At 47.3% G+C, this 72,089-nt stretch overlaps 2 protein-coding genes across 2 annotated transcripts in view; one reads left to right on the plus strand and one right to left on the minus strand.

Moving 5' to 3' along the window:
- The first annotated feature begins 8,859 nt into the window (after positions 1 to 8,859).
- LOC132386208 (uncharacterized) lies at positions 8,860 to 28,735 on the plus strand. Its single transcript, XM_059958488.1, has 6 exons — positions 8,860 to 8,991; positions 9,605 to 9,676; positions 11,258 to 11,377; positions 18,304 to 18,420; positions 20,367 to 20,493; positions 28,597 to 28,735. The coding sequence occupies exons 1-6, from the start codon at positions 8,925 to 8,927 to the stop codon at positions 28,733 to 28,735; spliced, it is 642 nt and encodes a 213-aa protein (XP_059814471.1). The 5' UTR covers positions 8,860 to 8,924.
- A 19,009-nt stretch (positions 28,736 to 47,744) lies between these two features.
- LOC132386209 (uncharacterized) overlaps positions 47,745 to 72,089 on the minus strand; it is a 32,504-nt gene continuing 8,159 nt past the window's right edge. The window contains exons 2-6 of the mRNA XM_059958489.1: positions 67,179 to 67,250; positions 65,903 to 66,022; positions 61,246 to 61,362; positions 58,072 to 58,207; positions 47,745 to 47,937 (exon numbers count right to left, since the gene is read on the minus strand). Coding sequence (XP_059814472.1) covers positions 47,745 to 47,937; positions 58,072 to 58,207; positions 61,246 to 61,362; positions 65,903 to 66,022; positions 67,179 to 67,250 — 638 coding nt within the window. The remainder of the gene's footprint in view (positions 47,938 to 58,071; positions 58,208 to 61,245; positions 61,363 to 65,902; positions 66,023 to 67,178; positions 67,251 to 72,089) is intronic.

Here is a 72,089-nt window from a genome sequence, read left to right on the forward strand (position 1 = left end):
GCTGTTGTGCAATGTCCGAAAGCCCAGTGGAGAACAAATGAGATTGCACCCGTTGTGGACCTTTCGTGGAGAGGGACAAAGTACAGGTCAACGTTCTGGGTCCTCTATAGATCTTTTGAGATGCTAACATATAATTAGAGGATTTCCCGGTGACAGATAGGACTTATGGAGAGGTAGTTAAAACCAAGGTAGAGGACACAGAAACCTGGGTGACAGTAAGGCAGGGGAAAACGGTTAACGAGCCAGTGCAGAGTAACCCTGTTGTCATCCTCAGTAGTAGAATGTGTAACACTTTAAATACAGTCGCGCATACAGAGAGAGGTCCCAGTGGTCGGCTTTTTGGCAGTGAGACTGCCTCTTGATTCAAAAGGGATAGGGGAAGAAGATACACTCTTTTGGTGACAGGGGATTCTTTAGTTAAGGGAACAGACTGGAGGCTCGCAGTGCCACAATAAGATTCCCGGATGGCATGACGCCTCCCGCGTGCCAGGGTCCGGAATATCTCAAACCGAATCCTCAGCATTCGTCAGTGCGAGGGTCAAAATCCAGAAGTCTGTTTACTGAAGAGGTATGATTAAGTTCATTCTGCAGTTTGTGAGGGAGAAGCATAAGTCACATGTATCAGTATCTCAAAGGAATAATGGGATTTGCAGAGGCAGAAAATTGGACCCCTTGTGCAAGGCTCTCAAAAGTTTAATTTACAAGTTGAGTCTGGGGCAAGAAGGCAAATGCATTGGGGGCATTTATTTCAAGTGCAAATGAATAAAATAATCAAGGATATAATGCTGAGGCTTTATAAGGAAACCAGAAGGCCGCGCGTGGCGTATTGGCAACAGATCTGGGCCCCATATCGCATAAAGGATGTGTTGTCATTGGACAGAGTCCAGAAGAGGTTCACAAGGATAATTCTGGAAACCAACTGGTTAACATATGAGGAGCATTCGGCATCTTTGGGCCAGTACGCTTTGGAAATGAGAAGAATGCGCGGTGATAGAACCACAGAACCATAGAACATTACAGCACAGAAACAGGCCCTCCGGCACTTGTCTGTGGCGAACCATTTTTTCTGCCTAGTCACACTGACCTGCACCTGGGCAATATCCCTCCATACCACTCTAATGCATGTACCGGTCGAAGTTTTTCTTAAATGTTATAAGTGAGCCTTAATTTATAACTTCATCTGACAGCTCATTCCACATATCCCACCATTCTCTGTGTGAAGAAACCACCCGCCCATGTTTCCTTTAAACTGTTCCCCCTTCATCCTTAACCTATAACCACTGTTTTTTTTTCTCCCCTAGCCTCAGTGGAAAAAGCCTGCTGCATCTCACCATCTATACCCATCATAATTTTCTATACTTCTTCAAATCTCCCCTTATTCTCTTACGCTCCAGGCGATAAATTTTTAAACCATTCAACCTTTCTCTGTAACTCTGTTTCTCCAGTCCCAGCGACATCCTTGTAAACCATCTTTCAACCTTATTAATATCCTTCCTGTAATTAGGTGACCAAAACTGCACACAATACTCACCAATGCTTCACCAATGTCTTATATAACAATACTATAACATTACAACTCTTATACTCAATACTTTGGTTTATACAGGCCAATGTACCAAAAGCTCTCTTTTCGACCCTATCGACCTATGACGTCAGTTTTAGGGAATTATGTATCTGTACTCCCAGATATCTCTGTTTTCCTGCACTCCTCAGTGTCCTACCATTTACCTTGTATGTTCTACCTTGGTATTTCCTTCCAAAGTGCAATGCCTTATGCTTGTATGTATTAAACTCCATCTTCCATTTTTCAGCCCTTATTTCCAGCTGATCCACATCCCTCTCTAAGCTTAGAAAACCTTCCTCACTTTCCAGTACATTAAGAATCTTTGTGTCTTCAGCAAATTTGCTGATCCAATTTACCACATTATCATCCATTTCATTGATATAGATAACAAATAACAATGGAGCCAGCACTGACCCCTGTGGCACACCAGTAGTCACAGGCCTCCACTCAGGGAATCAATCCTCCACTATCTCTCTCTGTCTTCTCCCATTGAGACAATCTCTCATGCAATTCACTACCTCTGCATGTATACCTAGCGACTGAATCTTCCTAACTAACCTCCCATGCGTGACCTTGTCAAAGACCCTACTGAAGTCCAAGTAGACAACATCCATTGTCTTCCCTTCATCCACGTTCCTGGTAACCTCCTCGAAAAACTCTATTAGGTTGTTTAAAAAATCTTGTGATCTTGTTGAACCTACCGAATTTTGAAAGTGCTGTCTACGATAGGTGTGGAGGGGATGTTTCCTGTGATGGGGATATACAGAACGTGAGGGCACATGCTCAAAATTACGGGGCGGCCATTCAGAATGGAAGCAAAGAGGAGTGCCTGTTGCCAGAATGAAACGAATATGCGGAACGCTCTGACACAAACCACGCTGGAGGCCAAGCCCGTGAGTATAGATAGGCGGAATATGACAGTTTTCTGATTGGTTAGGGCATCAAAAATAGGCGAGAAGGTTGATTGAGTGGGATCCGAGATTAGTCATGAATGGAATGGCAAATCTGATTTGATGGGCTGATATACTTCGCAATATCTTTTGGTCGTATCAACTCCGATGTTGGCAAATCCATTATTTTCTAAAGCGACCCACATTGCTCATAATACAACAAATGTGATCTCTCCAGTGCCTTGTAAAGCCTAGAAAATAAACCTTTACTCTTATATTCTGGAATGAATGCGAACATTGCATTTGTCTTCCTCACCACCGACTGCACCTGCAAATTAACCTCGAGTGAATCCTGCACCAGGACTCCCAAATCCCTGTGAGCCTTACTTTGTTGTTGCTTTTTTAATGAAAATAGTCCACACTTTTATGTATTCTGGCAAATTGCATGACCGTACACTTCCAGGCTCTGTATTCCATCTGCCAGTACTTTGCCCGTTTGTTTCTGATCTGTATAACACTTGGTAACCTCTCTGCTACTTCAACACTACACCTGGATCGGAAATGTTAAGACCGATCTCCACGGACTGTGGTTTCACGATGAGGCAGTCAAACATTGTTTTGCAGAGGGAGAAGCAACGGCCCAGGGTTTGGAGCTTGTTGATGAGAACTGAGGAAATTACTGTGCTGAACGCTGAGCTCTTGCCAATACACCGCAGCTTGACGTAAGCATTGCTATTGTCCAGATGGTCCCAGGCCCAGTGCAGAGCAAGTGAAATCGTGTTACTTGAAGGTATCAGTGCCATGGATAGGGTGTATGAGGAAGGAGAACAGGGAGTTAGGTTCTAAGTTAAAGGGCAGGATGTCCAGGGTGGTGATCTCAGGATTGCTGCTCGTGCCGCGCGCTAGTGAGCCCAGAACCAGGAAAACTGTACAGTTGACAGTCATCGGTTCGAACCAGTTGCTGAGGGATGGGAGCCAGATTGCCAGAACAGATTATGGAGTATGTGTGGAGGCAGATGGTTTTCAGACCTCACACGATATTCGGAATCATATGATTGAGCTCAGTGCAACTCCTGTCCTGAACTGCATACATTTCATTGCAGAAGAATTGTAAGAAAGGCGGGTAATAGTGCTGACAATGAAGTAATTGGTTTAGAAATAGAGGCAATGCACACTGAGGAGAGGTTGATGACTGGGGGAAATTGCAGTCAGTCGGCTGAGCTGCAACTTCAACGGTGGACAAAATGGAAAAGGGTAAAATTAGATAATGAAATGATGAACAACAGGACAAAATGTGCGGATTTTGAATATGCTCGGTAACCATAACACAAAGCTGAACTTGCAGCACAGTTGCAGATTGGCAGGACTGATGACGCAGGCATCACTGAATCATGACTGAACAACTGTAGCTGGGAACTTAATGCCCAAGGATACACGTTCTGTCGAAGGCACAGCCGGGAATGCAGAGAGGGCGTCTGAGCTCTGTCGGTAAAAACGAAATCAAGTCGTAAGCAAGAAATGACATCCAAGCAACAGACACAAAATGCTGGAAGAACTCAGCAGGCCGGGCAAAATCTACGGGAAAGAATACTGACGATGTTTCGGGCCAAGTCCTTTCAGCAGTGATCTAGGGTCGCTCAATGTTGAATCATTGAGTTTACGGATATTGAGATGCTCTTGAAAAAATACCTGATCGGAATTGTATACAGACACACAAAGAGGGGTAAGGATCTGGCCTACAAAATACAACAGGACACGGAAAATGCATGCCAAAAGGACAATGTTGCAATCATAATGGGGGACGACAGTATGCGGCTAGATTAGGGAAATCCGGTTGGTGCCGGATTCCCGGAGGGGTTTTTCTAGAGTGCCTACGATCGGGCTTTTAGAGCAGCTCGTAGTTGAAGCCAACTGGGTATCGGGTATTCTGGACTGGGTGTTGGCCAGTCAACCATATCTGATTGGAGAGCTTGAGGTAAAAGACCACTCGGGGGAGAGTGATTATAACATCAAAAGTTTCATCCTTAAGTTTGAGTAGGAGAGGCTCGATTCAAATGTGTCAGTGCTACAGTGGGGGGAAATACAGATGTACGAGGGAACGGTTGGCCAGAATCGGATGGTGAAGAGCACTAGCAGGGTTGACAGCAGAGCAGCAATGGCTGGAATTTCTGGAATCAATTGAGAAGGAACAGGATATGTAAATTCGAATGAGGAAGATCTATTCTCAAGGAAGGCTGACACAATCGTGGCTAACAGACGAAGTCAAACATCACATAAAAAGTAAAGAGAAGGCATATATTAGAAAAAAGTTTCGTGGAAAGTCGGACGATAGAGAAGTGTTTAAAAACAAACCTAACGTAATTTAAAATGAAACTAAAGAGGTAAAGATGGGATATGAAATTAAATTAGACAATAATTTTAAAGAGAATCCCTGAAGTTTCTTCAGATGGATGAAACGGAACGATGCTCGACAGTTATAATGGAGAGAAAGAAACAGCAGATGGAATGAATGACTATTTTACTCTAGTCTTCACTGTGGCAGACACGACCAGTAGGATGGAAGTTACAGGTTTTCAGGGTGTCGGAAGTGTGAGAAGTTACCATCACTGGACAGAAGGTTCTTGCGATACTGAAAGGTCTGAAGGTAGATGAGCCAGCTGGACTTGATGGTCTACACGCCTGGGCTCTGAAAGAGGTGGCAGAAGAGATCGTGGAGGCATTAATAATTACATTTCAAGACACATTAGATTCTGGAATGGTTCCGGAAGAATGAAAATTGTGAATGATACTCCTTTCTTCAAGAACAAGTAAATGCAGTACAAAGGAAACTCTAGCCCAGTTAGACTGAGCTCAGCGATTGGGAAGCTATTAGAGACCATTATTAAGGAAACGCTGGGCCAGTTAGTCTGAGCTCAGTTGTTGGGAATGTATTAGCGACCATTGTTAAGGAAACTCTGGGCCAGTTAGTCTGATCTCTGTGGTTGGGAAGGTATTAGAGACCATTATTAAGGAAACTCTGAGCCAGTTAGTCTGAGCTCAGCGGTTGGGAAGGTATTAGAGACCATTATTAAGGAAACTCTGGGCCAGTTAGTCTGAGCTCACTGGTTGGGAAGGTATTAGAGACCATTGTTAAGGAAACTCTAAGCCAGTTAGACTGAGCTCAGCGGTTGGGAAAGTATTAGAGACCATTGTTAAGGGAACTCTAGCCCAGTTAGACTCAGCTCTGTGGTTGGGAAGGTAATAGAGACCATTATTAAGGAAACTCTGGGCCAGTTAGTCTGATCTCTGCGGTTGGGAATGTATTAGAGACCATTGTTAAGGGAACCCTAGCCCAGTTAGACTCAGCTCTGTGGTTGGGAAGGCATTAGAGTCCATTTTTAAGGTTGAGGTCGCAGGCTAGTTCGAGGTATATGGTATAATCGGCCGGAGTTTCTTTGAGGGAAAAAGCTGCCTGATAAGTCTGCTGTAACCTTTGATGAAATAACATGCGGATCCGCGAAGGAGAATCGTTTAATGTCGTGTTCTTTGGATTGTCAGAAGACCTTTGCAAGGTGCTACACATGAGGCTGATTAACAAGCTACGAGCTCATGGTATTGCAGTGAAAATTCAAGCATGCATAAGGCAGTGGCTATTTAGCAGGGGGGGGGGGGGAAGAGTGGGAATAAAGGCAAACGTCTTTTTATTCTGATTGACTGCCGGTGACTCATCCTGTTCCTGGGGTCTATGTCGGGACCGATACTTTGTACATTCTGTGTCAATATTTTGGATAATAGAATTGATGACTTTGTTGCAAAGATTGCAAACTACAGGAAGATAAATGGAGGGGCAGGCAGTTATAAGGAGGTAGAGAGTCTACAATTGGAACTGGACAAATTAGGAGAATGGTCAAAGAAGTGGCAGATGAATACAAGTGTTGGGAAGTAAAAGGCCACGCATGTTGGCAGAAGAAATGAAAACGGAGACAATTTTGTAACTGTAGAGAAAACGGAAAACACAAACTGAGGCTGACACTGACAGGGACTTGTGAGAATTCCCTGAAGGTTAATTTGCATGTTGCGTCTTTGATCAGGAAGTCCAATGCCACGTGAGCATTTATTTCCAGGGAAATTTAACGCAAGGATTTCTCGTTCTGAACTCATAAAGCACGGCTGAGGCGTCGCGGGCAGTATTGAGACCTGTCTTGGGCCGCTTATTTTCCCAGGGCTGTGCGTAAACTGGAGAAGGTTTAAAGGGGGTTCACGAAAATTATCCCGGGATTTAAAGGATTGTCATATGAAGAGCATATGGTGGCTCTGGGTCGGTATTCAATGGAATTCAGAAGGACGAGGGGTGACCTCATTGAAACCTCTCGAACGGTGAAAGGTTTTGCTGGAGGGGATGTGTAGTGGATTTGCCCTGTGCTGGGATAGTCAAAGACCAGAAGATACAGCCTCAGAATAGAGGGACAGCCATCATTCACGTCGTGTACCTCTGAGTTACAGTGAGTAACTCACTGCCAGGGCCATGAAATGATCCCCGTATGACAAGCCATTCAATCCCGGAATCATTCTTGTGAACCGGCTTTGAACCGTCTCCGATGTAAACACATCCTTTCCTCGATAAGGGTCTAGAAACCGCCCACAACTCTCCGAATGACTTCTCATCAGTGTCTCATAAAGTCTCAATGTTTCAAATTTATTTATATATTCTGGACGACCCGGAACGCTATCATTACATTTGCCTTCTACGCCGCCAATTCAACCTAAAAGTTACCCTGAAAGGAATCCTGCCCGAGGTCTCCCAAATCAAAGATATTTCAGTTTTCTCTCCATTTAGATCCAGTCTGATGGTTGAAACAGGTCGGCAGATGCCTGTTAGGACATCATAGAGGACTGACACCTTGAGAGGGTTCACACACCTGAAGGACGTTCTGAAGTTGTGCCTGAAACAGAGATGACAGAAGACGAGGTGTCCAGTCATCCCAGCCCTCTCTTTCACCACTGATCATCTCCATGATCTCCTGATTCCTCTGCCGTCTCCGTCACACCCTCACTCCACTAAACCCCACCTAACTCAGTCACCCCTTTGCTCCACTGCACCCTCCTGCCTCATCCCAGCCCTCTCTTTCACCACTGATCATCTCCATGAGCTCCTGACTCCTCTGCCGTCTCCGTGACACCCTCCCTCCCCTAAACTCCTCCTAAGTCAGTCACCCCTTTGCTCCACTGCACCCTTTTGCATCATTTCCGGCCTCTACGTTAGAACTCTCTGTTTGCTTGGACAGCTCCATCACCAACTACCCTCCACATCATGACACCAACCTGGTCCCGCCCACTCCTCGCCTCTCCTTCCTTCCTCTTCCCTCTGCAACCCAACAGCTATCAGACACACACAGACACAAACGCGCAGTCTCTGAGGCAGACACACGAGTCAAGACTTCTGGAACGGCCAGAGGTAGGGAGATGGTGGGGAAGGGGGGAATGGTGAGAGGGAGAGAAGGAGCGGGTGAGCGCTGAGGGTGGGACTGAGGGATAAGGAAGGAGGGTGGTGAGGGAAGGAGGGACGAGTGGGGGAGAGGGAAGAAGAAATGTGTGGGGGTGGGAAGGAGAAGCGAAAGAGTGTGTGGAGGGAAAGGAACGAGAAAAGAAGGAGGAAGACGGAGTGAACGGGTGAGGAGGGCGGATATTGGGGGAATAGGAGAAGGTGAACGACGGCTGCGTGTGCCGAGTTAAGAAGCACAAAACCCTTCCCCACCCTCGAAAAATTCGGAAGGGGGAAGTGTAGTGGGATATGTGGAAGGAGAGAGACTGGGACTAGGAGAGCAAACGGGAATCGGGGAGAGAAAGGAAGGGAAGATGGAATAGAAGGAATGGAGAGAGTGATAAAAGCAGGAAGGTCGGAGCGGGAGAATGAGAGCGAGATGGTGTGAGAGTGAGATGGATTGAGAGAGAGAGAGAGAGAGAGAGAGAGAGAGAGAGAGAGAGAGAGAGAGAGAGAGAGAGAGAGAGAGTGAGTGAGTGAGAGGGAGAGAGTGAGATGGATTGAGAGAGAGAGAGAGAGTGAGAGAGAGAGAGAGAGTGAGATGGATTGAGAGAGAGAGAGAGAGAGAGAGAGATGGATTGAGAGAGAGAGAGAGAGAGAGAGAGAGAGAGAGAGAGAGAGAGAGAGAGAGAGAATGCAGTGCGATACGTGAAGATAGAAGACAAGGAAGTCGAGAGTGTGCTTGTGTGCTGGAGTGTTTCCTCTGGCCAGTCACTCTCCAGATCTCTCTCCTCCCTCTATTTCTCATCACCCCCCCCCCCCCGCCACTCTCATCTCACTCAACCTCCCTCTCTCTCACACACAATCTCTCTCCTCCCCGCACTTCCTCTCTCATCTCTGTCCTTCTCCTTATCGGCTGTTAATCAGGTGTTAGTGGACCACGGTGGCCCACTCCGGGTTTCCTGTCTCGAAGGTCCCGTCCCTTTCAGGAGCTCAGAGACTCGACAGGATGGACGAGAGCGGGACCTACGAGAAAATGCGGTTCACAGGAACGGACACACAAGCTCCTTCGGGAGGTGAGTGGTGCGCAGAGAGGGAGAGAGGTTACGGCCGTCTCTGACCCTGGGAGTATGATATACGATAGCATGGACGGAGCTACTCTCCATAGCTGACCCCGGGGATGTGGAGTGGTCGGTCGGTGCTGAGAGCGCTTTACTCGGTGTCTGACCACAGGAGCTCATGACGAGTCGCTGTGAAGGGAGTTTTAAGGCTGATTTATACCCTGCGTAGTAGCCTAACTAAGGTGTAGCCTTTGTAAGTGGCCTGCGCAGTTGTGAGCACTTATATCTGTGCGTTGGTATTTCTGCGTCGATCAGCAATCCACCGCCAAAACGCTAGATGGCGGTGTGGTTTCTATATCTGTGAAGGGACAGTGTGGCGAGAGCTGCACTGTGTTTCTGTCCAAGCAATGTGTGATAGAACTGTTTGGAGAGATTTTCTCTCTGTGCCTCAACCGTGAGTGTGTTGTGTGATGGTGTGGAGGGAGATTCACTCTGTGCCTGACCCCGGGAATGTGTGTTGTGACGGTGAGGAGGGAGATTCACTCTGCGTCTGACCCCTGGAATGCGTGGTGCGACTTTGAGGAGGAAGCCTCTCCCAGATTCTCACCCTCAGCTGTTCTATCCCCAGCTGAACCGGATGTATCGTACGTGCAAATGAATGTCACGGCCACCTTGGCGCCCCGGGTCCGAAGAGAGGAAGGTCAGTTTCATCTTTGTTGGATTGACTGTGCTTAGGTGACGTGTCCATTACTTTCGCGAGATCTCAGGGCAAAGTACAGTTGACCCCGATAATTGACTGCTGCCGAATACGTCAGAGGGAACTCGTGATACAGTCCATGATGAGGGAGCTCTGTGGGAGGGACGGTGTGGACGGTGCGCTCTGGGACGTACAGTGAGCATTATGCACAATGGAAGCGGGGGGCGGTGTTTGGTGTGGATGGTGCCTTCGTGACTGGATGTCTGGACAGAGCCCTGTGGGATCGGGTGAGGAGGCTGTGTTGTGGGAGGGGGCGCTAAGCAGGAGATTCTCTGGGAGGCGTGGAGTGGTGGGTGTGGCGTGGAATTCGGTGAAGACGGTTTGCTGTGCGAGTGGTCGCTGAGGGGAAAAGGGCATTGAGGAGGGAGCACGGTGGGGTGCACAGAGCGGAGGGAACGCCGTGGGATGGCTCGGGAGGAGGGACCTCTGTGGGAGGGTCGTTAAAAAGGAAACAACATTGGAGGGGTGGTGATGAGGGAGCCATGGAAAAAGCGGAAAGGAGGCAGCGCTGTGGAAAAGTTGAATGATTCTCTCAACTTTCGAACCACCTTTCTCTCTCCTCTGATCTCTGTCTCCGTCTCTCTCTTTTCTATTCCGCGCTTTCCCTCATTTCTTCCACTCCCTTTTTCCTCAGCTTTGCCTTCCACCACCGTCCCTCTCACACATCTTTCATTCCCCTCTCAACCTTTCCATATTTTACCACCCTTGCCCCTCCCTCTGCCTATTCTCTAATTTCGCACATCTATCGAAAATCCTTATATCTCTCCCCATCCGTCTCTCTCACCATGCCCTTTCCCCTCTCCTCTTCCAACCAATTCCCCTTCTCCCAAATTTCAACCTTCCTCCCCTCCCCTCACTTGCCCAACTCTCCAAACTCGCCCGTCTATCACACTCCCCCTTTCACCCTTCCTCACCCTCGCACTCTCATTCTTACCCTTTCCCTCATTCAACGCTCATTCACTCACCTCCGGCTACCTCCGCTCCCCTCTCAAACTGTGCTCTCCCCTTCTCCCCATTTTCCGATTATCTCCCGCTCCGCCACCTCTTCTCTCTATCTGTCCCTTCCCCTTTTCCCCTCTCTCGCAATCTGTCTTTCTCTTCCTCTGTTCCTTACCCTCTCGGTATCCCACTTTTCTTCTAACCTGACTCTCCTATCTCCCTCCGCTCTCTTTGCTCTCACTCGTCCCTCTCCCTCCTCTCACTCTTACCCTCTACCACCACTCTCTCTTCCTCTGCCACTCTCACCGTCTCTCCTAACCATTCTCATTCCAATTCTCCCTCTCCTATATTCCCGCTCATTGCCTCTATCGCTCACCACTGTCTCCTCCTCTCTATCCATCTATCATCCTCTCTCCTCCTGTGTTCCCCGTTCCCTCACATGATTCTCACTGCCTCTCATCCTTTCCCCACTTTACTTAACCCACACTTTCCCTACTCTCCTTTCGCCTTTTTCTGCTCCATCACTCTGCCCTCAGTCCACTTTCTATTACCTTCTCTCTCATCCTGCCTCGCTCTGCATCCCAGTTGGTCTGAGCTCCACCTACGCAGAGGTGAAATTTCCGAACGACGAGCACGTCATCGATGAGGATCAGGCTCCTCCCATTGCCGCAGGACTCCGCAAGCTGCCAACCAATGCACAACCAGGTCAGAGTTCATAATTATGACACCACCGTGGACACATCACGTGTTATATGCAGAACTGTGTGTGTTTTTCTAAATAATGCAATTTTTCCTCCTTCAGCCACATTCCTAGCTTCTCGCCCACATACCGACGAGCATTTGGGTACAAAAATTAGTCTTTTGGGTGCCCAATTAAATTTCTGTCCTCTCTCACCTTCACCGTGTAAGCTCTCGTCCGTGACTGTAGCTGATGTGACCCACATGGTTTTGTACACCTCTGTAAGGTCACCCGTACACTCCAACGAACAAAGCCGCTCTGTAAGGTCACCCGTACACTCCAACGAACAAAGCCCATCTGTAAGGTCACCCGTACACTCCAACGAACAAAGCCCCTCTGTAAGGTCACCCGTACACTCCAAGGAAAAACGCCCCTCTGTGAGGTCACCCGTACACTCCAACGAACAAAGCCCCTCTGTAAGGTCACCCGTACACTCCAAGGAAAAACGCCCCTCTGTGAGGTCACCCGTACACTCCAAGGAACAAAGCCCCTCTGTGAGGTCACCCGTACACTCCAAGGAGCAACGTCCCTCTGTGAGGTCACCCGTACACTCCAAGGAACAAAGACCCTCTGTGAGGTCACCCGTACACTCCAAGGAACAAAGCCGCTCTGTAAGGTCACCCTTACACTCCAAGGAACAAAGCCCCTCTGTGAGGTCACCCGTACACTCCAACAAGCAAAGCCCATCTGTAAGGTAACCCGTACACTCCAAGGAACAAAGTCCCTCTGTAAGGTCACCCGTACACTCCAACGAATAAAGCCCCTCTGTAAGGTCACCCGTACACTCCAACGAACAAAGCCCCTCTGTAAGGTCACCCGTACACTCCAACGAACAAAGCCCCTCTGTAAGGTCACCCGTACACTCCAACGAACAAAGCCCCTCTGTGAGGTCACCCGTACACTCCAACGAACAAAGCCCCTCTGTAAGGTCACCCGTACACTCCAAGGAACAAAGCCCCTCTGTGAGGTCACCCGTACACTCCAAGGAATAAAACCCCTCTGTGAGGTCACCCGTACACTCCAACGAACAAAGCCCCTCTGTAAGGTCGCCCGTACACTCCAACGAACAAAGCCCCTCTGTAAGGTCACCCGTACACACCAACGAACAAAGCCCCTCTGTAAGGTCACCCGTACACTCCAACGAACAAAGCCCTTCTGTGAGGTCACCCGTACACTCCAAGGAACAAAGCCCCTCTGTAAGGTCACCCGTACACTCCATCGAACAAAGCCCCTCTGTAATGTCACCCGTACACTCCAAGGAACAAAGCCGCTCTGTAAGGTCACCCTTACACTCCAAGGAACAAAGCCCCTCTGTAAGGTCACCCGTACACTCCAACGAACAAAGCCCCTTTGTGAGGTCACCCGTACACCCCAGGGAACAAAGCCCCTCTGTAAGGTCACCCGTACACTCCAACGAACAAAGACCCTCTGTAATGTCACCCGTACACTCCAAGGAACAAAGCCCCTCTGTGAGGTCACCCGTACCCTCCAAGGAACAAAGCCCCTCTGTGAGGTCACCCGTACACTCCAACGTACAAAGCCCCCCTGTAAGGTCACCCGTACACTCCAAGGAACAAAGCCCCCCTGTAAGGTCACCCGTACACTCCAAGGAACAAAGCCCCCCTGTAAGGTCACCCGTACACTCCAAGGAACAAAGCCCCTCTGTGAGGTCACCCGTACACTCCAAGGAACAAAGCCCCTCTGTGAGGTCACCCGTACACTCCAACGAACAAAGCCCCTCTGTAAGGTCACCCGTACACTCCAACGAACAAAGCCCCTCTGTAATGTCACCCGTACACTCCAAGGAACAAAGCCCCTCTGTGAGGTCACCCGTACACTCCAAGGAACAAAGCCCCTCTGTGAGGTCACCCGTACACTCCAACGTACAAAGCCCCCCTGTAAGGTCACCCGTACACTCCAAGGAACAAAGCCCCTCTGTGAGGTCACCCGTACACTCCAACGAACAAAGCCCCTCTGTAAGGTCACCCGTACACTCCAACGAACAAAGCCCCTCTGTAAGGTCACCCGTACACTGCAACGAACAAAGCCCCTCTGTAAGGTCACCCGTACACTCCAACGAACAAAGCCCCTCTGTAAGGTCACCCGTACACTCCAACGAACAAAGCCCCTCTGTGAGGTCACCCGTACACTCCAAGGAACAAAGCCCCTCTGTAAGGTCACCCGTACAATCCATCGAACAAAGCCCCTCTGTAATGTCACCCGTACACTCCAAGGAACAAAGCCGCTCTGTAAGGTCGCCCTTACACTCCAAGGAACAAAGCCCATCTGTAAGGTCACCCGTACACTCCGACGAACAAAGCCCCTCTGTGAGGTCACCCGTACACCCCAGGGAACAAAGCCCCTCTGTAAGGTCACCCGTACACTCCAACGAACAAAGCCCCTCTGTAATGTCACCCGTACACTCCAAGGAACAAACCCCCTCTGTGAGGTCACCCGTACACTCCAAGGAACAAAGCCCCTCTGTGAGGTCACCCGTACACTCCAAGGAACAAAGCCCCTCTGTAAGGTCACCCGTACACTCCAAGGAACAAAGCCCCTCTGTGAGGTCACCCGTACACTCCAACGAACAAAGCCCCTCTGTGAGGTCACCCGTACACTCCAAGGAACAAAGCCCCTCTGTAAGGTCACCCGTACACTCCAACGAACAAAGCCCCTCTGTAATGTCACCCGTACACTCCACGGAACAAAGCCACTCTGTAAGGTCGCCCGTACACTCCAACGAACAAAGCCCCTCTGTAAGGTCACCCGTACACTCCAACGAACAAAGCCCCTCTGTAAGGTCACCCGTTCACTCCAACGAACAAAGCCCTTCTGTGAGGTCACCCGTACACTCCAAGGAACAAAGCCCCTCTGTAAGGTCACCCGTACACTCCATCGAACAAAGCCCCTCTGTAATGTCACCCGTACACTCCAAGGAACAAAGCCGCTCTGTAAGGTCACCCTTACACTCCAAGGAACAAAGCCCCTCTGTAAGGTCACCCGTACACTCCAACGAACAAAGCCCCTTTGTGAGGTCACCCGTACACCCCAGGGAACAAAGCCCCTCTGTAAGGTCACCCGTACACTCCAACGAACAAAGCCCCTCTGTAATGTCACCCGTACACTCCAAGGAACAAAGCCCCTCTGTGAGGTCACCCGTACCCTCCAAGGAACAAAGCCCCACTGTAAGGTCACCCGTACACTCCAACGAACAAAGCCCCTCTAAAAGGTCACCCGTACACTCCAACGAACAAAGCCCCTCTGTGAGGTCACCCGTACACTCCAAGGAACAAAGCCCCTCTGTAAGGTCACCCGTACAATCCATCGAACAAAGCCCCTCTGTAATGTCACCCGTACACTCCAAGGAACAAAGCCGCTCTGTAAGGTCGCCCTTACACTCCAAGGAACAAAGCCCCTCTGTAAGGTCACCCGTACACTCCGACGAACAAAGCCCCTCTGTGAGGTCACCCGTACACCCCAGGGAACAAAGCCCCTCTGTAAGGTCACCCGTACACTCCAACGAACAAAGCCCCTCTGTAATGTCACCCGTACACTCCAAGGAACAAACCCCCTCTGTGAGGTCACCCGTACACTCCAAGGAACAAAGCCCCTCTGTGAGGTCACCCGTACACTCCAAGGAACAATGCCCCTCTGTAAGGTCACCCGTACACTCCAAGGAACAAAGCCCCTCTGTGAGGTCACCCGTACACTCCAACGAACAAAGCCCCTCTGTGAGGTCACCCGTACACTCCAAGGAACAAAGCCCCTCTGTAAGGTCACCCGTACACTCCAACGAACAAAGCCCCTCTGTAATGTCACCCGTACACTCCACGGAACAAAGCCGCTCTGTAAGGTCACCCATACACTCCAAGGAACAAAGCCCCTCTGTAAGGTCACCCGTACACTCCATCGAACAAAGCCCCTCTGTGAGGTCACCCGTACACTCCAAGGAACAAAGCCCCTCTGTGAGGTCACCCGCACACTCCAAGGAACAAAGCCGCTCTGTAAGGTCACCCTTACACTCCAAGGAACAAAGCCCCTCTGTGAGGTCACCCGTACACTCCAACAAGCAAAGCCCATCTGTAAGGTCACCCGTACACTCCATCGAACAAAGCGCCTCTGTGAGGTCACCCGTACACCCCAGGGAACAAAGCCCCTCTGTAAGGTCACCCGTACACTCCAAGGAACAAAGCCGGTCTGTAAGGTCACCCTTACACTCCATCGAACAAAGCCCCTCTGTAAGGTCACCCGTACACTCCAACGAACAAAGCCCCTCTGTAAGGTCACCCGTACACTCCAACGAACAAAGCCCCTCTGTGAGGTCACCCGTACACTCCAAGGAACAAAGCCCCACTGTGAGGTCACCCGTACACTCCAAGGAACAAAGCCCCTCTGTGAGGTCACCCGTACACTCCAAGGAACAAAGCCCCTCTGTGAGGTCACCCGTACACTCCAAGGAACAAAGCCCCTCTGTAAGGTCACCCGTACACTCCAACGAACAAAGCCCCTCTGTAATGTCACCCGTACACTCCAAGGAACAAAGCCGCTCTGTAAGGTCACCCATACACTCCAAGGAACAAAGCCCCTCTGTAAGGTCACCCGTACACTCCATCGAACAAAGCCCCTCTGTGAGGTCACCCGTACACTCCAAGGAACAAAGCCCCTCTGTGAGGTCACCCGTACACTCCAAGGAACAAAGCCGCTCTGTAAGGTCACCCTTACACTCCAAGGAACAAAGCCCCTCTGTAAGGTCACCCATACACTCCAAGGAACAAAGCCCCTCTGTAAGGTCACCCGTACACTCCATCGAACAAAGCCCCTCTGTGAGGTCACCCGTACACTCCAAGGAACAAAGCCCCTCTGTGAGGTCACCCGTACACTCCAAGGAACAAAGCCGCTCTGTAAGGTCACCCTTACACTCCAAGGAACAAAGCCCCTCTGTAAGGTCACCCGTACACTCCATCGAACAAAGCCCCTCTGTGAGGTCACCCGTACACTCCAAGGAACAAAGCCCCTCTGTGAGGTCACCCGTACACTCCAAGGAACAAAGCCGCTCTGTAAGGTCACCCTTACACTCCAAGGAACAAAGCCCATCTGTAAGGTCACCCGTACACTCCAAGGAAAAACGCCCCTCTGTGAGGTCACCCGTACACTCCAACGAACAAAGCCCCTCTGTGAGGTCACCCGTACACTCCAACGAACAAAGCCCCTCTGTGAGGTCACCCGTACACCCCAGGGAACAAAGCCCCTCTGTGAGGTCACCCGTACACCCCAGGGAACAAAGCCCCTCTGTGAGGTCACCCGTACACTCCAAGGTACAAAGCCCCTCTGTGAGGTCACCCGTACACCCCAGGGAACAAAGCCCCTCTGTGAGGTCACCCGTACACTCCAAGGTACAAAGCCCCTCTGTGAGGTCAGTCCTAGGATCCAAGGAATCAAGTCCTGAACTGCCCGACATCACTTCATAACTCAGTCCCTCGAGCTCGGGCAACATCCTGGGAAATCTCCCTCTGCACTCTTTCCAGCTCAGTTACATCTTTCCCACAGCAGGGGGAACCAAGACTGAACCGAAATCCGAGTGCCTCCTCGCCGACGTCTTGTACAACTGGGATGTGACCTCCCGACTCCCGTACTCCGTGTCCTGACTGATAAAGGCAAACGTGTCGAACACCTTCTTCACCAGCCTGTCCTGTATCTCCCGTCCTCCTACAGACTCCTTCATTCCTTAAAGCTCCCTGTCCTCCAGCAATCTTCACGTCGTATGCAAACTGAAACCGGTGTATTAATTCAAACATCCAAGTCTTTGACATAATAGAAGAATAATCGGACACAACGAGACCCTGTGGAACACCACAGGACACCGTCAGCCAACATGGAAAACCTACAGCACAACACAGTCCCATCGGCCCACAAAGTTGTGACGAACATGTTCCTACAATAGAAATGGCTAGACTTCCCGTTCACCCTCTATTTTTCAAAGTTGCATGTACCTATCCAGAGTCTCTTAAAAGACTCTCTTTCTGTGTAGGGTACCTATCCATGTTTCTATAAAAGACCCGAGTGCATCTTACCCTAAATGAGATACAACTTTGGAAAAATGTATGCGTACCCACATTGGTGGGAGAAATGAACGGGCGGATGATTATTTAGATGGACAGAAAACTCAAAATGCAGAAGTGCAAAGGGAGTTGGATACCCTAAAGCTCAGTCTCCAGTTTGAGACGGTGGTGAAGAAGGCGAGTGCAACGTGGCCATTGATTTCTAGAGGTACAGAATATCAGAACAGGGATGTGACTTTGAGGCACGCGGCGACCACACTTGGAGTATTCTCTGCCGTCTGGGGCTCCTTATGGATGTGCTGACATTGGAGAGGGTTCAGGGAAGATTCACCAGAATGGTTCCAGGAATTAGAGGGTTATTGTATGAGGAACATCTGGAGCTTTTGGGCTGTATTCCCTGGGGTTCAGGAGACTGAGGGGGGGGGATCTCACAGAAACTTTCCGATTGTTTAAAGGCCTGAACAGATCAGGTACAATAAGTTATTCCCCGTGATAGGGGAGTCTAGGAAAAGAGGTCACGACTTCAGGATTGAAGATGGTCCATTTAGAACGGAGATGCAGCTAAATTACGAGTTAGTCAGAGACTGGTAAAGCTGTGGAATTTGTTGCCACAAGCGGCTGTGGAGGCCAAATCATTTGGGGCATTTAAGGCAGAGATCGATAGTTTCTTGATTATCCGGGATATCGAAGGGTATTTGCACTATGCAGGGGAGTGGGGATGACGGAAGAATTGGTTCAGCCCATGACTGAATGGCGGGGCAGACTTGAATAACCGAATGGCCTCCTTCTGCTGCTATATCTTATAATCGCATGGTCTTGTGGTCTCTCCACAGCTGCGCATGAACAGCATCCGAAAGGAAAGATCGGAAATAGACCGGACAGTCTGATCTGCCTACTCTGCCTTGTTATGTCCGCCTTCATCGTGACTGTGGCCGGTCTCTCGATCCATGGTGAGTGGAACGTTCTCCCGGTGGAGTCACACCATACGTAAAGAGAGTGGAATAAATTGTTATTGTAAAATCCCATCACCACAACACGGAAACACCCCTGACCGTGATAAAAACACGGCCTTTACCGTAACACAATCGAGACTCGTCCTGACACCGACGCGCCATTCACCATAACATCAACAATGCTGTTGCCGTAGCACGGTCACTACCTTCAACGAGACACAGATAAACTCCTGACCGCGACGCTGACGCTACATCGCCGTGACAGAAACATGACCCAGTCCCCAATTGTAACATCAACAAAACCTTCACCAGGACATTGATATACCCCATCGCTGTGACAGTCACACTGACCGCAACTTACTCCTCACTGTAATATCGACATGCCCCTGAACGTGTCACTGATAAACTCCTTAAGCGACACCGAAACACACCTCACAGTGACACCGACACGGTCTTCAACGTGACACTGAGGTACAGCATACCGTGACATCTCCACGCTCTACAACGTGATCCAGTCCGCACCACACCGTGACAAAGACTCAGAAGTCGCATTAACACCCCTTACCCTAGACAGTATCGCTCCTCTACACAAAAACCGATGCACCGCTCGCTCAGGTAATGCCCCACACCTCCCCTGACAAAGGCAAACCCCTTAACGTGATACTGACACCTAAATTCACAATGACACCAACATAGTACTCTCTGTGACACCGAGACACACCTCAGCGTGACCGTCTCACATCCAGCGTGGCCATGACATGTCTCTCACCGTGACACTGACATACCCCGCTCTGTGAGACCAGCACACCCCACACATGGCACAGATACTCCACCCACGGTGACACCACAAGGCCCCCCACACTGGCATTTTCCTCGACTTGACATCGAGATACACTTCATTGTGTTCCGGCACACCTCTCGCCGGGGCACAGAAACTCCTCACAGTTTCCTCACACGTCCCTCACAGGAAATCGGACATGTCCAGCATGATACTGACGCAGACGCCCATTGTAACATCAACAAAATCTTCATCGGGACATTGATGTACATCATAGTGTGACACAGACGCGCCCCACAATGTGGCGCCGACGCCTCGCTCTGTGCCATCAGCCCGTCCTTCACTGTGACACCTTCACCGTGACACTGACACAACAAAATTATAATGGTGCATAGCTCCCTGAAGGTGGAATCTCATCTGCATAGGGTGGTAAAAATCTTTTGGTATGCTGGCCTTTATAAATAAGAGCATTGAGTATAGGAGTTGGGATGTAATGTTAAAATTGTACAAGGCGTTGGTAAGACCAAATTTGGAGTATTGTGTACAGTTCTGGTCACCGAATGATAGGAAAGATGTCAACAAAATATAGAGAGTATAGAAAAGATTTACTAGAATGTTTCCTGGTTTTCTGCACCTGAGTTACAGGGAAAGGCTGAACAAGTTAGGTCTTTATTCTTTGGAGCGTAAAAGGTTGAGGGTGAAGTTGATAGAGGTATTTGAAATTATGAGGGGGATAGATAGAGTTGACGTGTATAGGCTTTTCCCATTGAGAGTAGGGGAGATTCAAACAAGAGGACATGAGTTGAGACTTACGGGGCAAAGGTTTAGGGGCAACACGAGAAATATTTTTTTTTACTCAGAGACTGGTGGCTGTGTGGAACGAGCTTCCAGCAGAAGTGGTAGAGGCAGGTTCGGTATTGTCATATAAAGTAAGATTGGATAGGTACATGGACAGTAAATGAATGGGGGGTTATGGGCTGAGTGCAGTGCGTTGAAAATAGGTGAGAGTAAGCGTTGGGAACGGACTAGAAGGGCCGAGATAGCCTGCTTCCGTGCTGTAATTGTGATATTGCTACATGGTTATAATCTCCGTGACCAGTTCGGTAGCGTGACGCTGACTCACGTGTCACTGCAAACGCTAAACATCCTTCACCATCTCTCTCAGTGTCACAGATTCGTCAGTCTAAGGAAACCAGCCACCGAAACTACCATCAGTTAAACTCATCCCTTCAATTCAAGCTTTCAGCGGTCAAATCTAATCTGTCCGATCTCCGTCACCAGATATGTGAATTGTTGACCAGAAGCAGAGGTGAGGCATCATCCCCCTCTTTCACCCGCTCCTCATCACTGGGCAGGCATGGAGAGAGGAAGCGTCACTCAGTGCTTAATATCGGGAGTGTGTGAAGAGAAGGTATGGAGGGTGATTCAATCTGTGCTTGACCCGGTGAGTGTGTGATGGAGATGCGTGGAGGAAACTTCACTCTATCACTGAATCCAGTATGGATCCAACTTCACTCTGTGTCAGACTGCGGGATTCTGCGATGGGACACTGCACAGAGAGATTCACCCCATGTCGGACCCCTGAAGTGTGTTATGGCACCGTGGAGAGAACGTTTTACTCTGAATGTGGGAGTGTGTGATGGGACGGTGTAGCGGGGGATTCATTCCGTGTCGGAATCCGGGAGTGAATGATGGGAAGTTGCAGAGGGGGATTCATTTTGAGCCTGAATACGGGAGTGTGTTATGGGATCGAGGAGAGACAGCTTCAGTATGTGTCTAAATCGGGGAGTGAGTGATGGGACGTTGCAGAGGGAGCTTCACTCTGTGTCTGACTCCCGGAGTGTGTAATGGGATCGGAGAGAGAGAGCGTTTGTGTTTGATTCCAGGAGTATGTGATGGGACGGTGCAGATGGAGGGTTTATTCTATGTGACACCGGATTGTGTGTTTGGATATTTTGGAGGGAGTCTGACCCCGTGAGTGTGCCATTGGAGGGTGTGGACGGAGCTTTGCATTGTGTGAAAACACAGGTGGGTGTGATGGAACGGTCCAGAGAGAGCCTCACACTGTGACCCGCCAGGAGATGCGTGACGGGACGTAAGGATGGAGATTCACTTCGATATTCGTCGTGTGCGCAGAGGGAGTTTCTTTCTGTGTCTGAACGCTGGAGTGTGTAATGGGGCCGTGGAGAGAGAGATTCACATTGTGCCTGATCAGGCTGTGTGTTCTTGGACTTTGTAGAGGATCTAAATTCTGTTGACTGACCCCGGGAGCGTCTGAGTGGCGGTGCTGAGCGAGCTTTCCTCTGTAACTGACCCCGGGAGTATCTGAACCCGGGCCTTTATAAAAGGCAGTGTGCACGGAGCTTCTCTCCGCGTCTGACCCCGGGCCTTTATTAAAGGCAGTGTGCACGGAGCGTCTCTCCACGTCTGACCCCGGGTGTTTATAATAGGCAGTGTGCACGGAGCTTCATTCCACGTCTGACCCCGGGCGTTTATAAAAGGCAGAGTGCAGGGAGCTTCACTCCACGTCTGACGCCGGGTGTTTATAATAGGCAGTGTGCACGGAGCTTCCTTCCACGTCTGACCCCGGGTGTTTATAATAGGCAGTGTGCACGGAGCTTCACTCCACGTCTGTCCCCGGGCGTTTAAAGAAGGCAGTGTTTCTCGGAGTTTCACTCCACGTCTGATCGCGGGCGTTTATAAAAGGCAGTGTGCACGGAGCTTCACTCTACGTCTGATCCCGGGCGTTTATAAAAGGCAGTGTGCAGGGAGCTTCACTCCACGTCTGACCCCGGGCGTTTATAAAAGGCAGTGTGCATGGAGCTTCACTCCACGTCTGACCCCGGGCGTTTATAAAAGGCAGTGTGCATGGAGCTTCACTCCACGTCTGACCCCGGGCGTTTATAAAAGGCAGTGTGCATGGAGCTTCACTCCACTTATGACCCCGGGCCTTCATGAAAGGCAGTGTGCACGGAGCTGCACTCCACGTCTGACCCCGGGGGTTTATAATAGGCAGTGTGCAGGGAGCTTCACTCCACGTCTGACCCTGGGGTTTTATAATAGGCAGTGTGCAGGGAGCTTCCCTCCACGTCTGACCCCGGGGTTTTATAATAGGCAGTGTGCAGGGAGCTTCACTCCACGTCTGACCCCGGAGGTTTATAAAAGACAGTGTGCACGGAGCTTCACTCCACGTCTGACCCCGGGCGTTTATAAAAGGCAGTGTGCACGGAGCTTCACTCCACGTCTGACCCCAGGGGTTTATAAAAGGCAGTGTGCACGGAGCTTCACTCCACGTCTGACCCCGGGCGTTTATAAAAGGCAGTGTGCACGGAGCTTCACTCCACGCCTGACCCCGGGTGTTTATAAAAGGCAGTGTGCATGGAGCTTCACTCCACGTCTGACCCCGGGTGTTTATAAAAGGCAGTGTGGAGGGAGTTTCACTCAACGTCTGACCCCGGGCGTTTATAAAAGGCAGTGTGTATGGAGCTTCACTCCACGTCTGACCCCGGGTGTTTATACAAGGCAGTGTGCAAGGGGCTTCACTCCACGTCTGATCCCGGGCGTTTATAAAAGACAGTGTGCACGGAGCTTCACTCCACGTCTGACCCCGGGTGTTTATAAAAGGCTGTGTGCACAGAGCTTCACTCCACATCTGACCCCGGGCGTTTATAAAAAGCAGTGTGCATGGAGCTTCACTCTACGTCTGATCCCGGGCGTTTATAAAAGGCAGTGTTCACGGAGCTTCACTCCACGTCTGACCCCGGGCGTTTATAAAAGGCAGTGTTCACGGAGCTTCACTCCACGTCTGACCCCGGGCGTTTATAAAAGGCAGTGTTCACGGAGCATCACTCCACGTCTGACCGCGGGTGGTTATAAAAGGCAGTGTGCACGGAGCTTCACTCCACGTCTGACCCCGGGCGTTTATAAATGGCAGTGTGCATGGAGCTTCACTCCACGTCTGATCCCGGGCGTTTATAAAAGGCAGTGTGCATGGAGCTTCACTCCACGTCTGACCCCGGGCGTTTATAAAAGGCAGTGTGCACGGAGCTTCACTCCACGTCTGACCCCGGACGTTTATAAAAGGCAGTGTGCATGGAGCTTCACTCCACGTATGACCCCGGGCGTTTATAAAAGACAGTGTGCAAGGAGCTTCACTCCACGTTTGACGCCTGGAGGGTGTGATGGGTCCGTGGACAGAGAGATTCAATCTGCTTCTGACCGTGTTAGTGTGTGATCGGACGGTGCAGGGATCTTAAATCTGTGTCTCACCCCGTGTATGTATGATGGGTCTCTGTGTTTGACACAGTGCGCATGTGATGAGTAGCTTTGGCGGGAAAATGGGGTGGGTGTGGGGTTTTGGGGATGGTCATGCGTGTGTCTGACCCTGGGAACTGTGACGCATGCCTGGAGAGGAGACATGATGGATGTATACAAGATTTTAAGTGGAATAGATGGAGTGGACAGCCAGCACCTCTTCCCCAGGGCACCACTGCTCAACAGAAGAGGACAGGGCTTTAAGGTAAGAGGAGGGCAGTTCAACGGGTCTATCAAAGGAAGTTTTATTTTACTGATAGAGTGGTCCGTGCGTGGAATGCACTGCCTGAGTTGTATGTGGAGACAAATATACTAGTGAATTTTAAGAAACTACTAGACAGTTATATGGAGGAAATTAAGTTCGAGGGTGTATGAGTGGAAGTGTTTAACTGTCGGCACAACATTGTGGGCCACAGGGCCTGTACAGTGCCGTATTATTCCATGTTCTATGCTCTATTCACTCTGTGTCTTGACCCCGGGAGTGTCTGATGGATGGTGTAGACGGAACTTCACTGTGTCTGATCCTTGATATTTACGATGGTATTTGCGCAGGGATATTCGCACTGTGCCTGAACACAGGTGAGCGTGATGGGACCCCGTGGAGGGACTTTCAGTCTGTGTGTCACCCCGGGTGTGTGTCATGGGGAAGTGTGAAGGGAGATACACCTTGTGTCTCACTATCCCTTGTTCCTGATTTCCAGACCAACAGTGTTCCGAGGACTGGGTCAGAAAGAAAGACCGGTGTTATTACGTATCTACGTTTGAAACAACTTTCCAAGAAGCGATACAAGACTGTTCAAACCGTCATTCAAGGCTGCTGGAAATCAATTCAAAGGATGAAGCGGTATGTGTCACAGCACGGGAAGATCCCACAGTAAGACAGGCATCATCACACACTCCCAGGTTCAGAAACAGAGTGAATCTCCCTCCACACCGACACATCACACACTCCACGAGTCAGATACAGAGTGAAGCTTGCTACAAAGAGATCCATCACACGCTTCCGAAGTCAGACACAGAGAGACCACCCGGCATACAGTTCCATCACACACTCACGGGTTCAGATGCAGAGTGAATCTCCCTCCACATCATCCTATCACATATACCCGGCTTCAGACACAGAGGTAAGTTCCCTTCAGACTGTCCCATTACACACTCCCGGGGTCAGACACTGAGTGAAGCTCCCACCACACCGTCCCATCACGGATTCCTGTTGTAATCAACTGAGCGATGCTCCGTACATAGTTTTTGATACTTGGCATTAATCAAGTAAATTTAATTTCCCAGCTCTTCGTATTCGGCGAACTTGTGTACCAAATCCATTCATACTGGAATAGAAAATGCGAAAACGGGTGAGATTATCACTAATCTGTGGGGTGAAGATTGGTTATTGACATAGTCCTGACGGTAGAAAATGGGATTAGTTTACGGACTGAAGTAGTTTTGTCGTAAAAGGTAGAGGTATTGTGATTTGTTTGTAGACTGAACGTGGGTAGGGGGTAGGGTGGTTCAATGGGAACATTTTAGGGCCGACACGTGTCTGTCTGGGAAGTCATGGCAGTGGGAATATTTCGGAAACTGCCAGAGTGGACAGATCATTTTGGAGATGATTTTGGTACTGACGCATGCCGGTGAGGACAGCGCAGTAGAGTGTGATTATTTTGGAGATAGATGCCGGGCTGTAAGGAAAGGGAACAACTGTGGGACTATTTCGGTGAGTGACATAGATCTGAGGGACGGGAGTGGGATAGCTGGATTTGTTTGGAGACGGATACAGGGCCATGGGCACACAGTGGGTTAACGGGATGAGTTTGAGAACTGGCGCAAAGATTTAACCATAAACATTTAACCAAATAGAAAATTACAGCACAGAAACAGGCCATATCGGCCCTTCTAGTACGTGCCGAGACTTACTCTCACATAGTCCCACTGACTCGCACTCAGCCCATAAACTTCCATTCCTTTCTGTCCATATACCTATCCAATTTTACTTTAAATGACAATACCGAACCTGCCTTTACTACTTCTACAGGAAGCTCGTTCCACACAGCTACCACTCTCTGAGTAAAGAAATTGCCCCCCATGTTACCACTAAACTTTTGCCCCCTAACTCTCAACTCATGTCCTCTTGTTTGAATCTCCCCAACTCGCTATGGAAAAAGCCTATCAACTCGATCTGTCCCCTCATAATTTTAAAGGCCTCTATCAAGGCTCCCTTCAACCTTCTACGCTCCAAAGAATAAAGACCTAACTTGCTCAACCTTTCTCTGTAACTTAGCTGCTGAAACCCAGGTAACTGTCTCGCAAAACTCCTCTGTACCGTCTCTATTTTGTCGACATCCTTCCTATAATTCGGTGATCAGAACTGTAAACAATAATTCAAATTCGGCCTTACTAATCCCTTGTACATTTTTAACATTACATCCCAACTCTTATACTCAATGCTCTGATTTATAAAGGCCAACATACCAAACGCTGTCTTCACCATCCTACCCCCATAAGATTCAACCTTCAGGGAACTATTCACCATTATTCCTAGATGACTCTGTTCTACTGCATTCTTCAATGCCCTAGCATTTACCACGTGTGTGCTATTTGGATTATTCCTACCAAAGTGCTGCACCTCAAACTTATCAGCATTAAACTCCACCTGCCATCTTCAGACCACTCTTCCAACTGGCCTAAATCTCTATGCAAGCTTTGAAAACCACCTTCATTTTCCAGAACGCCAGCTATCTTGGTATCATCTGCATACTTACTAATCCCATTTACCACTCCAGATCATTAATGTATATGACAAACAACATTGGACCCTGTACAGATCACTGAGGCACAGCACTAGTCACTGGCTTCCAACCTGACAAACAGTAATCTACCACTACTCCCGAGCACCTTCCATCCAGCCACTGTTGAATCCATTTTACTACTTCAATATTTGTAACTAACGGTTGAACCTTCCTAAGTAACCTTCCGTGTGGAACATCCGCAGTTTTATCCTCGTTAAAAAATTCAATAAGATTTCTCAAAGATGACTTACCATGCACAAATCCATGGTGACTGTTCCTAATCAGACCCAGTCTGTCCAGATAATTATATATACCTTCTCTAAGAATAATTTCATTAATGTCGCCAGCACTGATGTCAAACTGACAGGCCTATAATTGCTAAGTTTACTCTTAGAACCCTTTGTAAACAATGTCGCAAAATGGACAATACGACAATCCTTCGGCACCATCCCCGTTTCTAATGACACTTGAAATATTTCTGTCACAACACCTGCTATTGCCACACTAAATCCCCTCATGTTCCTAGGGAAAATCCTGTCGGGAACTGGAAATTTATCCACTTCTATATTCCATGCAGTACTGGTTCTGGATGTACATCCCAGTACTCAGTCCTCTTTAATCGTCATTGTTTCCATAACTTCCCTACATGTTTCCATTACCTTACCAGAATTCAATAACCTTCTCCTTAGTGAATACCAAAGAAAATAAACTGTTCAAAATCTCCACTATCTCTTTTGGCTCCACACATAGCTGTCCACTTTGATTATCGAAGGGATCGATTTTATCCAACACTATCCTTTTGCTTTTAATATAACCGAAGAAACCCTTTGGATTTATTTTCACCTTACTTGACAAAGCAAATTCGTATCTTCTTGTCGCTTTTCTAATTTCTTTCTTAAGGTTATTTTTACATTTTTATATACATCGAGCTCCTCATTTACTCCATGCTGGCTATATTTTTTGTAGATCTCTCTCTTTCTCCGAAGCAAGTTTCCAGAATCCCTTGAAAACTATGGCTCTCTCGGAATTATATCATTTCCTTTCAACCTAATCGGAACATACAGATTCTGTACCCTCAAAGATTTACTTTGAAATGTTCGCAATTTCTCTATTAAATCCTTCCCATAAAACAAATTGTCCCAATCCACTCCTTCTAATTCCTTTCGCATCTCCTCAAAGTTAGCCACTCTCCAATGAAAATCTCGAATCTGTGGCCAGTCCTATCCTTCTCCATAATTATATTGAAACTATTGTCATTGTGATCACTGGAACCGAAATGCTCCCCAACACATACCTCCGTCACCTGACCTATCTCATTCCCTAACAGTAGATCCAACACTGCCCCTTCTCTAATTGGTACCTTTATGTATAGCTGCAAATAACTATTCTGCACACATTTTGCAAACTCCAAACGATCCAGCCCTTTTACAGTATGGCCTTCCCAGTCTATGAGTGGAAAATTACACTATCCCTCAATCACAACCCTATGCTAACTACACATATCTGCTATCTCCTTGCAAATTTACTCCTACAATTCACGGTCTGCATTAGGTGGTCTCTAATAAACCCCTATAATTGTTACTACAACTTTCCCATTACTCAATCCACCCAAATAGCCTCCCTGGACGATCCCTCCAATCTATTCTGCCAGAGCACCGCGGTAATATTTTCTCTGACAAGCAACCGAACACCTCGTCCTCTTGTCCCTCCGATTCTATCACACCTGAAGCTACGAAATCCACGAATATTTAGTTGTCAGTCACACCCCTCCTAGAACCATGTTGCACTAATAGCTCAAACATCATATTTCCAGGTATCAAAGCATGCTCTAAGCTCATCGAACTTTCTTACAATGTTCCTAGCATTAAAATAAATGCATTTAAGTAATTCTCCATTCTTCCTTTCTGTTTATCTCTGACGGTGCAAACAACTTTACTCTCTTCTTTTTCTTCCTTCTCCCATACACCTGTTCTTACACTCTGGTTACACTCCACCCCCCCCCCCCCCGTATCTAGTTCAAATCCACTGCGGCATCTCCAGCAAAACTACCTTCAAGAATATTTGCCCCCTTCCATTTGAATTGTAAACCATCCCGCCGGTACAGGTCCTACCTTCCTTGGAAAACTACCAAAGTATCAGGAAATCTGAAGCCCACCCTCCTGCACCATGTCTTCAGCCATGTGTTGATCTGCGCTACCTTACTATTTCTAAGCCCATCTACACGTGGCACTGGTAGCAATTTTGAGATTGCTATCCTGGAAGTCTTGTCCTTTAATTTGGCGTCTGTCTCCCTAGACTCAATTTTCAGGACTTCCTCTCTCTTCCAACCCAGGTCATTAATCCCTACATGGACCACGACATCCGGCTGCTCACCCTCCATCGTGAGCCCGAGATATCGCGGACCCTGGAACGAGGGAGGCAATGGACGATCTGAGGTTCTCGATCTCTTCCACAGAACCTCCTTTCTATCCCTCTAACTATTGAATCCCCTATCACTACTGCTCTCCTATCTCCCCTGTTTCCCTTTGAGCTGAGAGTCCTGTCTCAGTGCCAGAGACGCAACCACTGCAAACTTGTCCTGGTAGGTCGTCCCCACCAACAGTATCCAAAGCGGTATACTTATTGTGGTTGGTAACGGCCACAGTGGTCCTCTGCTCAGTCTGTCCATTCCCCTTCCCTCTCCTGACAGTCAGACAGCGACCTGTCTCATAACTCTTAGGGGCGACTATCTCCCTGGAACTCCTGTTTACTTCTGCCTCTGCCTCCCGAAGGAACCGATGTTCATCCAGCTGGATGATTGAGATGATGTCAGTGGTTCAAGTCTGGAGGTGGACCAGAGGCTGTGGGGAGAGTGAGGTGCAGTAGGAGAGGGAAGGGCAAGGGGATTAATCTGGGACCGACACAGGGCTGAGGGAAGAGTGTGGAATAATGGGATTATTTTCGGGGCAGCCATAACTCTGTGGGTAGACGGTGGGATAGCGGGGTTTGTTCGGGGGCTGAAACAGATCAGAAGGGAGAACGTGGGCTTGTTCGATTCGGAAGGGGACTGACAGAGGACTGTGGTGAGGAGTTTGGGGATTCAAAGGGCTTTGGGGAGACATTGGGTCAGTGCGATTGGCTTGGGGAACTGACACAGGATTGTGGGGAGACATTGGGACCGTGGTGTTTGTCTGGGTACCGACAGGGGGCCGTGGGAAGAGAGGGAGCTGATGAGTGTAATGAGTTTTGGGGACTGACACCGGCTGTTAGAAGATAGTTAATTCATGTTTTTAGCTTGGGGCAGGTATCAGCTCGGATTCTCTGCTGGAGCTGTTTTGTCTCTGTTGAAATTGTTTAACCCTCTTGAATAGGAATGTGGGTCAGAGTCTCCTGTACAAGGCATCAGATGGATCGAACGTCTGCAGTCAGTGCGGAAGGATTTCCTCTTGCGATCGAGTTTGGCGTTTCATCTGCGAGAAGACGACAGCTTTATTCCCGGATATTCCTGAAAAGATCCGGGGTCTCTGTCAAAAGTCAGTGGAGGCGACATGAATCAAATGACTAACCCCAGATTCTCCTCCTTCTCTCTCCTTCACTCTCACCCCGATGCTGTCAAGCTCGCTCCCCACCCTTTCTGCCCCTCCCTTCAACTTCATCTGCTACTCTTGTCGCAAACATATTCTCCCCACCGCACCGCGACGGACCTCTCCACCTGTCCATCTCCTTCTTTCTCGCTATTTCCCCCGTCCCGCTTGTTTCCGCTCCCTCTACCTTTCTCTCTAACCCCTCACCTCCCTTTATTTCCTCCCCTATAACCGCCCGCTCTTTCTCTGCTCCGTCTGCCCACCTATTTCACCTCTCTCCCCCTTTCTTACGCCACACTACACCTCTCTTCCTTCTCACCCCGTTCTCTCTAAACCCTCCGTCTCCCGGATCTCTCTCTTTTTCCTTTCCACCCACTTTCACCTCAACCCTGTGCCGTCTGGTTCTCGGTAACCCAAGCCTGCGTAAAACGCTCTGCGTATTCCCTCTGTCTGTGCTGCTCTTGGGTTTAGAACTATAGAACATTACAGCACAGAAACAGGCCTTTGGGTCCTTCTTGGCAGTGCCGAACCGTTTTTCTCCCTTGTCCCACTAACCTATACCTGGCCTCTATCTCTCCATACAACTCTCATCCATGTACCTGTCTAGGTTTTTATTAAATGTTAAATTTTAGCCCCCATTTACAACTTCATCAGGTAGCTCATTCCACACTAACACCACTCTTTGTGTGAAGAAGCCCCACCCCCAACGTTTCCCTTAAAATTTTCTCCCTTCACCCTTAACCCATGACCTCTTTTTTCATCTCCCCTAGACTCAGTGGAAAATGCTTGCATGCATTCCCTCTATCTATACACAATCTCATTTTATATAACTCTATCAGGTCTCCCCTCATTCTTCTACGCTCCAGGGAATAAAGTCCTAACCTATTCAACCTTTCACTGTAACTCAGATTCTGAAGTCCCTGCAACATGCTTGTAAATTTTCTCTGCGTTCTTTAATACTTATCAATATTCTTCCTGTAATTCGGTGTCCAAAACTGTACACAACTCTCCAAATTAGGCCTCGCCAATGCCTTATACAACCTCACCATAAAGTTCCAACTCTTATACTCAATACTTTGATTTATAAAGGCCAATGGACCAAGAGCTCTCTGTCCTATACAATGTACTAAAAGATCACTTTACGACCCTATCTACCTGTGACGCCACGTTTGGTAAATTTTGTATCTGTATTCCTAGACCCCTCTGTTCTAATGCACTCCTCAGTGACTACCATTTTCCTTGTATGTTCCACCTTGGTTTGTCCTTCCAAAGTGAATTACCTCACACTTGTCTATATTAAATTCTATCTGCCATTTTTCACCCCATTTTTCCAATTGGCCTACATCCAGCTGAAAGCTTTGAAAACTTTCTTCGTTGTTCACTACACCTCTAATCCTTGTATCTGTCACAATGTTGCGGATCCAATTCACCACATTATCATCCAAATCAATGATATAGATGACAAATAACAATGGACCCAGCACGGAACCCTGTGGCACACCGCTAGTCACAGGCCTCCACTCAGAGACGCAATCCTCCAGTAAATCTCCTTCTGGCTTCTCCCATTGAGCCAATGTCTAATACAATTTACTACTTCACCATCTGTACCTGGCGACTGATCCAATGTCTGATCTGATTTACTACCTTTCCATGTATAGCTAGCGACTGAATCTTCCGAACTAACTTCTCATGCGGGACCTTGTCAAAGGCCTTACTGAAGTCCATCCACTGCCTTCACTTCATCCACTTTCCTGGTAACCTCCTCGAAAGACTCTAATAGATTTTTTTCAACATGACCCCCCATGCATAAAGCAGTGCTGACTCTGCCTCAGAAGCCCCGCCCATCCCAGTACTCCTTCCAATAAGGTACCAACTGCGGAATTCAAACTCATCGGCCTATAATTTCCCGGAATAATGTTGAGCCTTTTTTGAAACAACGGAACAACATGAGCTATCCTCCAATCTTCCGGCACCTGACTCGTAAATACCGACATTTTAAGTACACCTGTCAGCACCCCTGCAATTTCAGCACTACTCTCCTTTATGCAACTCTGTAACGTTAGAACTACGTTCCAGGAATTAAAGTCCCAAACTTCACTCCGTCTCTCCATACCCCTCGATTTACTTCAATATCCCCGTAGAACTCCCTGTACACTCTTTCCAGTTCACTGGCATTTTTCCTAAAGCAGAAAGCCTCACCGACGTCCTGTAGCACTGCAGCGTGATCTCCCGCCTCCTGTGTTCATTGCCGTGACTGGTGAAGGCCAACGTGCCCGGTGTCCTGTCCTATCGCCTATTTTTAAGCAGCATATTTGGTTCTTCACCTGAAAATTATACGGCGTGAAATTTGTTCTTTTGCAGCATCTGTACGGCAAATGAATGTACGGTTTTTGTAAATTACAAACATCAATATACAGCGCAAAATTATCCAGTGTGTTCTCTTGCTTTCAAGGATGTGATGGCGCAGGCCGAGAAGATGTTCCTGAATCGTTGTGTGTGGGTGTTCAGGCTCCTGCGACTCCTCCCTGATGGTAGTAACGAGCAGAGATTTTAAAATTCTTTCTAAGATTTTAACGAATAGATTTGATAATGTTTTGCCTACTGTGATCTCAAATGATTAACCTGGATTTATTAAAAAAAGGTATTCACATTTTAATATTCGAAGATTGCTAAATATTACTTATTTTCCCTCAGTTAAATAATCTGAATGTATTGTTTTTCTCGATGCAGAAAAAGCTTTTGACAGGGTGGAATGGCCTTTATGTTTCAGGTTTTGGAGAGGTTTACTTTTGGTCCGGGATTTATTTCCTGGATCAAGCATATTTATCAAGCCCCGATGGCTGCGTTTGGAGCTAAAAATCAAAAATCTCCTTATTTTAGATTATTTAGAGGAACTCATCAGGTTTGCCCTCTTAGTCTTTTATTATTTAATCTGGTTTTAGAATCACTTGCTATTGCTCTTAGGGATTCTATCTCTGTTCAGTGTATGAAGAGAGGGGATAAATTACATAAGTTTTTGTTATATGCAGGAGGTTTATTAGTTTACATTTCAGACCCTATGAAATCTATTCCCTCTATGATATCCATATTTACTGAATTTAGTATTTTCTCTGGACATAAATTAAATTTACATAAAAAGATAATTGTTTCCCAATTAATGATTTTATTATGTTTATTATGATCAAATACATTTTAATTTTGCTAAAAATATTTTACCCAACTGTGTATTAAAATTACTTAAAAAATTAAATATTTGTCTAGGTATAATTTTCCTGCTATAATTCACTATACAAAACAAACTCTTCTCAAAATGGTCGCCTATGAGAATGTAATTAATTTGTCGAATAAATGCTATAAAAATGGTAATGTTACCGAAATTTCTAAATACGTTTCAAGCCGTTCCATCCTTTGTCCCGAAAACGTTCTTTAATAGAATGGATTCTTTGATCCTGTCATATATCTGGAATAATAAGTGTTCCAGAGGGAGTAAACCTTTCTTGCAAAAATTAACAACAGTTGGAGGCTTGGCGTTACTAAAATTCAGCTCTTATGTCTGGGCAAATGATATTCGTTATATTACTTTTTGGATTCCCGGTACAGATAATCAGGACTGTCCTTCATGGTTGGATTTGGAGGAGAACTTTGTAAGGGGGTTTCCTTTGGATTCTTAACTGGGAGTTCCTATTCTTTTTTTGTTTTCTAGGATTGGTAGACAAGATCTTAGTACCATTGTTAGACACACATTAAAAACTTGGTTTCAATTTTGCAGAATTTTTAACTTAAATATCTTTATTCTTTCTACGTAGTAAAATCCACGTTAACTCTTTTTTAAACAATCAATTTTAAATAAGGCCTTTTTAACATGGAAAACTTAGGGAGTAAATGTGTTTTTTTTTAGATTTGATTTAGAGAATAGTTTAATGTATATTTCGCAGCTAGTGGATAAATATGATAAATCTAATGCACAACATTTCAGATATTTACAAGTCAGGAATTTTTTACGGGATTTGCTACCGAATTACCCATTTGCTCATTTATCAATTATTTTAGATGCCATCTTTTAGCTTAAATCATTTCAAAAAGGATTGATAGCCATTATGTATGAACGGCAAATGAATTTACGAATGATGCCTAATGATAGGGTTAAACATCCTTGGGTATTGGATCTTCAGGAGTCACGTTCAGATGTTCAATGGAATAATTTTTTTTCATTTAGTTATCAATTCATCTATCTGCGCCCTTCACTACTTGGTTCAGTTCAAGGTAGTGCACAGGGCGCATATGTGAAAAGAGAAATTGGCGCATATTTTTCTTATATGAATCTTATAAAAAATTTTAGAGAGATTTTTCAAAACGTTATCGAAAGTCATAGATTTGGACCTACAACTTAATTCATTTACTGCAATCTTTGGGATTATTCCAAAGGAAACAGGAAACGTTCCTGCTTCCGTTCAATGCATGATAGCTTTTTCAGCTTTATTGGCTCGGGGAGCTATTTCGTTTTGTTGGAAGGATTCTCATCCACCTACTATTTATTTCTGGCTCCCTTCCATTATGACGTGTTGAACCTTGGAGAAAATCGGAAGGGGGACGTTTGATACATCTTTTAAATTTGAGCAAACCTGGCCACTTTTTATTCGATATTTTCATATGATTTTTTTTTTTACTTTTTCAGTTAATCTTTTTTTTCTTCTCCACAAAGGTTTGGACTTGATCAGAAGGATTTTTTTCTTCCTTTTTTTTAAGTTATATCCTCAAAGTGGACTGTCCGGTCCCTTTTTTTATGTTCGTTTAGTGGTTATTTTTTCTTTCTTTGTTCATAATAGAAATTTTGAGATTTTTTTATTTGTTATGAATTGTTAAGAGGAGTTGCGGTTCTTTTTTTATGATAAAAGCTCCGTCTTATACTACACATGATTTTTACAGTGTATATTCTTTTTTTTGTTTGTATTTTTATTGAAATACGTATTTGAGGTAACTTCTCCTCTGACTTGTATGCTTTTTAAACAATAAAAATAAAAGTCTGCAATGGACTTAGACTCAAAATAAACAAAACGGCAGTCACGATATCCAAAGTGTGAATCACAAACCACAGAGTTAAAAATGGATTACCTACGGTTGAGCACTGAGTGCTCCATTTAATTACTGACATTCCAGGAAGGATTGTGACAGGTAGAAATTGGCAGTCCGAGTCTTTAAGTGAAAGTGACAGCGAAGCACACTCCAAATGAGGCCTCTCCGTTTTGCGTCATCCCATCCATCCTCTAAACTCGTACCCGACTCTGTGACTCCCTCCGTCCTCTGCACAACTCTCCATGCCAGTCACTCCCACTTCACCTACTCTTCCCCACCCCGTCTACGCCAATCACTCTCTTTTCCCTATTCTCGGTTCTAGTCAATCTATCCCTTACTATCACCCTTGACCATTTCGAAAACCCCCTCGCTCTTCTACACACCGCAGGTTTCTGTCACCATCCAGCAGTGCCTGCACCTTTCCCTGTATCCATAGGCCCCTGATTCACCCCCACCCCCGACTCTCTTAGTCGTCAACCACTTGTTCCCCGACGAGCAAACTCGCCACAGTGAGTCAGGATATCCACTGCATCACCTCTCTCCCACTTTTCCGTCATACCTTACCTTCCACACACACAGTCGCCATTATTGCTCCGTCCCCTGCACCTCTCGCCTTCTCCAGTATCCCCCGTAGAGCCATAGCATCATGGAATATTACAGCACAGAAACAGGCCTTTTGGCCTTTCTTGGCCCTTCCTATCCATTTTTCTGCATAGTCCGACCGACCTGCACCTGGAACATATCCGTACATACCCCTCTCATCCTTGTACCTGTCCAAGTTTTCTTAAATGTTAAAAGTAAGCCCGCATTTACCACTTCATCTTACAACCCATTCCACACTCCCACCACTCTCTGTGTGAAGAAGTGCCGCCCCCAATGTTCCCTTTAAGCTTTTCCCACTTCACACTTAACATGTCCTCTGTTTTTTCCCTCCCCGAGTCTCAGTGGAAAAAGTCTGCTTTCATTCACTCCATCTGTACCCATGTTTAATTTTATATACCTCTGTCAAGTTTCCCCTCATTTTTCTACGCTCTACGAATAAAGTTCTAACCTAGTCAATCTTTGTCTGTCACTCAGTTTCACAAGACCGGGCAACATCGCTGTCAACCTTATTAATGTCCCTCCTATAAATCGGTGACCAAAACTGCACACAATACTCCAAATTCGGCCTCACCAATGCTTTACACAACCTCACCATAATATTCCAACTCTTATACTCAATACTTTGATTGGTAAAGGCCAATGTACCAAAAGCTCTCTTTACTACCCTAGCTATCGTTTGACGGCACTTTTAGTGAATTTTGTATCAGCATTCCGAGAGCCCTCTCATCTACGGTACTGCTCAGTGCCCTAAAAGTTAGCTTTTATGTTTTACCTTGATTTTTCCTTCCAATGTGCAATACCTCACAATTGTCCGTAGTTAACTCTATCTGACAATTTTGAGCCCATTTTTCCAGCTCGTCCAGATCTCTCTGCAAGTTTTGAAAACCTTCCTCACTGACCAATACTCCTACAGTCTTTGTATCATCAGCAAGTCTGCAGGTCCAATGCACCACATTATCATCCAGATCATTGATATAGATGACAATCCTCCACTACGACTCTCTGGCTTCCCCCATTGAGCCAATGTCTAATCCAATTTACTACCTCACCATACCTAGCGACTGAATCTTCCTAACTAACCTCCCATGCGGGACCTTGTCAAAGGCCTTACTGAAGTCCATGTATACAACATCCACTGCCTTTCCTTCATTTACTTTCATTGTAACCTCCTCGGAAAACTCTAATAGATTTGTAAAATTTGACCTACAACGCACAAAGCCGTGGTTACTCTCCCTGATAAGTCGCTGTCTATCTGAATACTATTATATCCTATCCCTAAGTAATCCTTCCAATAATTGATCCGCTACCGACGTCAAACCTACCGGCCTATAATTTAACGGATTACATTCAGGGTCTTTTTTAAACAACAGAACAACATGAGATATCTTCCAATCCTCCGGCACCGGTCTGGGTGTGGGAGTGACAGATGGAATACAGTGCCGGGAAGTACATGGGCATGCAACTTAGTGGAAGAAATAAAAGTGTAGACTATTTTCTAAACGGAGAGATGATTCAACAATCTACGGCGCAAAGGGATTTAGGAGTGCTCGTGCAGGATACCCTCAGGTAATATTGTTACGTACACCGTAACAGGGCGTCTGACCAGCAGAGAGAGAAGAATCCGTTGGAGGCTGGTGGTACCAAACTAAAGGTGTTTATTAGTAAATATGTATGGATTGGCCAAGGACATAGAGTAGCAGGGGAAATAAAACAGATTGACATTAGGAAGGAAACGGTGACTGATGGGACTGAAGGCTGACAAATCCCCAAGTCCAAATGGTCTACATCCTAGGGTACTAAAGGAGGTGGCCCTGGAAATTGCAGATGCATTGATAATCATTTTCCAATGTTCCTTAGATTCAGGATCGGTTCCTGAGGATTGGAGAATGGCTAATGTTATCCCACTTTTTAAGAGAGGAGGGAGGGAGAAAACAGAGAACTATCGACATTTCAGCATAACATCAGTAGTGAGGAAGAAGCTAGAGTCAATTATTAATGATGAAATAGTGGCATATCTAGATAGCAGTGATAGGATTGGGCCGAGCCACTATGGATTTACCAAGGGTAAATCATGCTTGACGAATCTATTGGAGTTTTTCGAGGATGTAACCAGGAAGTTAGACAAGGGAGATCCAGTGGATGTAGTAAACCACGATTTTCAGAAGGCATTTGATAAGTTCCCACATAGGAGATTGGTGGGTAAAATCACACCTCATGGCATTGGGAGGAAGGCATTGACATGGACAGAAAACTGGTTGGCAGATGGAAAGCAAATGGTAGCGGTGAATGTGTGCTTCTCGGAATGGCAGGTGGTGATTAGTGGGGTGCCACAGCCCTCAGTATTGGGACCACAGCTGACTACGATTTACATAAACGATTTAGATGAAGGCATTGAGAATAACATCAGCAAATTTGCTTATGATACTAAGCTGGGTGGCAGTGTGACATGGGATGCAGATGTTAGGAGAATTCAGGGTGACTTGAATAGGCTGGGTGAGTGGGCAGATACTTGGCAGATGACGTTTAATATGAATAAGTGTGAGGTTATCCACTTTGGAAGTACGAACAGGAAGGCAGATTATTCTCTGAACGGTGTAAAGTTAGGTAAGTGAGAATTACAAAGAGATCTAGGAGTCCTTGTTCATCAGTCGCTGAAGGTGGATAATCAAGTGCAGCAGACAGTGAAGAAGGCTAATGGAATGTTGGCCTTTATTACAAAGGGAATTGAGTACAAGAGCAAGGAAATCCTCTTGCATTTGTACAGAACCCTGGTGAGACCACACCTGGAGTATTGTGTACAGTTTTGGTCTCCAGGATTAAGGAAGGACATCCTGGCTGTAGAGGAAGTGCAACGCAGATTCACAAGGTTAATTCCTGGGATGTCTGGACTGTCTTACGCAGAGAGGTCACAGAGACTGGGCTTGTACACGCTGGAATTAAGGAGATTGAGAGGGGATCTGATTGCAACATATACGATTGTTAAGGGATTGGACACGATAGAGGCAGGAAGTATGTTCCAGATATTGGGAGAGTCCAGTACCAGGGGGCATGGTTTGAGAATAAGGGGTTGGTCATTTACGACAGAGTTAAGGAAAAAATTCTTCTCCCAGAGAGTTGTGGGGGTCTGGAATGCACAGGCTCGGAAGGCATTGTAGGCCAATTCTCTGGAAGCTTTCAAGAAGGAGTTAGATAGGTATCTTATGGAGAAGGGCATCAAGGGATATGGGGACAAGGCAGGAACCGGGTATTGATAGTAGATGATCAACCATGATCTCAAAGTGGCGGTGCAGGCTCGAAGGTCCGAATGGTATACTTCTGCACCTATTGTCTATTGTCTATAAACTACACAATACAATATCAAAAATGTAAATATATTTATAAAACAAGTCAGCAGTAATAAATCTAAACGTGTAGGAATAATAATAATCAATAATAAACAAGCTCTGTCGATGTCGCGGGGTAAATCAATGTCATAAGAAGTATATAGTTTAGTTCATAAATGCTGAAGTATTTATGGTTGTTGTGTTGAAATCGTTGGGGAGAGAGAGAGAGAGAGAGAGAGTGAGCGAGCGAGATGCAACAGCTACAGCAGCCAAACCTTCCGTTGCTTTGTTAACCCGTCGTATCGTTGTATCGTTGTGCCCATTCAGTTATGACACCTCTGGTCTTCAGCTAGACCGGTCTTCTGTGGTGGACTCGTCACCCTGCAATGAATGGACACACACACAAGTCCCCACTGGCTTTTACACTGTGAGCTTTACTGGCCGATCTCCTCGTTCGGACTTCGAAGCCTCCCACCTTTCTGTTGGTTCCAAACACTCAGTCAGAGTCCACGGGTGTATCTGATGGATGTCTCTCCAGACCTGTCTTTTTATCCTCACTCTCGGGGTCCATCAACTCTGAATGACCGTGTCCATCAAATTAAGCCACTCCTTCTATTTGTCTCCTGAGGAAAGTTAAAGAGCAAAGTAACTTCCTTGCAGTAGAAAGTATATAAGTCATAATATAGTAAATCTGCAGCCTCTCTCCCCATCTTATCAGCAGCAAATGTTCTTGTCTGGGCTTCATCTCTCTCTCTCTCTCTCTCTCTCTCTCTCTCTCTCTCTCTCTCTCTCTCTCTCTCTCTCTCTCTCTCTCTCTCTCTCTCTCTCTCTCTCTCTCTCTCTCTCTCAATAGTAGCATAACAACAGCAATAGTTCGTAGCTCTCGGGGGGTGGGGGGGTTGGGAATGGTTAACTCTGCAGCCCATTGTCCATCAGGTCTGTTCTTCACTGATAACAATTTGTAGTTGGAGTCGGTGGAGTGGAAGGCAAATACAGTGGTCGCTTTTCTTTCCAGAGGAATGGAATATAAAGGCAATCATTACATCTTCAGCCTTTTTAAAAACCTAATCCAGGGTATTATCAGCGATTTTGGTCACTTATGTAGGGAAAGATGTGTTGACATTGAGGAGCATTTAAATGGGGGCTCACGGAAATGATTCCGGGATTGGAACGCTTATCACATTAGAATCATTTGGTGAATCTGGGACTGTACACAACTGACAGTCAGAAGAATGAGGGGTGACCTCATTGAAACCGATCTAATGTTGAATGTCCTCGATAGAGTGGGTGGGGAGAAAGGCTTCCAATGGTGTGGAAGACTAACCACAGCGGGGGCAGCCTCTCAATACAGGGATGACAATTTACAACGGAAATCAGGAGGAAGGTAATCCGCTAGAGAGGTATAAATTTTGGGGATCAGTAGCAGCAGGCGTTTGTGGAGGCCAGGTCACTGGGTATATTTAAGGCATCGGTAGAACCAGGAAAAAGGTTCTGCTGAGGGAACTTGAGACGCTGGAGAATGAAAAAGCAGACACGGAAAAGATGTACCACTGTATTACTACCTCAGCCACATGAAAATTGCCATAAGGTAAAGAAGAATAGAGAGTTAAACACCCGGTTCAGGATCTGAGTTCATGGGACATGGGTACTAGTATTAGGGAAGGAGGGAGCTGCTCCAACGAGACGAGCTACATCTGAAACGTGACTGGGCCTGGATCCCAGCAAATCACATATCTGAAGCTGTGGACAGGGGTTTAAACTAAATAGAGGGAGGTGTGGTGTGGTCCTAGTAGATTGCAGATGTAGGGATAGAGTACGAGAGAAAAGTGTGGATAAAGATGAATTAAAAACAAAAAATAAAAATGTGAAAAATCAGAGTGGAGTGAAGTGAAGAAAACGCGCTATCTCGGATTCGTTCTGTGCAGTGGGAGAGGGAGGATTAGTGATCTTGTAGTTAGTGGTCCTCTTGGAAAGAGTGATCACAGTATCATTGAGATCCTCTTACAAATGGAGGGTGCAACAGGTCGATTTGAAACCAGTGTATTATACCTAAACAATGGAGACAACAATGGGAAGGTGTGGACTGGGAACACAGGCTACATGTTCGGTCCGTGGACGGCTTTCACAGAGAATGTTCCTGGTGCTGAACAGAAGTACATTGCGGTTGAAAGCAAGGAGAGGAAGAGTTGGGAGAGCCAGTCGTGGATAACTATTGAAATTAACGAAGGCATCAAACTAAAACGCTCGTGCACACAACGTCGCCAAGAGTGGCGGTAACCCAGAATGTTGGGAAATGTTTGAAAAGCAACAGAGAAATGCTAAGCGAGCAATTAAAAAAGAGAAGTTAGACTATGAAAATGAACTAGCACAAAGTATAAAAACGGACAGTAAAACGCTTTGCAATTATATAAAGCGAAAAGGCTAATGTGAACGGTCATCCAAGTTTCGGCACGCCGATTTCCCGGAGTGTGGTGAGCTGTCACTTTCCCTTTAAGACTCATGCTGCCAATTTTTGCCCGCCACATTCCTTCCCGGGATGTCTGTAGTTAAAGGGCTCCTCAACTAGAGGAGATCCCTATCTGGGACCCGTGTTTGTGAATTCGTCTTTGGTTTTCTTCAATGTGTTCTTGTTTATTTAGAATCTGAGTCTGAGTGTATTCTATACCTTGCTCTGCACTCACCTTCACCACCATCCGTAGCACTCAGGTACCGAAGCGATGACAACTTTAGGAGTCTGGGGATCTGTCGTCTCTCGCTGAAGATTCAGAAATTTCTCCAGAGGTCCAGTGGAGTGGATCAGGATCTGGTATGGAGCCTGCAACTCAGAGGGTCTTAAGAGGCTGCAGAGGGATGTAGCCTCAACCAGCTCTATCATGGTGAACCCTCCCCTCCATGGCTGTGGGCTGAATTTGAGAGGATCGGGAGGGTTGAATGAAATTTTTTCTGGTATCACAATGTCCATCTCCCTCCAATCCCTGTACATCCACGCGCCTGTCAAAGAAACACTTAAACACCTCTATCGATCTGTCTCACCTACAAACCCGGGCAGCACATTCCAATCACCCACGCTCTCTGTGTAAACAAGACCTTGCGCATCACAGCTCCTATAAGCATACCCACTCTCACCTTCAACTCTGCGGTATTTGAAATTTCTATCCTAGGGGAGAAATGTACAGGTTGTCTCGTCTGACTATGTCATTCGAAATGAGAAATACCTGTATCTGCCCACCTCCCACACTACGCCGCTCCAGAAAATTTACCGGTTGTCTGGTCTATCTGTGTCTCTCGTAATAATATAGCATTTAGCCCCAAGGAAATGGTCATTTATTTTTTTTTATTCCTCATTTCCACCGAAACGGCCTCACTTAGACGAGTGTTTATGTCTGTCGTGACTGAGCAGGGCGGTGACATTTTCTCTGCGTAGGATATTCGCCCCTCCTCCTTTAATTCCTTCCGCTTTCTGATGTCTAACGCTGGAATTGAATTGAATTGAAATGCAGTGAAACTGTCCCGCCTGTAGATGTCGCACCTTCCTTGAAAGATACTACTGCGATTTTCCACCAGTAGGTCACCTCTCCGACAGTATCCACAGTAATATAACTGTTGTTAAGGGTGAGAGATATCCGGTGGAAGGCGCGAGCTGTAGCAATAGACGTCATCTCCCCCTCATAGTCCCCACAATTGCCTGTGAACGCAGCAAGGGAGGCGAATGAGGCGGCGACCGAGATGGGGATAGTTTTAGGGGATTGAGGAGGTAACGGAGACGTGGGAGATGCCACAGAAATGTAGGGATTAAGGGAGAGGGGACGTGTGCAGGGGAGGCAATGGGTCACGGAGACGTGGTAGCCCGTAACGGAAGGGGGCTGAATGAAAGTGAATCGGTGTTTTGTTATGAGGGTGTGACAGTGCCAGGGAGTAGTGCAGGAGCAGGAGAGGTTGACGAAGACGGGTTCGGGTTTCAATGATGGGGTGGGTCACCCGGACGGGGAGCGTCTTACTGAATGTTGGGGATGAACCAGACGGAGATTGTGTGCAGGGTAGGGACTGCCTCACGGAGACGGGGCAGGTCGTAAGGGAGGGACGGGTGTCGGAGACGGGAGTGGTGTACCGGAGGGAATTTGTGACGGGGTCGAGGAGTAATGTTGGAGAGGGTATACTTTACGGATTCGGAGAGGAGTTTTGTGGAGGGAGGGTGTTATAAGCGAGGAGGCTTCCTTGTCGCAGTGCAGGGTCTGTCAGTGTGTTGGTGTCACGATGAGGGGCGTGCTTGTATCTCGACAAGGGCTGTATCGGTGACACAGAAGCACTGGAAGGGGCTTTTCAGTGTCCCTTTGAAGATGGCGTCAGTGTGTGTCTTTTTCAAGGACTATACCATTAGTGAATTGGCCGTTTCCTGTGTTTCTCGATAAATCGTCGAGTTCCGTGTTCTCCCCAAATCCCTGCTCTTCCCACCCGATGAGCTCAAATCACTCTGCTCTTTCTACATTAAATCACACAACAGAGCAGACCTTTCGGTCCAAGAGTTGTGATATACCAATTAAACTGAATTCCTTCTGCAGACACAACATCCGTCTCCCTCCATTCCCTGCAGCACTTTCCAAACTCTTTCCAACTAAAACTTATCAAACTCATCTCCCGTGAACCTGCCCTCTTTCACCTTAATGCAGGTCCTCTGATATTAGACATTTCCACCCAGTGGTAAAATGTACATGCTATCTCGTCTACCTGCCTCTCATGTTGTTATAAACTTCAACAAAGAGTCTTAACACGAAGTTACACCTATTCTTTTCAATAAGTACATTGCATCTAATGGAATTACCATCATTAGATGCAAAGTGATCACCGACACAAACTTCTGTCCCCTGGCGTGTCCTATTCGATAGGATGAGATCTAGTATTGCACTCTCATTGGGACTTTAATCTACTGATTCAGGAACATTTCTTATCTGATTAAGAAAACTATCCCAGTGGTCCTTTCACAGTGTGAGGCTCACAGTCAATACCAGGAATGTTAAACTCACCCGATATAACAACCTGATGTCTCTTACAACAGATTCCGATCTCTCCACAGATTTGTTCCTCTAAATCCCCAGACTGTTCGGTGGTCGATAATGTAGCCCCATACCCTTCTCATTCCTCACTTCCACCTTTAGAGCCTCGCCTCAGCCTAAATTATATATACAGTAGCACGACTAAAGCAACGGTAAACTGAAAGGTTAAGCTAACCAACTTGCCCCTCCGACAACCAAGTCTAAATAATGGCTAAACTACCATGCTTCCAGTCTTTGGACCCGACACTGAGCTCATCTACCTTTCGTACAATACTTACTGCTTTGAAAAGGACGCAGCTCAGAACACGAGAGCCAGCGGGCTCAACATTTTGGTCTATCTGAGGTCTTAACAACATCTGTCCCGACAATGACTCCACCATCTGTTTAAACATTCTTATTATCATCCCTCTGCAAGTTTAGCTTAAGCAACACAATGACCACATTTTCTAATGGCAAACCTTCCCGTTGGGATATTAGTTCCACTTCTGTTCAGGTGTAAACTGAGAGAGTTGCCCGATGGCGGAGCAAATGAAGGAGCTGCACAAAGAGGGGCGGAGTAGCGCGGTCTCCAGGCAGGAGTCTGTGTTGCTCCAATTGTTCGCTCGGTGGAAGGAAAGCTTAGTTGTTGAAGTTTGTCGATTTCAGTGGCTTTTAAGGTGCCTAGGACCTCAAGCTGATTATATATGTGTGTGCGTGTGTAGATAGATTGTAGAGTGTTTCACTGATATCCTACATATGCTTGCTATCGCTCTACTTTATACATATTATATGTTCCTTTTCCCTTGTGTGACAGTTGGCATTGTGTTTTGCATTTAGGCCCTGGTGGTCATGTGCGAAGTAATTGCAAATAATCTTAAATTGAATCGCTTTGAAATGAAATGAAACCGTCTCTTCTGCAAGGGTCGCACCTCCCGAGGAAGAGACCCCAGTGATACACATATCCGGAGACCTTGTTGCAACCCTAGCATTTCAGCCACGATTTAAACTGAATGTTCTTTCTAATTTTCGTCACTCATGCACATACATAAGTTTGCAGAACCGACTCCCTTCTCCTACCTGTATGCTGGCGACCGCGTACCATCGAGGAATCTCGTTCTCGTCCACAGTATTTTTTTTCCATTCCCCTAACAAAGATAACTCTATCGATACAGCTCGCAATATCTCACCCCATTCATTTCTGAACCACAGAACCATAGTCAGCGCCAGAGACCTGACCGGCGAGGTTTACCCCTGCTTGGTCATTTGCTCCTCTCCCCTCTCATCCAGACGTATCCAACGTGATCTACATGTTAATGAGCGTGTTGGTCACAAGGGGTTACTGCAATGGTTCTGCTTTTTTAACCCCTTTCAGCTTCCTGTCTGCCTCCCAGTTGCCAATATCCTACACATTGGGGGTAAATACTTCTCTATATGTCCTCCCAATCACCCCCTCGGCTTCCCTAATGAATGATCCTGAGTTCATCCTGTTCCAGTTTCAACTCTGTAACGCAGTGTGTTCGGAGCTGCAGCTGGATGACCTTACTACAGTTGAAGTTGTCAGGAACTCTTGAGGACTCCCTCCTTCCCACTTCTCGCAAAGGAGTATTCAACTCTCCTGTCAGACATTGCTACTGCTCTGACATTGCGATTATATTAAAAAAAAAAACAATAATTAAACGGGAAACAAGTCAATCAACAGTTCTGTACCATCTCTCACCCAAGAATCTTCTCCTTGAAGATTCAAAGAGATAAACCCTCTGACTTCCACTCAAATCCAATTTCCCGCCACTCATTCCCTCTTAGCTGGCTCATCGCACACACACACACACACACACACACACACCACACACACACACACACACACACACACACACACACACACACACACACACACACACACACACACACACACACACACACACACACAGAAACACACACACGCACACACACGCGCGCGCGCGCACACACACACACAAACACACAAGCAGTGAGTGAAAATCTCTGCACACCGCCCCATCCATCACTCCTGTGTTCAGACACAGACTGAATATCCCTCCGCAATGTCCCATCACACACTGCCGAAGACGAAAACAGAGTTCATCTCCCTCCATACCGTCATAACGGGCACTTCCGGGTTCTGACACTAAGTAAAGATCCCTCCACGCCATCCCATCACACACTCTTGGGTTCAGACACTGTGAAGTTCCATCCACAATGATCCATTACATACTCCCGTGGTCAGGCACAGAGTGAAAATCCCTCCAAACAGTCTCATCACACTCTTCTGAAGTTAGTTACTGGGTGACGCATTCTCCGGACCTTCCGTTCGCACACACCCGGTTTCAGACACAAATAGAAATTTACTTCCCCTGGATCCCTTGAGGTAGTCTTGAACTGTGTGCAGTCTCGGAGGTTGTGCGTGTGATTGTGTTCAGAGGGTGTGCAGGGAACAGGAGGGAATTGCAAGAGAGTTTGGTTTCGTTCGGAAAACGGACATGGTGGTGAGATATCAGTTACCGGGATAAAGTATTATCAAATCAATCGACCGGCCTGTTCACACAGACTAGGGCAGAACCTCAGAACCGTGAGGTCGATAACCGGTGGAAAGAGGCTGGTGTAACACCAGACGTCACCTCATCCCGTCCTCCACAGATTTTCATATAAACAGAGAGACGGGGACGTGTACAGGAGGAAGAGGGTTAATGGAAACGTGGAGGAGCTGCAAGGGTTGGAGCGGGTTAGGGAGACGGGGGAAGGAGCTGGGGAAGGAGGAGATAACGGCGACGGCACGGAGAGTAGGGGACGGCGTTTGATGGAGCCAAGGTGTGTAGAAGTAAATGGCGGGTGGCGGAAACGGGGAGTGCTGCAGGGGAAGTCGTGGATGACGGTGACAAGGATTGTCGGCTGGGAAGGCGGTTTGACGACGAACAGGAGACTGAAAACTCAATGAACCAGGAACACCTTCTTCCCCTCCGCCAGCATATTCTTGAACGCATCAGCACCACCTCCACATTTCAGCGGCATTTATTAGGTTTTGTGCATTTCACATCAATTTTATATATTTGCGCCCTAATGATTCTTCAAAAGAACAAATCTTAGGTGGTCTAAGTCACAGATAATAAAACAGATCGTGAATCCGGTAGAAAGGATGCGATACAGGTAGACAGGACATTTGACACGCTGGCCTTCATCAGTCAGGACACTGAGTCCGGGAGTCGGAGGTCACGGTGCAGTTGCTGATGACGTCGGTCAGGCCGCATTTGGCGTATGGAGTTCAGTTCTGCTTGCCTTGCTCTGAGGGAAATCTCAACGAACTGGAAAGATTGCAGACGGAGATTTCCGAGGATGCTGCCGGGACAGGAGGGATTGAGTTATGGAGCGAGATTGGGAATTCTGAGACTTTTTTCGTTGACTTTATAGAGGTGTAGAAAACCACGTGGGACACAGATAAGGCGAATGCGTGCACTCTATTTCCCCAGGACTGGGGTACGAGAACATTAACGCACATGATCGAGGTGAGAGTAGCTAAAGAAAGAAGCGGGAAGCCAGTTGGGTTAGATAAAAGGGACACAGTGGGATGGGGAGACTGGGCAGAGACAGAGTAGTGAATCGCGGGAGAGATCGGGAAAAGAACGCGAAATTGGGGTAAATGGAGGCAAAAAAGCGCGGTGAGGAAAATGGGGATGAGAGCGACACTTTCGAGGGACGAGGGTGAAGAGAGGGCAAGATGGTGAGTAACATTGCGATAGAAGGAAAGTGGCGAATTCGGTCAGGGTAAGGGGCAGCAGCGCGGAAGGGGTAGAGCGAGTGGTTAAGTGAACTGGAGGAGAAAGAGGGTGTTATCATTGTATTCAAGTCGGTCCCACTGGTTGCCGACAGAGATCCTTTATCATTTCATAAATATCCGGAAACAAATATCCGGACTTCTCACAGATGAAGCCTGTATGAACCTGATCGCAAGGTTTACGCTCAGAGTCATGTGTACATACACCGCACTCGGGGTCTGATCCCGTCATCCGGTACAGGACATTCGAAGCGAATTTCCTGTCAAAGAGAGGTAAAAAATTTCAACGAACCTCCTGCAGTCAGTCCCCAAAACCACTGAAACCCTCCCTCGCCATTGATCTGTGGCACCCTAACATCTCCCACAGCTCCAGTTTCCCAGCATAGCCTTGTGTCAGTCTTCAGAATACTCCCACTGACCCACTCACTCCCTACAGCCCTGGGTCAGTCACCAAAGTAATCCCTGCCCCACTCTCTACCCACATCTGTGTCAGAGACCAGAATAATAACAGTACCCAACCCTCTCTTCACAGGCCCGTGTCAGTCCCCAAAATATTTCCACAGCGCCAGTGTCTCCCAAGGCCCCATGTCAGTCCTTACTCTCTCCCCACAGGCCTGTGCTTTTTGCCTAAATTCTCACACTCAACACTCACACTCAGCACTGCCACCCCACAGATCGCTGTTAGTCCAAGCTACACCCACTGCCTGACTCTCTCCCGTGCCGGTCCCTGAAAAAATCCCACAGCCCAACCCTTTTCGTAGAGACCTGTGTCAATCACCAAAGCATCTCCCGCTTCCCATGCTCTCCTCACGGACGTGTCTCAGTCCCCAGGGTACTCCCACTGAACCATTCTCTCAGCTCAGATCTGTATCTGTCCCCAAAGTACATCCCTCCCTCATTCTCCGCTCATAGACATGTTCCAAGCCCCAATTGCCCCCACTGCCTCACTCTCTCCCACAATCTGGGTCAGTTCCCAAAAGAGCACCATAGCCCCACGGTCCCGTGCGAGTCCCCATAATCCCATTGCATAGCCTTCTCCCTAATGATCTGTGCCAATCACCAAAAGACTCCCACACCGCACTCTCTTCCCACAGCCCATGTCAGTTCCCACATTTGGAGAAGGAAGTCTGACGATCAGAACGGGAGTGCGGCGCGAGCCATTTTTATTTTTTTATTCTTCTCATCGGACTTAAGAGAAGCGGGACTGCGCAGGCGTGTGACGTTGGGCAGTGACGTAGGGAAGATTTGTAAGGACCACAGCTTTATACAGCGGGCAGCGGAGTGAGCCGGGAGCAGAGTGAAGGCTTAAGGGCTTTGCGTCAACGGGCTTAGGTGGAATCGGGCGAAGCAAGGTAGATTCAGTTTCTAATTATCCCTGCTATTTGAGGAAAGGGGGGATTTATGAGTGTGAGGGCAGCTTGTTGTTCTCGCTGTTCGGATGTGGGAGGTCCTGGAGTCTCCCAGCCCCCGGGACGTGTACATCTGCGCCAGGAGCGCCGAGCTGCAGCTCTTAAGGAACCGTGTTAGGGAACTGGAGCTGTCGCTCCATGAACTTCGTCTGGTCCGGGAGAGGAAGAAGATGATAGAGATGAGGTACAGGCAGTTGGTCACACCAGAGCCACAGGAGGCAGAGAGGTGAGTCACGGTTAGGTGAGGGAAGGGGAAGAGTCAGGTACTAGTGAGTACCCCAGTGGCTGTACCACTTGACAATAAGTACTCCAGTTTGAGTACTGTTGGGGGGGCGAGGAGCAACCTAGCTGGGGGAAACGACAGTGGCCTTGCCACCGGCTCAAAGAGTCCGGCCCTGTAGTTCAGAAGGGCAGAGAAAGGAAGAGGAAGGCAGTGTAATAGGGGACTCGGCAGTTATAGGGTCGGATTGGCGATTCTGTGGACGCAGTTAGGAGACCTGAATGGTAGTTTGCCTCCCTCGTGCCAGGGTCCGAGATGTTTCTGATCGCGACCAGGATATCCTGAAGTGGGATAGTAAGTAACCAGAAGTCGTGGTACATATCGGTTACAATGACATAGGTAGGGAAAGCGAAATTGTGCTGAAAGGCGAAGATAGGGAGAAAGGAAGAGAGCTGAGAAGAAGGACCGCAAAGGCAGGAATCTCGCGAAAACTGCCTGTGCCACGCGACAGTGACAGTAGGAATGGAATGAGTTGGAGGATAAATGCGTGGCAAAAGTACTGGAGCATGGGGCATTGATTCAAGTTTCTGGGTTACTGGGTCCTCTTTTGGGGCAGGCGTGACCTGTACAAACAGGATGGGTTACACTTGAATCCTCGGGAGGCAAATATCCTGGCCCGGAGGTTTGCTAAGGCATCCGGGGAGACTTTAAACTAGAATGGCTGGGGGTGGGAATCAATTTGCAGAACCTAGTACAGAGGAGGTTAGTTCACAAATAGAGCAGGCTGGTAGCCAGTCTGTGGGAAGGATATGCAGGAGATAGAGAAGAGGACCGCACAGACCAAAGATATAGGGGAGAAGGAAGAAAAAAGATAATGAAGTTGTTTGTACTGTTGTGTATAAACAGAGAGGAAGAGGTGGAGAGTTTCTTAAATACATCTATTTTAATGCGAGCAGAATTGTAAGAAAGGTGGATGAGCTTATATTATGGATTGATACCTGGAAATATGATGCTGTAGCAATTAGTGAAAAATGTTTGCAGGAGGGGTGTGATTGCCAACTAAATATTCGTGGATTTCTTTGCTTGTCGTGTGATTTAATCGGAGGGGCAAGTGTGGGAGGAGTGGCATTGCTTGTCAAAGAAAATATTACAGAGGTGGCAAGGCAGGATAGACTCGAGGGTTCGTCTAGGGAGACTATCTGTGTGGAATTGAGGAATGGGAATGGTGTAGTAACAGTTACAGTCCACCTAATGGGGAGCCAGAACTGGAGCAACAAATATGTAAGGAGATAGCAGGTATTTGAAGTGATTGTAGGAGATTTTAATTTTCCACACATAGACTGGGAAGTCGATTCTGTTAAAAGGCTGGATGGTTTGGAGTTTTAAAAATGTGTGCTGGATAAATATTTTTTTTAATTACATAGAGGTAATAACTGGAGAAGGGGCAGTGTTGGATCTACTGTTAGGAAATGAGATTGGTCTGGTGACCAAGCTATGATTTGGGGATCACATCGGGTCCAGTGATCACAGTACAATGTTTCAATATAATTATGGAGAAAGATAGAACTGGACCCAGAGTTGAGATTTTTTATTGGAGAAAGGCTAACTTTGAGGAGATGCAAATGGATTTAGATGGAGTGGATTGGGACGATTTGTTTTATGGGAAGATACTAATAGAGAAATGGAGGTCATTTAAAGTTGAAATCTTGAGGGTACAGAATTTTTTATGTTCCTGTTAGGTTGAAAGGAAAGCTTAAGAGTTTGAGAGAGCCATGGTTTTCAAGGGATATTGGAAACCTTATTCGGAAAAAGAGAGATATCTACAACAAATATAGGCAGCATGGAGTAAATGAGGTGCACGAAGAATATAAAGAATATAAAAAGAATCTTAAGCAAGAAATTAGAAAGCTAATAGAATATATGAGGTTTCTTTGCTAGTAAGGTGAAAATAAATCCGAACTGTTTCTGCAGATTTCTTAACAGCAAAAGGATAGTGAAGGATGAAGTTCATCCCTTAGAGAATCAGTGTGGACAGCTATTTGTGGAGCCAAAAGAGATGGGGGAGATTTTGACCAATTTCTTTTCATCATTACTGAATGAGGACGATATTGAATTATAAAAATAAGGCAAACAAGTCGTGTAGTTATCGAAGCTATGATGATTAAAGAAGAGTAAGTACTGAAGCGTTTAAAGAATACAAAAGGTGGAAAAGTCTCCGGGCCCTGATAAGTTAGTGTAGAAATAGCAAGGACTCTGAGAGAAATATTTCAAATGTCATTAGAAAACAGGGATGGTGCCGGAGGATTCGCGTGTTTCTCATGTGGTTCCATTGTTTAAATAGAAATTTAAGAGTAAACCTACCAATTATAAGCGTGCAGGTTTGACGTCGGTGGTGGGTAAACTAATGGAATATAGTCTTCGAGATGGTATATATAATTATCTGGAGAGAAAGGGTCTGTTTAAAAGCAGTAAACATAGATTTGCGCTTGAAAGGTAATGTTTGACAAATTTTATTGAATTTTTTGAAGTGGTGACGATGGAAACTGACGAGGGAAAATCAGTGGAAATTGTCTATAAGGGCTTCAGTAAGGCCTTTGACAAGGTTCCACACGGAAGGTTAGTTTGGAAGGTTCAATCGTTGGTGTTAATATTGAAGTAGTAAAATGGATTCAACAGTGGTTGGATGGGAGATACCAGAGAGTAGTGGTGGATAACTGTTTCTCACGTTGGAGGCCGGTGACTAGTGGTGCGCCTCAGGGATCTCTACTGCGTCCAATGTTGTTTGTCATATACATTAATGATCTGGATGATGGGGTGGGAAATGGGATTAATACGTATGCAGACGATGCTACGATAGGTGCCGTTGTAGACAATGAAGTAGGTTTTCAAAGCCTGCAGAGAGATCTAGGCATAAAGATGGAGTATGCTGGAAGATGGCAGCTGGAGTTTATGCTGATAAGAGTGAGTTGCTACATTTTGGTAGGACTGATCAAAATAGAATATACATGGTAAATGGTAGGGCATTGAGGAATGCAGTAGAACAGAGTGATCTAGGAATAATGGTGCCTTTTTCCCTTGAACGTGGAACCTCATGTGTATATTATGGTGATGAAAGCTAATCAGAGCAATGAGTATAGGAGCTGGGATGTAATGTTAAAATTGTACAAGGCATTGGTGAGGCCAAATTTGTAGGTTTGCGTACAGTTTTTTCACCGAATTATAGGAAAGATGTTACCAAAATAGCTGGAGTACAGAGGAGATTTACTAGAATGTTACCTGTGTTTCAGCACCTGTTGCAGAGAAAGGTTGAATTTATTCTTTGGAGCGTGGAAGGGTGAGAGGGGAATTGATAGAGGTATTTAAAATTATGAAGGGGAAAGGTTGAGTTGACGCAGATAGGCATTTTGCATTGAGAGTATGGGAGATTCGAACAAGAGGACATGAGTTGAGAGTTAACAGGGAAAAGATTAAGGGCAACACTTCTTTACTCAGAGAGTGGTAGCTGTGTGGAACGAGCTTCCAGTAGAAGTGGTAGAGGCAGGATTGATTCTGTCATTTGAAAGAAAAATAGATAGGTTTTGGACAGTAAGCGATCGGTACGGACTAGCAGGGGCGGGATGGCCTGGTTCCGTGCTGTAATTGTCATATGGTTATATTAGTTTTGCTGCAAACTCTCGACCAACAGTCCGTGTCGATCCCGAAACAAATCCAATTGCCCATTCTCTCACCGCAGAACTTCCTCTCTCCAAAACGCCCCGATTACCCACTCTCTCCCCACAGCCCTTGTCAGAGCCCTAACTCGTACCAATGCCCACTCCCTTTAGCAACTCGTGTCTGACCACAATCTAATATCACTGCACACAACCTTCCTGCAGCCTGTGACAGTCCTCAAAATCAATCCACTGCCCACTCGCCTCTCGCAGCCTGTATCAATCCGACGACCCACTTTCTCCCAAAAGCTTACAAGATCCCAAATCTTACCCGTCTTTGCATTTTCCAATCCAGTATGAACTGTCTTGTTCGCTGATAGCTTTGTTAACAAAGTTCTGTGAAATTAAATTGTTATCATTAATGACTGAATTCGCGCAAAATGTCAGGAGAATCACTCTCTGTCTGAGCCCTGGTGAGTTTGAAGAGATGTTATTGAAGGAGCTTAATTCTGTGTCTCACCACAGGAGAATGTGATGCCACGGTGTGGAGGGAGCCTCACTCTGTGACTGACCCGTGGAGAGAATGAAGTGATGGTATTGAATAAGCTTAATTCTGTGTCTCACCACAGGACAATGTGATGCCACGGTGTGGAGGGATCCTCACTCTGTGTCTGAAACCGGGAGTGTGTGATGAGACCGTATGGAGGGATCTCTCTGTGTAGGACCTCGGGTATATGTGAGGTGACGGTGTGGAGGAAGCTTCACTCTGTGTCTGACCCCGGAAATGTGTGACGGGACGGTGTGAAGGAAATTCACTCCGTTTATGACACCGGGAGAGTGTCCTGGAACTAGAAGGAGGGAGCTTCTCACTGTGTCTGACACCGGAAGTGTGAGATGAAACGGTGTGGAGGGAGCTTCACTCTGGTGCGGATTTATCTTCCGTCAATCTGACACGTACCGCTTCTTCGGCTGAATTTATTTCAAGAAGTTTAGAATCAGAGTCCCAGCAATACTGCATTGCTTTATCGTAGGAACGTTTCAACGTAGTTATAAAATAACAGCCGCCTTCATTTCCGATCCAGTACTGGAGACACTCTTGCTCTGGAAAATAGGAAGAAGGAACAGTGAATCTCCCTGGGTACGGTCCATTGCATCCACTGTGAGTCAAACATAGAATGAAGATGCCTCCTCACTGACCCATCACGCACACCTAGTCAAGCACAGAATGAAACCCACTCCTTACCGGTCCCTTAACACTACCAGATCACACACAGAAGGAAGATCGATCCTCACCGTCCCATCACACACTCCCGTGGTCAGACATAGAATGAAGCTCCCACCACACCGTCCGATCGCACAATCCCGGGGTGAGACCCACAGTAAAGCTCCCTCGACACCCTCCCATTATACATTCCCGGGTTCAGACACAGAAAGGAGCGCTCTCCACATTGTTCCATCACACACTTTCGGCGTCAGACATTGTGAAGCATCCTCCACCCCGTCATATTGCATACTCCAGGGGGAAAACACTGCAAGAATCTCCCTCCACTCTGTCCCATAACACAATCCTTGGACCGGTCACAGTGGAGCTCCCACCAGACCGTTCCAGCACACACTCCTTTTAGAAACAGAGTGAAGCTTCCTCCACACCGTCCAAACACATACTCCTGTGGTCGGACACACAGTGAAGCTCCCTCCACATGTTCACGTCACACACTCGCAGGGTGAAAAACACAGTGAATCGCCCCCCACACCGTCCGATCACATACTCCTCTGGTCAGAGCCAGAGGGAATCTTCCTCCACACCGCCCCATCACACACACCAGGGGTCAGATATAAGTGATGATCCCTCCATAGTATTGCTTCACACTCACACTGTGTCAGTCACAAAGTGAAGTTCCTTCCAGTTCATCCTGTCACAGTGGACAGTCAGACGCAGAGTGGCACTCCCTCCATACAGTCCCATCACACTCCCAGGGGTTTCACCCAGTGTGAGCTCCGTATTGCACTGTCCCATCAGACACTCCGGTAAAAGACAGAGTGAAGTTCCCTCCTCACTCTCCCAATGCTCATTCCTGGGGTTAGACACAGAGTGACGCTCCCTCCATACAGTCCCAACACACACCCAGGAGTTTCACCCAGTGTGAGCTCCGTATTGCACTGTCCCATCAGACACTCCGGTAAAAGACAGAGTGAAGTTCCCTCCTCCCTCTCCCAATGCTCATTCCTGGGGTTAGACACAGAGTGATGCTCCCTGCATAGCATCCCATCGCAAACACAGTGTGTCAGACACAGAGTAAAGCTCACTCCACACTGTTCCATCACACACTCCCGGGGTCAGAAACAGGGTGAGACTCCCTCGAAACTGCCACATTATACGTTCCCCGGGTCAAATACAAACTACCCTCACACCCTTCTATCACACGTTTCCGTCGTCAGAATCAAACTGAAGCTCGTTCACTCCGTCCTATCACACTCAACTGCTGTCAGAATCAAATTAAAACTCCCGCCACGGCACCCAATTACACATTCGAGGGACCCCTGACCAGGTGTAGCTCCCTCAATTCCGCCCCATCACAATCTTCAGGAGTCAGGTAAAAGCTCATTTCCGCCATACTCTCACAGAGATCCTGAGGGATGGACAGAAATAGAATTTCACTTCCTGCTGTCCCATCACACACTCCCGGGGAGAGACATATGAATTAGCTCCCTCCACAATTTCCAATCACGCAACCCGTTGCCAGACACTGAGGGACTCTCCTTTAGCACGGAATCCAGGAGTAAACATAGATCGGAAATCCCTCATACTATTACATCATACCCAGCTGGGGTCAGACACAGAGTGAAGCTCTCTTTTGCTACGGCCCCATCACATACTCATGGATTCAAACTGCACGCTGCTTACTGTCAAATCACACGCTCTTACGGATAGACACAGTGTGAATCTCCCCCCATACCGTCCCATCACACACACCCGGGGTCAGACGCACAGTGAATCTCCCTCCATACCGTCCCATCACACTCACCCGGGGTCAGACACAAAGTGAATCTCCCTCCACACCGTCCCATCACACACTCCCGGGGTCAGAGACACAGTGAGTCTCCCTCCACACCGTCCCATCACACACTCCCCGGGTCGGACACAGAGTGAATCTCCCTCCATACCGTCCTAACACACTCTCCCGGTGTCAGAAACAGAGTGAATCTCCCTCCACACCGTCCTATCACACTCACCCGAGATCAGACTCAGAGTGAATCTCCGTCCACACCATCCTATCGCACACTCCGTGGGTCAGAATCAGAGTGAATCACCCACCATACCGTCCCATCACACACACCCGAGGACAGAATCGCAATGAAACTACTTCGGCACCGTCCCATTACAGCCTCCCGTGTCAGTTATAGAGTAGAGGTCCCTGCAGACCATTCAACCATACACTGCCTGACTGGGCAGACAGAAATTTGTGTTCCATCCTCAACGTCACGTCACGCACTCTCAGGGACAAATGAAGAATGAAGCTGTTGTTTGACGATCCAATTATACTCTCCCAGTGTCAAACACAGAGTGATTCTCCTACCACTCTGTCCCATCACACAAGACCGGGCTCGGTCTCAGACTGAAGCTTTCTCTCCACCACACTATCACACACTCATTGGGTCAAACATGGAGTGAAGCTCACTGCATGCTCTCCCATCACGAGGACCTGCGGGCAAAACCTGAGTGAGCATCCCCAACACTTCCCCAACACACTCCCCGTGGTCAGATAGGAAATTAAACACTCTCTGTACAATCCCGCCGCATACTCCCGTGGTCAGACTCAGTATGAACCTCCTTCTACCAGGTGACATCAAATAACCCAGGGGTCAGAGAACGGGCGATGCTCATCCCCACCCCCCTCCACACCGTCCCATCACACATTTTCGAGCATATCACAGTGTAAATCTCCCTCCTTACGCCCTCCTTACATCACACTCCTCCTGGCGAGTCACAGAGTGAAGATCTCTCTCAAACGTCCCCTCACGCTCAACTGTGCTCACACACAAAGCGAAGTTGTGCCCACGCTCTCCCATGGCACATTGACGGTTCAGACTCGCTCCACAACATCCAATCACACAGTACGAAGTCACATAGAATGAACGGCCCTCTACACTGTCCCCTCACACAGTCCCAGAGTCAGACACAGTCGGTCTCTCTCCACGATCCCATTACTCACTCCGGGAGTCAGACACAGAGTGATGCTCCTTCCACACTGTCCAATCACACACACACAGAATAAGACACAGAGTGATGTTCCCTCTGTTCCGTCCCATACCTCACTCTGGGATTCAGACACAGAAGCTTTCTCTCTGCGATCTCATTACTCACTCCCGGATTCAGACACAGTGAATCTCCCTCCACACCGTCCCATCACACAGTCCCGGGGTCAGAAACAGAGTGAATCTCCCTCCAAACCGTCACATCACACACTCCCGGGGTCAGAAACAGCGGGAATCTCCCACCACACCGTCCCATCACACACCCCCGGATTCAGACACAGAGTGAATCTCCCTCCAGATCGTCCCATCACACAACCCCGGATTCAGACACAGAGTGATGCCCCCGCTACACTGTCTCGTCGCACACGCCCGGATTCAGAATGAAACGCTCTCTCCCATGACACACTTCAGCGGTCAGAGATGGGGTGAATCTTTCTGGGGACTGTCCCATCACAAGGTCTCGCTGTCAGACACAGAGTGAAGCTGGATCCATACTGTCCCATCAGACATTCCCGGAGTGAGACATAAAGTGAAGTTGTAATGTTACGTCTCACAATCCGGTGTTCAGACATAGAGTGAATCCATCTCCACAACGTCCCATCACACTCTCCTAGATTCAGTGACAACGGGAAACTCCCTCCATGCAGCCCCATCACACACTCACTGGGTCAAACACAGAGTGAATCATCCGCCATACCATCTCTTCACACACTCCCGATGTCAAGCACAGAGTGACGCTTCCTCTCTCCATGCCTGCCCTGTGATGAGGAACGGGTGAAAGTGGGGGATGATGCCTCACCTCTTCTGCTGGTCAACAATTCACAGATTTGAGCCTTGGTTTCGTTTGCAAATCTGTACTTCGTCTCCATCTCAGTGAACTGGTGACGAAGAACGGACAGATTAGAGTTGAGCGCAGAAAGCTTGGATTGAAGGGTTGAGTTTAACTCATTGTAGTTTCGGTCGGAGGTGATCTTAGACTGACGAACCTGAGACACTGAGAGAGATGGTGAGAATGTTTTGCATTTACGTGAGTCAGCGTCACGCTACCGAACGGGTCACACAGTGTTGAGTCAGTGTCACGGTGAAGGGTGTCACAGTGAAGGATATGCTCTGGACACAGTGAGAGTTGTCGGCGCCACCTTGAGGGTCGTGTCTATATCACGCTAGGGGATATATCAATGTCCCGGTGAAGGTTTTGTTGTTACCATGGGGGTCTGCGTCAGTATCGTGCGGGGCATGTCCGAGTTGCTGTGAGGAACGTGCCGGCGTCACTGTGATAGGTGTCTCCGTGCCCCGGCGAGAGGTGACAATGACGTATCACGGTCTCATGGTGTGGGGTGAGCTGGTTGCAAAGTGAAGGGTCCGTCAGTGCCACGGTGAGAGAAGTGTCATGGCCACTGTGTGTGTGAGAGTGACACGCTGAGGTGTGCGTCGGTGCAACGGATAGTTCTATGTCGATCTCATTGTGTCATTGTGAATTTAGCTGTCGGTATCTGGTGAGGGGTTGCCTGTGTCAGGGTGAGGTCAGGGTAATTGCCTCAGTGAGAGGTGCATCAGTGTTATGTTGAGGAGTGATACTGTCTCGGTAAGTGGTGTTACAGTGATATGTGAGTCTTTGTCACGATGCGATGCCGAGAGGATCACGCTGAGGTGGGTGAACGTGTCACGATGTACGGTACCTCAGTGTCACGGTGAAGAGCGTGTCGGTGTCACTGTGAGGTGTGTGTCGGTGTCACTGTTAAGAAATGTATCATTGAAACGTCAGGGGCATGTCGATATTACAGTGAGAGGTATGTTGCCGTCAGTGTGACAGCCACTTGTGTGTTCCGGCGACGGTCGTGTCATTGTCGCGGTGAGGAGAGTATCTGGGTCTCGTTGAAGTTTGTGACCGTGCTACTGTAACAGCATTGTTGATGTGATGGTTAATGGCGTGTCGGTCTCAGCATGAGACTTGATTGCGTTACGGTAAAGGCTATGTTTTTATCACTGTCTGGGGTGTGTCTGTATTACAGAACATAGAATAGTACAACACAGTACAGGCCCACAATGTTGTTCCGACCCCTTAAACGCTACCTTCACTATAACCTACCACCTTAAACTCCTCCATATACCTGTCTCGTAGTCTCTTAAATATCACTGGTGTGTCTACCTCCACCACTGAGACAGGAGGTGCATTCCACTCACCAACCACTCTCTCAGTAAAAAAAAACCTCTAATATCCCCCTTGAACATCCCACCCCTAGCCACATCCTCTTGTTTTGAGCAGTGGTGACCTGCGGAAGAGGTACTTGCTGTCCATTCTATCTATTCCTCTTAATATCTTGTATACCTGTATCTTGTCTTGTCTCATCTTCCTTCCCTCCAAAGAGTAAAGCCATAGCTCTCTTAATTTTTTGATCATCATGCTTACACTCTGAACCAGGCAGCATCTCCTCTGTACCCTTTCTAACGCTTCCACAACCTTCCGACAGTGCGGAGATCAGAAGGGGACACCAGTACTCCAAGTGTGACCTAACCAGATCTTTATGGAGCTGCATCATTGCATCGCGACTCTTAAACTCTATCCCTCCACTTATGAAAGCTAACAAACATAATCGTTTTAACTACCCTATCTACCTGTGAGGCCACTTTCAGGGATCTGTGGACATGTACACCCAGTTCCCTCTGATCCACCACACTACCAAGTATCCTGCCGTTTACTCTGCACTCTGCATTGGAGTTTGCCCTTCCAAAGTGTACCACCTCAAGCTTCTCCGGGTTGAAATCCACGTGCCACAAAAACAGCCCACGTCTGCAACCCATCAATTCCCTCTGCAATCTTCGACAATCCTCAACACTATCCATAAGACCACCAACCTTTGTATCGTCTCTAAACTTGCCAACCCACCCTTCTGCCACCACATCCATGTAGTTAATAAAATCACGAAAAGCAGAGGGTCGAGAACCGATCCTTGTGCAACACCACTGGTCACAGCCATCCAATCCGTCTGCATTCCCTCCACCACGACACTGTGCTTTCTCCAGGCAAGCCCATTGTGAATCCAACTGGCCAAGCGTCCCTGGATCCCGTGCCTTCTGACATTCTAAATAAGCTCTACCGTGTGGAACTTTATCAAATACCATTCTAAATTCCATGTATATCACAACCACTGCACTATCCACATCTATATGCCTGGTCACCTCCTCAGGTAATTCTATCAGACTTGTTAGACAACATCTGCCCCTCACTAAACCAAGCTGACTGTCCCTGTTTAGACCATGATCCCTATATGCCAATAGGTTTTATCTCTAAGAATCTTTTCCAACAGCTTTTCCACCACGGACGGAACACTCACTGGGTTATAATTACCCGCACTATCCCTACCTCCTTATTTGAACAGGAGGGCAAAATGCGCCTCCCTCCAATCATCCCGGACCATTCCCGTGGACAACGCGGACATAATGATCCTACCCAGAGGCTCAACAATCTCTTCTCTCCCCTCGAGAAGCAGCCTGGGGAATATTCTATTATGGACCGGTGACTTATCCGTCTGGATGTATTTAATCAACTACAACAGCTCCTCTCCCTTAGTATCAACATGCTCCTGAACATCAATCTCCCTCATATTGTCCTCACCCTCATCAAGTTCCCTTTCCTTGGTGCATACCGAAGAGAAGTATTCATTGAGGACCTCGCTCACTTCCACAGTCTCCAGGCGCATCTTCCCACCTTTACCTCTAATCGCTCCTGCCTTCACTCCTGTCATCCTTTTGATCTTCACATAATTGAAGAATACCTTGGGTTTACCCTATTGGCCAAAACCTTCTCTTGCTTCCTCCTTTCTGTCCACATCCCCTTTTTCATCTCTTTTCTTTCTAACCTACGTTCCTCAATAGAACCATCTGATCCTTTCTTCCTAATCTTCATGTATGCTGCCTTCTTCCATCGATGTTACAGTAAGGGGGTAGGTTTCACTGTTGTGTTTTACAATCTCAGTATATTCCACTCTCTTTATTTACGGTCTGTCTCCATTCGGAGACGGTTCCACTCACCATAGATCGAGAGACTGGCCACAGTCACGATGAGGGCGGATGTAACTAGGCAGAGGAGGCAGATCAGACGGTACGGTCTATTTCCGATCTTCACTTTCGACTCCTGTTCTACCGCAGCTGTGGAGACACCATACGACCATAAGATCACAATAAATATTTAATAAGACAATAGGAGCTACTGAATGAATACTTTACTTCAGTATCTTAGTGACTGTAGTGATGACTTGCAGCAGACTGCAAGGCCTGAGTATGCAGATGTTACGAAAGAGGATGAAATGGAGCATTTGGAAAACATCAAATTGGATAAATCTCCGGTACCGGACGAAATATACCTCAGGCTCCTGTGGGCGGCGAGGGAAGAGATTGCTGAGGCTCTGGCAATGATCTTTGCGTCATCAATGGAGAAGTGGGATGTTCAGGAGGATTGGAAGTTTGCGGATGTCGTTCCTTTATTCAAAAACAGGAGAGGCGATAACCCAGGAAATTATAGACCAGTGAGTCTTACCTCAGCGGTTGGTAAGTTAACGGAGAATATCCTGAGAGGCAGGATTTATGAACATTTGGAGAGGTATAATATGTTTAGGGTTTGTCGGCATGACTTTGTACAGGGCAGATCGTGCCTTGCGAGACTGATTGAATATTTGTGGAGATGTGGCTAAACACATTGATAAGGAAGAACAGTTGATGGATTTCAACAAATAATTATATAAGGTAGCCCATGCAAGGCTTTCTGAGAAAGTAAGGAGGAATGCGATCCAAGGGGATATTGCTTTGTGGATCCACAACTGGCTTGCCCACAGAAGGGAAAGATTGGGTGCAGACGGGTCATATTCTGCACAGAATTCGGTCACCAGAGGAGTGCAACAGGATCTATTCTGGGACCTTCTTCGTGACTTTTATAAATTAACTGGTTGAAGATGTGGAGGGATGGGTCCGTAAGTTTGCTGATGACCCAATGTTTAGAGGTGTTGTGGATAGTTTGGAGGGCTGTCAGAGGTTACAGCGGGACATTGATAGGGTGCAAAACCGGGCTAAGAAATGACATATGGAGTTCAACCCAGCGAAGTGTGAAGTGGTTCATTTTGATAGGTCAAATACGATGGCAGATTACAGTACTAATGGTAAGACTAGGGGCAGTGTGGAGATCAGAGGGATCTTGGGGTCCTAGCTCAAAGCTGCGCAGGTTGACTCTGTTATTAAGAAGACGTAAATTTATTTTGGCCTTCGTCAATCGTGGAATTGAATTTAGGAGCCGAGAGCTAATGTTGCAGCTATATAGGACCCTGGTCAGACCCCACTTGGAGTACTATGCTCAGCTCTGGTAGCCTCTACAGGAACGTCGTAGAATCCATATAAAGGGTGCAGAGGAGATTCAGAAGACTGTTTACTGGAGTTGAGACCATGCATTATGAGAATAGGTTGAGTGAAATCAACTTTTTTCCTTGGAACGACGGAGGATGAGAGGTGACCAGATTTGAGGTGTACAAGAGGCATGGATCGTGTGGATAGTCAGAGGCTTCTTCTCAGGACTGAAATCGCTCGCAGAAAAGGACATGCTTTTAAGGTGCTTGGAAGTAGGTACAGAGGAGGTGTCGGGGTAAGATTTTTTTTTACTCAGAGAGTGGTGAGGCTGCAGGAAGCGGTGGTGGAGGCGAAACAGATAGGATCTTTCACAGGACTCATGGATGGTAACATCGAGCTTAGAAAAATAGAGGGTTCTGGGTAAAGACTAGGTCGCCAGAAGGTAGGGACGTGTTCTTTTCAACTTTTTGGCTGAAGAGCCTGTAATGTGCTGTATGTTTTCTTTGTTTGAAAGGTTCTTTGTACATCACAAACAGGAGAGGTGCATGCAAACTTTAACACTGAGAGGTGCACACTGACGTTAACACTGAGAGGTGCACACTGACTTTAACACTGAGAGGTGCACACTGACTTTAACACTGAGAGTTGCACGCTGACTTTAACACTGAGAGGTGCACACTGACTTTAACACTGAGAGTTGCACACTGACTTTAACACTGAGAGTTGCACACTGACTTTAACACTGAGAGGTGCACACTGACTTTAACATTGAGAGGTGCACACTGACTTTAACACTGAGAGTTGCACACTGACTTTAACACTGAGAGTTGCACACTGGCTTTAACACTGAGAGGTGCACACTGACTTTAACACTGAGAGTTGCACGCTGACTTTAACACTGAGAGGTGCACACTGACTTTAACACTGAGAGGTGCACACTGACTTTAACACTGAGAGAGGTGCACACTGACTTTAACACTGAGAGGTGCGCGCTGACGTTAACACTGAGAGGTGCACACTGACTTTAACACTGAGAGGTGCACACTGACTTTAACACTGAGAGGTGCACACTGACTTTAACACTGAGAGGTGCACGCTGCCTTTAACACTGAGAGGTGCACACTGACTTTAACACTGAGAGGTGCACACTGACTTTAACACTGAGAGGTGCACACTGACTTTAACACTGAGAGAGGTGCACACTGACTTTAACACTGAGAGGTGCGCGCTGACGTTAACACTGAGAGGTGCACGCTGATTTTAACACTGAGAGGTGCACACTGACTTTAACACTGAGAGGTGCACACTGACTTTAACACTGAGAGGTGCACGCTGCCTTTAACACTGAGAGGTGCACACTGACTTTAACACTGAGAGATGCACGCTGACTTTAACACTGAGAGGTGCACACTGACTTTAACACTGAGAGGTGCACACTGACTTTAACACTGAGAGGTGCACACTGACTTTAACACTGAGAAGTGCACACTGACTTTAACACTGAGAGATGCACGCTGACTTTAACACTGAGAGGTGCACGCTGCCTTTAACACTGAGAGGTGCACACTGACTTTAACACTGAGAGATGCACGCTGACTTTAACACTGAGAGGTGCACACTGACTTTAACACTGAGAGGTGCACACTGACTTTAACACTGAGAGGTGCACACTGACTTTAACACTGAGAAGTGCACACTGACTTTAACACTGAGAGATGCACGCTGACTTTAACACTGAGAGGTGCGCGCTGACGTTAACACTGAGAGTTGCACACTGACTTTAACACTGAGAGTTGCACACTGACTTTAACACTGAGAGGTGCACACTGACTTTAACATTGAGAGGTGCACACTGACTTTAACACTGAGAGTTGCACACTGACTTTAACACTGAGAGTTGCACACTGACTTTAACACTGAGAGGTGCACACTGACTTTAACACTGAGAGTTGCACGCTGACTTTAACACTGAGAGGTGCACACTGACTTTAACACTGAGAGGTGCACACTGACTTTAACACTGAGAGATGCACGCTGACTTTAACACTGAGAGGTGCGCGCTGACGTTAACACTGAGAGGTGCACACTGACTTTAACACTGAGAGGTGCACACTGACTTTAACAAATATTGTTACAAGGTCCCAAATGGTAGTGCACTCTGGGAGATGGAAGGGGGGAGCGAGGGACGAAGAAAGAAAGGAGTGGTGAGAGAGGGAGGGAGGGGGGAGATCCTGAAGTTGGAAGATGGAGGAACGAGAGAGATACTTGATGCCCTGAGACCAGACAGAGTTGTCGGGCTAAAATGATCGGGAAGGACAGATCAGGCACGGGGACTAGATGTAATCTACCTGGATTTTAACAAGGTCTCAGATGGTACACTGTTCTGGAAGATGATCGTACAGGAGTCGGGAGGTCACGTGGCAGATGCACCGTGACGCCGCTCTTGTTCAGTGTCGGTCGCCCTGATGACGGAAAGGCCACGATGCCAGAATATTTATGAGTATGTTGGACTCGGGGGAGTGAGGCATGGAGAGAGGTCAGACAGGTCGGCATTTTATTCTTTGTATTGCAGGGGTAACCTTACAGCGTTGTATAAAACCTCGAGGTGCGCAGGCAGGGTGAACAAGCACAGACGTTCCTCAGGTCCGGGGTATGAGGAACCAGAAGGCACAGGATTGAGGTGAGAGTCGATGGCGTGAAAGTAGAGAGATGTGTGAGGGAGTGGTGTTAGAGAGGAAGGAGGTAGACAGGGTCGAGAGGGGTAAAAAGAAAGTGAGAGTGAGAGCATAGGGGTGGAGAGAGAGACGGAGAGTGGGGCGGAAGAGGAATTGTGGGGATATGGGGAGAAACTGGTGAATAGATGGGGAAATGTTTGTAGTAGATTAGTTGGGGAGAATCGGGAACCGAGTAGTGGAGGTGACTGGGGTAGCAGAGGAGCAGAGTGAGAGGGGTGCGTGGTGTGGGAAGAAGGGGGAGTGAGAGTAGAGCAGAGAAAATGAGGAGAACGAGGATGTTACCGGATTGGAAGGAGAAATTTATGGATAGAGATCGGTCAGGTTGGGACTTTAATTCTTGGAGTGTTGGGGTAAACATACAAAGGCGTATGAAACCACGAGCGGTGAGTGCGTGCAGTTATTTTCCACAGACTTGGACAATCGAGGACCAGAGCGCACAAGTCTAAGTTGAAGGAGAAATAGGATTTAATTGGGACCCGTGTGACAATCTATCATTACCCAGATGGTTGTCAGTCTATGGAACGAGCTGACAGAGGAGGTGGTCCAAGCAGATGGAGTACAAACACTTAGGAGTATGAGACTGACCACTCCAAAATGACGTCATCACTGTGAACTCTGACCTGTTGGTGCGCTGGTTGACAGCCCGCCGGGTCCCGAGGAAATGGGCGGATCTTCGTCCTCATCGATACGGGGTTTCTTTTTCCGAAAGTTCAGCATGGAGTAGGTAGAGTTCAGTCCGTCTGGGAGGAAAAGAGAGAGAGACAGGCAGATTAGGAAGAGAGTGAGAGCGGGAGGGAATGGGGGATGGAGTCGGGGAGACAGAGGGGAAAGTGAAGGGAGAGAGGGTATGAGGTATCAAGATAGAGGGTGAGGGAGAGCGGGGAGAGAGAGGACAGAGACGTGGAAGAGAGAAGGAGAAAACTCCGGACAGAGAGGGGAGAGCGCGATGTGGGCATTGGACAGGAAAATGCGAGCGAAAGAACGGGGAGAGAAAGGGAAAGGGGGCAGAGAGTGTCGAGGGGAGCGGAGTGAGAGGCGTGAGAGATGAATGGAGGGGAATGAGAAGGGAGAGGGAAGGTGGGCGGAAGTGGGAGAGGGAGGAGGAAGCGAGAACAAGAGAATTTCAGTGAGAGGGGAAATTGCAAGCTGGGAGAACGTCGGGGAGCGGGAGAAATGGATGGAGAGAAAGAGAAAGCGTGGAGGGGAGATGAGTGGCAAATTTCGAGACAGTGAGAGATGGGAAGAATAGGCGTGGTTGACGGGGGTATGAGAGTGATCAAGGAAAGCGCGATAGAGAGGGAGTTCGAGATTGTTAGAAACGGTGGCTGTGATAGAAGAGAGTGCGGAGGGAGTGTGGGCAATGAGAGAGGACGGAGAGTACGGGACAGTTGGGTACAGTAGGGGAAATAGTGTGAGGGAGAGACAGGGGATGGAGCGAGAGAGGAGACGGCGTGATAGAAGGGAAAAAGATTGAAAAGAGAGTGGTGTTAGAAAAGGGAGAGGGAGTTAAGATTTAATACCGAGCTGCTTCTCCGCGTCTCACAAACAGTCCTGCTTCCTCACTACAACAACATGAATCTAACTGATCTCCACCACCCATTCCCCACATCGCTTGCTCCTCGTGGCGCCTTCCTCTGCATACCATGCCATCTTCCCACAGCACTCCCTCCACAATCCATCCCACGGCGCTACCTCTAATTCGCCCCTCCCAGGGTGCAACACTCCGCACCGATCCTCAAACAGAAAATCCACCCCCCTTCGCATCTCTCACGCGTTCCCACCGTGTTATTCACAAACAGGGAATCATTAGGGTCAACTGGACGTTTGTCCTGAGATCTCGCGACAGGATTGGACACGTCACCTTAACAGGGACGAAGTAACAAAGATGAAACTGACCTCGATCAGTCCGGACTCGGGTTGCCGAGAGGGTCTTGAAATTTACATCCGCGTACAGCACATCAGGTTCAGCTGGACACAGAAGATTGAGGGTCAGACACAGAGTGAATCTCCCTCGGGACGGTTCCATCACAAACTCCTGGGGTCAGACACAGAGTGATGCTCCCACCCCATGGTCCTATCACACACGACTGGGGTCAGTCATCGACTGAAGCTCCCTCCACGTTGCCCTAGGGGGCCTTTCGATAATCCGATAAAAACGGGGCAGAAGCCGTCCTTGAGAGTGGTGGGACGAGCTTCCGTAACGTTCTTCCCGATGGGAGTGAGTGCGGCGGGTTTGTTTGGGGGTCTATGTTTATGCTGGTTACTTCACGGAGACAGCAGGAAATGTAGACAGTGTCCATGGATGTAGACACGTCATATTTCCATCTTTGGAGTAAGACAGCAGGGTGGCTCTTTAGGGCAGAGTACCAGACGTGATGGATAGGGTCTTTAATGAGCTATTGTTGGGTTCCACTGTATAAGGGGGTGGGGTCAGGGGGGATTAGACTGACCGATTTGATTGCGTAGGACCTGTTTCACTGATTGGTTGGTAAAATGTACACTGACAAATACTGTCACAAGATCCCAGATGGTAGATCACTCTGGGAGATGGAAGAGTGGACGGGAGGGACGAAGAAAGAAAGGAGCGGTGAGAGAGGGCGGGAGGGCGAAGATCCGGATGGTGGAAGTTGGAGGAGGGAGAGAGATACGGATGGCCTGAGACCGAGGGATAGTCGCCGGGGATACTATAATCGGGAAGGACTGATCAGGCCCGGGGAGTAGATGACATCTACCTAGACTTTAACAATTTCTCAGATGGTACACTGAGATGGAAGATGATGGTACAGGAGTCGGGAGATCACGTTGCAGATGTCCAGTGACGCCGCTCTTGTTCAGTGTCGGTCGCCCTGATATAGGAAAGGCCACTGTGCTGGAAGGTTTACGAGGATGTTGGACTCGGGGGAGTGAGGCATGGAGATAGGTCGGGCAGGTCGGGACTTGATTCCTTGGAGCGCAGGGGCGACCTTACAGAAATGTATAAAACCAAGACGGGCGCAGGCTGGGTGAATGAGCACAGACGTTCCTCAGGACCGGGGTATCGGGAACAACTGGGCAGAGGATTGACGTGAGAGTCGATGGCGACGAGGGAGAAGGTTGAGGAAACGCGGAGGCTATTTTAGAGAGAACGGACAGAGACGGGCGAGAGAAAGGGTGGGAGAGGAAATAGGGAGAGGAGAGAGTGGGGTGGGAGTGGGTGAGGGTGGGACGACGGAGAAGAATGGAACGGATGTGCAGAAAGAAGGCCATAGATTTGTAGGAGTGCAGGAGAGTGGTGGGGGAGATACATGACGCGAGCAAAGGAGGAGAATAGGGTAGGAGTTGGTCAGAGAGAGTGAGGAGTGCAATGTAAGAGTGGATGAGAGAGCAGGAAGAGAACGAGAATGTTGCCGGACTCGGGAGACTGATCAAAGGAGAGAGGTCGGACAGGTTGGGACCTTAATTCCTGGAGCGTAGTGATGACCTCACAGAGACTTATAATACCACGAGGGGTCAACGCGTACAGTTATTTCCCCAGACTTGCAGAATAACCACATGACCATATAACCATATTACAATTGCAGCACGGAAACCGGCCATCCCGGTCATTCTAGTCCTTGTCGAAAGCCTACTCTCACCTAATCCCACCGACCCATAACCCTTCATTCATTTCCTGTCCATATACCTACACAATTTTGCTTTAAATGACAATACCGAACATGCCTCTAAAATTGCTACTGGAAGCTCATTCCATACAGCCACCACTCTCTGAGTAAAGAAATTCCCCCTCAGGTTACCCTTAAACTTTTGCCCCATAAGTCTCAACTCATGTGGTCTTGTTTGAATCTCCCCTAGTCTCAATAGATAAAGCTTATACACGTCAACTCTATCTATCCTTCTCATAATTTTATATACCTTTATCGTCCCCCCTCAACGTTCTGCGCTCCAAAGAATAAAAACCTAACTTCTTCAATCTTTCCCTGTAACTTAGGTGCTGAAACCCAGGCAACCTTCCAGTAAATCTTCTCTGTACTCTCTCTATTTTGTTGACAACTTTACTATATTTCAGTGACCAGAACTGTACGCAATACTCCAAATTCGGCCTTACAAATGTATTATACAATTTTAACATTACATCCCAACTCCTATACTCAATGCTCTGATTTATAAAGGCCAAAATACCAAAAGCTTTCGTCACCACCCTTTCCACGTGTGATTCCACTTTCAGGGAACTATGCACCATTATTTCCAGATCACACTGTTCTACCTCATTCTTCAATGCCCTAACATTTTCCATGTATGTCCTATTTGGATTATTCCTACCAAAATGTAGCGCCTCACACTTATCAACATTAAACTCCATCTGCCATCGCTCAGCCCACTCTTCTAAATGGTTTAAATCTTTCTGCAAACTTTGAAAACCTACTTCAGTAGGCAAAACGCCACCTAACTTAGTATCATCTGCATATTTACTAATCCAATTTAACACCCCATCATGCTGATCATTGATGTATTTGACAAACAACATTGAACCCAGTACAGATCCCTGAGGCACACCACTAGTCACCGGCCTCCAACCTGACAAACAGTTATCCACCACTACTCACTGGCATCTCCCATCCAGCCACTTTTGAATATATTCTACTACTTCAATATTAATACCTAACGATTGAACTTTCCTAACTAACCTTCCATGCGATACTTGTCAAAGGCCTTACTGAAGTCCATATAGACAAAATCCACTGCTTTACCCTCATCAACCTTCCTCGTAACCTCTTCAATAAATTCAATTAGAAGTGACAAACATGACCTTCCACGTACAAATCCGTTGAATCTTCCTAATCAGACCCTCTGTATCCAGATAATTCTTATAACAGCTATAAGAATACTTTCCATTAATTTACCCACCACGGACGTCAAACTGACAGGCCTATAATTGCTAAGTTTACTCTTAAGAACCCTTTTTAGACAATGGAACCACATGAGCAACCCGCCAATCCTCCGGCACAATCCCCGTTTCTAATGACATTTGAAATATTTCTGTCAGAGCCCCTGCTATTTCTGCAATAACCTCCCTCAAGGTCCTAGGGAAAATCCTGTCAGCACCTGGAGATTTGTTCACTTTTATATTCCTTAAAAGCGCCAGTACTTCCTCCGCTTTAACCGTTTATTTACATAACTTCACTACTTGTTTACCTTACCTTATACAATCCAGTATTCTTCTCCATAATGAATACCCCCATCTCTTTCGGCTCCGCACGTAGCTGTACACTCTGATTCTCTAAGGGACCAGTTTTATCCCTCACTATCCTTTTGCTATTCAGGTAACTGTAGAAATCCTTCGGATTTATTTTCCCCGTACTTGCCAAAACAACCTGGTATCTTCTTTTAGCTTTTCTAATTTCTTTCTTAAGATTACATCCTTTATATTCTTCGATCACCTCATTTACTCCATGCTGCCTATGTTTATTGTAGATATCTCTCTTTTTCCTAACCAAGTTTCCAATATCCCCTGAGAACTATGGCCCTCTCAAACGTTTAACCTTTCCTTTCCACCAAACAGGAACATAAAGATTCTGTACCCTCAAAACTTCACCTTTAAATGACCTCCATTTCTCTATTACATTTTTCCCATAAAACAAATATTCCCTATCCACTCCTTCTAATTCTTTCGCATCGCTTCAAAATTAGCCTTTCTCCAATGAAAAATCTCAAAAATCTCAACACTGGGTCCATTCCAATCTTTCTCCGTAATAATATTGAAATTAATGGCATTGTGATCACTGGACCGAAGTGCTCCCGAAAACATATACCTCCGTCACCGGACCTATTTCATTCCCTAATAGAAGATCCAACACTGCCCCTTCTCTGATTGGTACCTCTATACATTGCTGCAAAAAACTCTATTCTGTACATACTTTACAAATCCAAATCATCAATCCCTTTTACAGTATTGGCTTCCCAGTCTGTGTGCGGAAAATTCAAATCTGCCACAATCACAACCGCGTGATTACTACAAACATCTGCTATCTCCTTACAGATTTGCTCCTCCAATTCTTGCTGTCCATTAGGTGGTCTACAACACATCTGTAATATATTAGACGAGCCCTCTAATCTATCCTGCCGGAGCACCGCTGTAACTTTTTCTCTGACAACCAACGGAACATCTCCCCCTCTTGTCCCTCCGATTCTATCACACCTGAAGCAACGAAATCCAGGAATATTTAGTTGCCAATCACTCCCCTCCTGCAACAATGTTTCAATAATTGCTACAACATCATATTTCCAGGTATCAAACCACGCTCCAAACTCATCCACCTTTCTTACAATATCTCGAGCATTAAAATAAATGCATTTAAGAAATTTTCCACCACTTCCTCTCTGTTTATCACTAGCAGGACAAATACATTTACTGCCTTCTTTTTCTCCCTGCTCCCATACGTCTGTTCCTGCACTCTCGAGGCCCAGAGCGCACAAGGCTAAGATGAGAGGAGAAAGGGATTGAATTGCGGAGCCGAGAGAAAACATTTTTTTTACCCAGACGGTGGTCAGTCTATGGACTGAGCTGACAGTGGACGTGGTCGATACAGATGCAATAGAAACACGGACTCTTGAGATTATGGCACGTGTCCCCTCCAGAATGATGTCATAACTGTGAACTCTGACCTGTTTGTGCTGTGGTTGACAGCCCGTCGGGTCCCGGGGAAATGGGAGGTTCTTCATCCACATCGATGAGCGGTTCCTCTTTCCGAACGTTCAGCGCAGAGTCAGTGGAGTTCAGACCTTCTGGGGGAGAGAGTCGGTCAGGCGGATGAGAAGAGAGTGAGAGCG

Source organism: Hypanus sabinus, unplaced genomic scaffold (genome assembly GCF_030144855.1).
Source record: "Hypanus sabinus isolate sHypSab1 unplaced genomic scaffold, sHypSab1.hap1 scaffold_1060, whole genome shotgun sequence".
NCBI classification, from domain to species: domain Eukaryota; kingdom Metazoa; phylum Chordata; class Chondrichthyes; order Myliobatiformes; family Dasyatidae; genus Hypanus; species Hypanus sabinus.

Excerpts from the sequence above, each read along its gene's own strand:
- LOC132386208 (XM_059958488.1), top strand. The coding sequence starts at position 8,925 with ATGGACGAGAGCGGGACCTACGAGAAAATGCGGTTCACAGGAACGGAC. Across the intron at positions 11,378-18,303 it reads GCCAACCAATGCACAACCAG|CTGCGCATGAACAGCATCCG; the intron begins GTCAGAGTTCAT and ends GTCTCTCCACAG. Across the intron at positions 18,421-20,366 it reads GGCCGGTCTCTCGATCCATG|TGTCACAGATTCGTCAGTCT; the intron begins GTGAGTGGAACG and ends CATCTCTCTCAG.